This window comes from Ipomoea nil, unplaced genomic scaffold (genome assembly GCF_001879475.1).
Source record: "Ipomoea nil cultivar Tokyo-kokei standard unplaced genomic scaffold, Asagao_1.1 scaffold1576, whole genome shotgun sequence".
Classification (NCBI taxonomy): domain Eukaryota; kingdom Viridiplantae; phylum Streptophyta; class Magnoliopsida; order Solanales; family Convolvulaceae; genus Ipomoea; species Ipomoea nil.
Genome location: NW_017618004.1, coordinates 3,004,525 through 3,076,613, shown reverse-complemented (window position 1 = coordinate 3,076,613; position 72,089 = coordinate 3,004,525). Strand labels below are relative to the sequence as shown.

Genomic DNA, 72,089 nt, shown 5'->3' with positions numbered 1-72,089 from the left:
GAGAGCGACTTCACCATCCTTAGAAGTCCGTCTCGAGGATTGCTCACGTCAACGCTCTCGTCCGGGGTGTGGTGGAGCTGTAACGGGAAGTTCACCGCCAGCGCCTCGCCGGGCCTTATATCGAGCATTTCCCGGGTGACTTGTGGGGCAAAAACCGGCACCGGGTTGAACTCAACGGGAATATTGAATTTCTCGGATATAGCTGCAAGGCGTTTCCCCACCGCAACCAAACCGTCGCCCCGAGCATGTCTAGAAAGCGGGTCGTCAATCCCGGTGATGCGCACGTAGGGGGCCCCGCCAGGTCTTGCGGCGAGCGCTTGTAGAAGCGTCATCCATTGAGTCCCCTGGCAAATTTGGAAGTCTATAATGTGAATGCGATCTTCGTTTCTGCACGATTCTGCTATGGCGCCATTAGCAGCCATGTAACCGAACTTAAGATACGGACATATCTCATACAAGATGTGCATGTAGGAGAGCAAGTCGTTGCCTGCTGGCTCCTTACATTTCAATGTCCGATAAATGTTTGTACCCGATGCTTCTTTCCTCGCAACTAGGCCTTCAATCATGTACGCTCCAAGGCGCTGAATAGGATCCCCTGAAATAGACACAGCACACCGTGCTTGCTCGATCAGTCTCTCAAACTCGAGCATTTTGTTTTCATCAAGAGCCCTCGCACATTCGATAAGCAGCTGTTTGATATTAACAGGAGGAACGCCCTGAGATGGAAAATCCAGCATTATTTTGTGGCGTTTCTCGCTATGAATCCCTTCACCCGATTTCCCAAACGAAGACTGATGGAATTGCTGAGATTCATATCGGCCAGAACCCTGGGCTTCCTGGCTCCAAGACCTAATAGACCCCTGACTCGACGTTTGTTTTTGTGTATTTTCCCCCTCTGAATTTGTGGCTCCTACCCCATCCGGCCCCATCAAAGCGCTCTCCAACTGCCACAAAACATGCTTCATTTTCTGATTGTGATTTGCATTCCGAAGAAAAGTGTATTCACCCGAAGGAAGAACCAAGCTTTCGGGGAGGCAGTCCGAGGCGGGACTGCACCGTTGGGGATAACTGTTATAATCCAGCGAAGAATTACTGGAGGGACTGGCTCCAGAAAGATTATCTGTTGAGCTGTAGAGCTCCTGGCTGTCACTTAACGGGGTCTGGGGATCAAAACAATTACTGAACGGCGAATTAGGAGAGCTTCTCGAGTCAAATTTCAAGGAATCGAATAGCGTTGCAGGTACTGATGATGAAGTTTGGGGGAAAGACGAGAATGATAAATCCGCTCCGTATGCAATAAACTGATGTGAGTCCATGCTATATGGATAACATCAGCTGCTCCAACCACAAACTATTCTCAACATGAGCTTATCAAAACTGTCAAAAGTCTCTGTTGGTTCACCCAACCCTACAAGAACCAATGAATAAAATAAATTCAGTTTTACAGCCTTCATTTGAATAATCATCATGAACAATTTTCAACAACTCCCTAGGCATCAAACAAACCAACAGTCTGACCAGTTTAGCTGAACTTGTAACCTTATGGTTATCAAATCACCAACATAATCAGCTATGAACTTATAACATTATCGTTATCAAGTTAACAGTCTAACTAGCCCACATCCAACTTGGCGGGGTTACCCCTGTTGCATACTATTCTTAACCATATAAAAGACAGAAACCACTCCTCCAATCTAGGCGATTCAATATACTATGTACAGGAAACATGACAGCTCAAGTTGAAAAGAAATATTTTGAGAAATCTCTGGTGTTAAAGTTCAGATTTTGGCACAACCCAGAGGCTTCTTTTGCATATTAGATCAAAGAACAAACCAATATAGGAACTGCTATGTGCTAGTCTTTTTCATATCAACAAACCCAATTCAGAAATAAATGAAGTAAAATCCTACAAATGAAAAAGCTATTAAATTTATTATTAAAAAATTCCTAAAATGCTTATTTAACTAAGGAGAATGCCAAATTCAAACTCCTAGACCAATCCCCACAAACTCTAACCAATTTGAAACAGGAAAAAACAACAACCCCTTTACCCTTCAAGGTTTCTTTTCCGAAATAGGACAAATAATCAGGAAATAAAAATCTTAAAGACAGTAAAAAGTGAAGAAGTGCTTACCTGGTACTATTTGCAGAAGAAAATAGAATGAAATTCAAGTCTGGGATTCCAAGATTTTCTTGTACGTATATAATTATATGGGTATGGTTTGTATAGGAAGGAGATTTAACGTTGTTGAAGAACGAAAGTGAGCGGAATTTCTGGATAACAAATGACAGGGATGAAGAGTTTCGTTTGAGTATATATAGGGGTTTTTGTACGGAAAATCCGCGGCGTTAAATATAACGACGACACACGCACGGGGTTAAAGAAACTCGAGTCTCCAGGGTTGAATTTGACGGAGGCACTGACGGGTGGATTCTAGTCGCCGACCACAGGTTTCGACTTTCGATCCCCGCAGAACATTCTTGGCTGTTTCAACCCGTCCCTGATATTTTACCCTTTGGGGGTGTAACCACTAAGTCACGCTCTCATGAGGAGAGTGCACGGCACGCCAAGGAGATGATGATGTCAGCAGTGATGATGTCCATTTCTCACCATTCAAAGTCAAAGGCTTCTTCTTATCCCAAAATGATGAATCTCCAACTCTAAGGGCTCCCCACACTCCGACCCGACAGAGCATATGGGAGGATATAAATTACGGTGACTCAATGGGTTAGTAGACAGGAGTCAAAGGCTTCTTCGCTTCTTGCTCTCTTGTACTCTTAACTCTTATTTTCGTAAGACTGTTGTTTACAAACTTTATAATAATGTGCTGTTAATACATCCTTAATGTAATTATGGCAAATGGCAAATAAAGAATATGTAACAAAATAAAAAGTAAAAATGTATTTATATAGAAACGTCAAAATTATTTCAATATACAACCTATCAAATCACTTATAATTAGTGCATGAGAGTCACTTGCATATAATATACGGAGTTGTAAGATACGTACTCCAAAATCTTACTCTCTTAAATTTACTTTTTTGATGTGACGAGTCCTGATAGGTCATTTTCTTCACGTGGGTCCTAGTAAAAGTGTCTACATCAATATATTGTAAGGGGGTGTTTGGTTGGATGGAAAACATTTTCCATGGAAAATGTTTTCCTAAAAGTGAAGGAAAATGATGTTTTATGTTGTTTGGTTGGATGGAAAACTTTTTTCATTGGAAAAAGTTTTCCTTAAGAACAAGGAAAACAAATTCCTAGCTTATGCTAGGTATTTTGTTTTCCATGGAAAACCTTTTCCATGGAAAATTAATATGACAATTTTACCCTCATCATTCTTTATTAATTACTCTTATTATTATATTATTATTATTATTATTGTGTAGGGTTATATTTGTCATTATACTCATTATTCCTTACCCTTCCAAACTCAACCAAACAATGGAATTCATATTCCCAGTAATTTCTTTTCCAACAACCAAACAATGGAATCTGTTTTCTTGGAATTTATTTTCCATGGAATTTCAATTCCATTTCCCTTCAAATATTTTCCAGTGAACATACATGTAGTATTTTCCTAATATACAACTCCCATTAGAACATCCTCATCATTTCTTAATCTTTCATGGCTTTTGAAGTGCCATTAGGAAAGAGAGAGGAGGACAAGAAAAAAGAGAAAAAATGAAAAGAGTAAAAAAGAAGATCGACAACAAATTAAAAAGTATATAAAAACGCGCCTACTGAGAGCGCTCCACGCCCGGAAATCCCTCTCTTGTTTTCCATTTTCTCTCACATGACGGGCCCACATAAAACATAATTTGCAAGGAGTATTACATTTGTAATTTAAATACTATCTTCTTTTTTTTTTTTTTTTTTTTTTTTGTATTCTTGAAATTTCAACTTGTCTTCAAAATATAATCTAATACGGAGTAATAATATTTAAAATAATTATAAAAGTCTAGAAGTCAAACTATTGCCAAAACTATAACATTTTTTTTTAGATTGTAAGCTTTTAATTTATTTGTTAAAATCTTGCAAGTTGCAATCCTACTTGGCAACATTTTATTTAAAAAAAAAAAAAAAAGATGTAAATATAGGATATGCAATGTATTATCATATCATTTCCCTTATGGCCTAATCCCTACCATTTACTGGGATTGAAAAAGTCTTATAGGCAACAAGTTATCGAGTCAAAATGGGCAGACTAAAACATGTTGACTTTCAATTTTTTACATCAATATCTATATTTAGTCATGTTTAAATCCATGAAATTAAATATCAGATTGTGGAAGTTTGACTACAGTTGGTGGCAATAAATGTTGAGGTGTTGACCATGGAGCGTGTCAGTGACGCGCCGCCAGTGTGAATATAGGAGAAGCCTTGTGTTGTGTGGTACAGGTAAAGGCGCGTCTTTGGCAAAGGGGGATTTGCTTTGCTGCTCCACATAATTAAACTGTAGAGTTGTCATTTGCTAGCGTCGACACGTAGGATTCAGGATTTTCATTTCACCTGACGTGGCACGCGGTATTGCTTACTCGCTCTCTCTTACTTTTTGATCGTGACCGGTTTAACATTATTACATGGTTTAACAAAGTTGAATGGCAAAAATTATTAATTTATTCCTCAAATTACAATTGTCCAATCTTTTTTTAATCAACTTCAGTTTATATTTTGAATATTTGCATCCAATTGGATTATTTAATTAAAAATGCTAACAATTAATTGAAATATACCTTTTTATATGGCCGTTTTATGTATCAGCCTACTTTTATTAAAAATAATAATTAAAATTATCTCTTATACTTAACTGCAAGTTTAATTAATTCATTATATATATATATATATATATATATATATATATATATATATATATATATATATATATATATATATATATATATATATATAAGATCGCTCATATGCGGCGGGGTTTTACGGTGCGGCGGTGCGGTCAAATTTCAGAATACACCAACAGTGTTAACAATATGCACCAACAGTATAATAAAAACACACCCCAATGAAATGTAATAAAATATCACAAAATACACCACAGACTCAAAAAAACACACCATATAACTCACCACCCCCAATGGTGTATTTTCGAACAGTGTATGGTGTTTTTACTCACACCTAATGGTGTGTGTTTGGTGATTCAGGGCTCTGTTTACTCTGTTTTGTGTGGTGTATTTCCTAACGTTGATGGTGCATATTTGGTGAACTATTGGTGTTGCCGCACCGTAAGATACTGCCGCACCTGAACCCGCCTATATATATATATATATATATATATATATATATATATATATATATATATATATATATATATATATATAGTTATTATTCCCGTTATTGCATAGAAGTTGGCCCCAATCTTCTACACCAACTTAATAATTTTTGTTGATCGATTGTAATCTCTCAAGATAAATAAATGTCTTGGGGTTGGTTTTGAAAACCAACAAATATCGTATCACAATTATCTTGTCAATAAGTCAAAATTAACAAAATTAATCACGTAATAATAACACAATAACTCAATTATGTTTTAGTCAAAATTGCACCATATGCTTTATTAGTTTTTTTTTTTTTTAAAGGTGTCATATTACTACAACTTTTTTTACGACACTACAAAAATATTTAAACTTCATGCACTACTTTTATGGTACTTACAAAAGTCTCGCTAATTATTAATTTGAAAAAAAAATTATCTTAAAATTTTTTCATATGACATTTTCATTTTCTTAAAATCTCTTTAATATTATCCATCAACATACAAAACAACCCCACCCCTCCCCCCTCACCCCCCCACCCCCCAAAGAAAAAAAAAAAAAAAAAGGAGAATGAGATTGATTATTATCCAAAGTTCAAATCAAGAATCACCTATATGTAGATTCGCTTGTCAAGATCCACAGTACAGTTACCATGCAAGAACCATGATTCCATGACGGCGGCCATGGCCAAAATATCTTCTTTTTTAGTTTTTATTTAATATATAATTTTTTTGTTTTTTTTTTTAAATGTAAAATTTGTAAATAATGTGTTAGGTTAAAGAGTTTTGGATCTAACTTTTTTTAGTAAGAGTTTGAGTATATAGACACACACAACTTAGGGTGTGTTTGGTTGATGGGTTTTGCCCATAGGAATGAGTATGAAAGTGATAATTAATGTTTGGTTGATAGGTTTGTAGAACATTATTATGGGTTTCGAATACCCTATCAATTGAAAAACTCATACCCAAATAAAATTAGGGTTTCATTCCCTTTCTCATTCTCAAGCACTACTATTCATAACCATTCCCATTCCACCCTACTACCAAACATGTTAAATACTTTTATCAAAATCCATTACCATTACTACAGGGGGTGTATTCAATCATGACTTTCATAGAGTTTTAAAAACTTTTATGAACTTTAAAAGTTTGGAGGTATTCAATTCAAACTTTTAGGAAGTTTTTAAAAGTCAGGCGGTATTCAATCAAGATTTTTAAAGAGTCTTTAAAAGTCGTGCGGTATTCGATTAAGACTTTTAAAGAGTCTTTAAAAGTCATGTGGTATTCAAAAAGTTATGAACTTTTGTAGACTTTTTAATTTTAGGACTTTTGTAGATTTTTCCTTCTCAAATATAAATAGTTGAAATCCAACCATCAACCCCAAGATTTCAAAATTTTCTTTCTAACAACTTTGAATGTTTTCTCTCTTTATTTAAACTCTATTTTTTTCTCTCTATTTAAAGTTTATAAACATATCTAAATTGAATAAAATTATTTTTTTTATTCATTATCCTATATTTTCCTCATACCTAAACTCTACTAATTTTTCTTTCTCTCCTAAACTTTACAATCTTCATCTAAAAATTCGAAATAATATTATTTTTACTTCATCATTACTTGTTTATATTGATTTTTAATTTTTTTTATGAATTTTTTATCCCTAACTTTCTCTAATTCTCCCTAAATACATAAACAAAGCAAATTTTTTTTTTTATTTTATGTAACTTGTAATTATATTTTTAAATATTTTATTTGATCAATTCTTTTATTATAAATTTTATTGTTCAATATTGTTATGAATTTCTAATGAAATAGTTTTTTTTGTTGATATTTATTAATAATATATATATAAGTAATTAACATTTTTTTTTGAAGAATAAGTAATTAGCATATAAGTCTCAGCGTACTATGGATAAAAATAATAATATTGAAAATGTTGGTGTGGGTGAAGAACTAAATAATAAGAAGAATTTTATGATATATTATAAATGTTCGGTAAGAAAATTATAAATGATAAGAATCAAACTCATTGAAAGTTTGTAAGGATGTATTCAATTTAGAATTTCAATGACTTTTGTAGACTTTTTAAAATAAAAAGTTGATAAAAGTCTATAAATATTTTTTATATAGAGTCTTATAAAGTTTTAAAAAGTTTTGAACGACTCTATGAAAGTCAATCAAAGTTTATTAAAATCTATAATTTTAAAAGTCTTTAAAACTCTACAAAAGTCATGATTGAATACACCCCCTAAGTATTTGATACCCATTTCCATTCTGATTCCTATGTGCGAACCAAACAGACCCTTAAATTAAATCTGTACTAATCTTTTTTTTTTCCTATGTGCGAACCAAACAGACCCTTAAATTAAATCTGTACTAATCTTTTTTTTTCCTATGTGCGAACCAAACAGACCCTTAAATTAAATCTGTACTAATCTTTTTTTTTTTTAATGCTACTAGCTCTATTACATTGTAGTATTTGTTCATATACTTTCTCAACCTACTGAAACACAAAGAGCTAATAACGCCTCCACTGAGGCTCGAACTTACAACCTTTCAAATGGAAGTTCAACACGGGTACCATTAGACCACATAATCCTGGTCTAATCTTTAAATTTTAAAAATAATAATAAATATTGCATGTAGTGTGATGACATTATGATCATCATTTTAAATGAACGATAGTGAAGATTTAAATTCTTTAGACTGAAAATATAGAACAAATACTACCTTATAAAGAATTATGAGTATTTTTTTTTAAAAAAAAAAATCTTACTTCAAAAATCAACTACTTCAAAAGAAAGTGAATGTATATCTTATCTCCAAAGAAGAATGTAGAATGTAGAGGAAAGAATAAAGTATCTTTCTTTAAAAAAATTAAAAGCTAACCTTTTGACCATTTCGAACTTTAAATGGTTAAGGAAATGGATAATGCATGAATCATCACATCTGATCCCCATCCACTTTATAACTTTTTTTTATATTGTCTGATTCCTTTTTTTGTTTTATTCTTCTTCTTAATTAACTCTCATTTCAAGTAATGACATAATAGCTACTTTAATCCTTAAATTTTTATTTTAAACGTTAAAACCTTATTATTTATAAAAACCCGTATTTATGTGAGACCGTCTTATAAATATTAATCTGCAGGAATGATCGAGTCTAAGATAATTTCTTAATTAGTATTACATTTTTCAGTATAATAAGTATTACATTTTCATATTGACTCGACTCATCTCATGAATCTATTCACACAAGTTTTTGCCTTTTTCAATTAGGACAAGTGTACCAAAACTAAATGATATATTTATCATTTCTTTTTATGTGTTGCTTTTCATAAACTATTTCCTTTTTATTCTTTTGGCTGTATATTTGCATTAATGAATTATTAGAGAATTAATTAGAGTTAATATCATCATAGGTCCCTTGTCTTTTGTGTCAATTCTAAATTTAGTCTCATACTATCGTTTTTGCCATTTAACATCCCAAACTATTAGTTTTTGGACACTTTTAGTCATTCTCAAGACTTTTCCTATTTTTAGTAAGGACATTTTTGTCTATTCATATTTTTCTTTTGTTATTTTTCCTGCTTCAACCGGTTTAATTGATTTAGAACTTTATTAAAATCGGTTGAAAAATATTGTTACTAAAAATCAGAGGTTACCTAAAGTTCTAAACCAATTAAATCGATTGAAACTTAAAAAAATAATTAAAAAAAATATTAAAAGATAAAATTGCCCTTACTAAAAATAAGAAAAATTATGAGAATGACTAAAAGTGTCCAAAAAATAATAGTATGAGACACTAAATGACAAAAACGATAATTCGGGACTGAATTTAAAATTACCACCAAAGACAAGGGACCTTTAATAGAATTAACTCAATTAATTAATAACATAAGACACGAAAGTAGAAAGTTCCTTTAAAGCTTAGGTAACGTGGAGCATGTGTAGTCACAGAAAAATACAATAAATATATACGTAGATTAATAAATAAATGAAAATTTGTCCACGTGATTATGTAAGACGTTATGAAGTTTGGATTTAAAAATAAATGAAATAATTAAAGCACGTTTGTAAAATAAAGAAATTGGATGAGATTCACATTGAAATGGTATTTGGATTGTGTTCTCATTCATTTAATATAGGAAATAGGAATTGAATTGAAGGAGGCAGCAAGTAGGCCACGTTGCAATACAATAAGTAATGAGCCCCAAGGTTTCACACTGGAAGTCGGCCACTGAAGCTTTGGTCCATTTTAACCCCACATTTTTCTTTGCTTCAAATCATATATAATATCGATCACCATCTATCATCTATTTTTTATACTATTAATCAACACTTAATATGGAGTATATAAATTTGCCAACTACATATATAGTAATGTGTAATTAACCAGCCCGAGAAACAGTTATTGCAAAGGGACATCAAAGTTCCAATTTTTATTTTTTTTTGGTGATAGCCACACATTGTGGTCCGGATCTTTCTCTGTCCGTTTAACGGTTCAGGTCCACCCGGTTCGCTTCGGGAGGCACAGAAACTGGCCCAAAGAGAATCATCACTTGTGGAAATCGAACCCAGGTTATCCCAGAATTCCAAATTGTTTTTCCTTCTTTCTTCCCAAAAAATTAAATTAAATCCCTAACTTCAATCATGATAATTCAGTTTAACCACAGAAGCTAGATCTTTGCTTACTGCGTACAAGGAGTCTCCCTCACTTTGAGAGGTATGGAAAAGAAATCATTTTCCAAAAAAAAAAAAAAAAAGAATCTTTTTCTATTTGATTGCAATCCAGAAAATTATTTTAATTGGTGTCTTAAGCTATTTTTTGGAAAATGAACATAATTGTAACCCAAAGTTAAAATTATGTCCAAGTTCCAAACATTCTGCCTATTATTATCACCACTCACCATTAAATACGAACATTTTATTTATTCAAACAATTCAAGGGGCATCTCTTTAAAAAAACAAAATTAGTGTTATTTTTATTTTTAAAAAAATGAAAACTGATTTCTTTTTTTTTTTTTTTTTTTTTTTAAAGACCACTGGTTAGTATCTGTTCAAACATACATACTTTATCAATCTAATGAAGCACAAAGAGTCAACAAGTCCTCCATTAAGGCTCAATCTCATGACCACACACATGAGAGAGATCTCTACATGTCATCTGAGCACAAGGTGCTTGGCCAAACACAAGATACATAAACATGTTATATATTTACTTATTTTCAAATCCTATTTAGGTGGAGAATTTATGTTTTATGGGCACATAATTTCACAACACAATGACAAATTTATAACATAAGACACACAATATGTTGTGTTACACAACTACTAATTTGTTGTAGGTACAGAATTTGATAAAACAATACACAAAAACTAACAACACAGCAAGACACATACACATGCTTTACAATATTATATTAAAAAATAAAATTGTAACATGAATTGAACAACAAACGGTCACGGTCAAAATTAAAATTCAAAACGACATTGTATAGGACCAGGGTCCATAGTACATTGTGAACCCTAATCTACGGTATAATGATTGTCACATTGCAATGTAGATTATTAATAAATGTTTATTTTTAATATACTAAATATTTATTTGTTTATTTATTTTTGAAAACCTAAATATTTATTTTTAATATATTGAAATATTCATTTTTAGATAATATATTTAAAAATAATTTTTTTAAAAATAAACATTTAGTATATATTGAAAATAAACTTTTAATATACTAAAGATGAACATGTAAGTCAGTCGTGTACTGGTGCACTTTGCAATATGAATCATGGTCCACCTATATATAATATAATGATTGCTTTCTTTCTTTATTGTGAGTTATTAATGGCAATACCATCATGCAATAGTTATGATGTGCAACCGAATGCACCATGCGCATGGTGCATACGATGCAAAACGACGTCGTTTTGACTTAAAACGCGTGTCCCATTTATAAAAAAAAAAAAAAAAATTCAGGTTCGATTCTCGGCAATACCATTATTCTGGATATATAGTTATGAATTTATGGATATTTAGTTCATTCATTGTAGATATTTAGTTCATTCATTGTAGATATTTACTTCATTCATTCACTGTGGATATATAGTTATGAATTTCTGGATATATAGTTAAGAATTTATGGATATTTAGTTCATTCATTGTAGATATTTAGTTCAATCATTGTGGATATTTAGTTCATTCATTGTGGATTTTTAGTTCATTCATTCACTGTGGATATATAGTTATGAATATATAAAAATGCTATTGCCGAGAATCGAACCTGATTTATTTTTTAAGTGGGACGCGCGTTTTTTAACCAAAACAACGTCGTTTTGCATCGTATGCACCATGCGCATGGTGCATTCGGTTGCACAGCATAATTTGCGACCATCATGCGATTGGTGAAGCAAATGGAGATGGGCCTAATTCTACCCATTTTGATTGAATTGAAAGAGCTAGCTGGGCATATTATATGAAGTTGCAGAAAGAAACTTGAGTGGACGAGTTTGAAGGGCCCAAGCTTCGTTACTGGGGTGGGGTTTTTGTTGAATTCCTGTTTACAGTCATTGTTATACACCTCCTTTATTAATATTTCCACTAATGTCTTTGGTCATCCTTTCGTACGTTGATCTTTCTATAGTCCCGTTTAGTAAAAATAATTAGTCTACAGTTAGTTTTGGCTTTTTTGACTACTATTAACTATTTAATTTGGTTAAAGAATCAATATGAGTGTTTGATTATTAATAAATTTTTTGTAACAACTTATTACTCCAAAATGCTAAAATTCAAAAAGCTGTTCAAAGTAGCTTTTTGAGCGCATGTAATCAGCTATCAGCTAACAACTAATTTATCAAACACTTTTCTACAATCAGCTAATGCTATCAACTAGTCAAACACACTAACCCAATCAGCTAGAGTAGGTAATCGCGAATCACCCAAGCAGCCGGCTTCCTAGTCAGTCATTGTCGTTAACTCTAAGCACATAGAGATCCATCTTCTTGGGGTTCGGTGATGCTGTGATATGATGTCTTTTGGTCATCCTTACATGCATCACACATCTGGTACGATGATGCCGCAGAAACAGAAAAGAATTGGAGGTGATGCCATGCATGCCATAGCATTTTCCTTTAGTTTCATTGAAACAGAGAGCTAGAAACAGGCCAAATTGAATCTATCTGTTTCTGTTTGCCAATTCGTACTCACAATCTGATCTGAGCTAGCTTGATTGCTGGTAGAAATTAAATACAATGGGGCCTGCATGGAAAACATATAACATGAAATGAACAAACACTGCGTCACATGATGAACAGTAACTATTTTTGTTTTTGTGTTGGAGCCCAGCAGCCCAGGCCCAGACTTAATATTTATATATGCATTGAATTGGATGAATCTCTTTCTATAAATGTACAAAAGTTAAAAAATGGGTGTGTGCTTCTGGATATTTAGGTGTAACTGCATTTCTACATTAATGGATGGAATTTTGTAAGGGAAACAATAAAGTTGATAGAGTGGTCCATTCTGGTGGTTGAAGGCAAATTTTACTGTACACCATGGTTCAAAACGGTGTCCTTTTTTTAAAGAAATGAAATGACACCCGTTTCGTGTAATTAGTTAGCTTAGGTTTGTATAACATATTTAGTTTCATTTTATATACATTGTAGTTTCATTTCAGCACAACTAAAGTTTCATTTTGTTTCAACTACAATTTCATTTGATATTATACATACAATATTATTATTACAGTGAGACATGTTATTGAATTTCATTTTATACACACTGTAGTCTTATTACACCATCACTAAATTATACGGAGTAATTCTAATTCAACTACGGTTTCAGGGGACAATATATATTCAAATATGTGAAACTGTTATTTGGTTTCATTTTATACACATTGTAGTTCCATTACAACATAACTAAAGTATCATTTTGATATATCTACAGTTTCATTTGACAATATATACTTAATATGTGAGACATGTTATTGATCAGTTTCTTTTTATATATACTATAGTTTCATTTAAGCAAATCTAAAGTATCATCTCAATTCAACTTCAATTTTATTTGACAATTTGACAATATATACTCATCAATATGCGAGACATGTTATTCAGTTTTATTTTATACATACTGCAGTTTCATTTCAACACAAATTAAAATATCATTTTAATTCAATTACAGTTTCATTTGATAATATAAACACAATATGCGAGACAAATTATTCAGTTTCATTTTAGCTACATTGTAGTTTCATTTTTTATTTTTATTTTTGAAAATTTGTAGTTTCATTTTGTTACACTACTACAGAAATGATATACTACGTCGCTTAATAGAAGGCGGTTTTTTAAATAACCGCCTTCTATTATATTTTGTTATACTACGACACATAATAGACGTCGGTTTTCTAAATAACCGCCTTCTATTATATACTACGGCACATAATAGACGGCGGTCGCCGTGTAAAAGTGTGATACTCCATATTTTTTTGGGCGTTGTACGAGGACCGTATGTGCATACGACTAATTTTATTAAATTTTCCTAAATCAATATTATTCATTAAAGCTTAATAGTTTCTTAATCCAAGAAAACCTAGTATTTTCTAATTGAGTTAATACCCAAAATCGTCCTAAACGACTTTGGTGACCTAATATCGTCCCAGACTTTTGTGTTTCGCTCAATTTAGTCCTCCATTTGTTATTCCGTCAAATTGGTGTTAAATAAAGGGATAATTCAGTAATGTCAATATTGATCTCTCTTTACTTTCAACTTGTGAAGTGCGAAATTCCTCTTTCTTGTACGAATTACACCCATAATTACTCCCGGACCTGCAAATCAAATTTTATATTCACAGTTTTAGGAGTAATTCTGGGAGTAATTCGTAAAAAAAAAAAAGGATTTCGCAGTTCACATGTCTATGAGTAAAGAGATGCCAATATTAAAATTACTGAATTGTCTATTTATTTAACACCAAATGGACAGAATAACAAATGAAGGACTAAATTGAGCAAAAACACAAAAGTCTGGAACTAAATTGAGCGAAACACAAAAGTCTGGGACGATATTAGGTCACCAAAGTCGTTTAGGACGAAATTGAGAAAAATCACTATAGTCGAGGACAATTTTGGGTATTAACATATACATGTGCACGTATATTATGTTCCTACATAGCATAATTAACCATTTCCCTTGTGGTTTGATGGTATCTAGTATGGACCTTCAAAAAGGCAAGCCTGGGATCAATTCCCATCCCAAGCGTGGGTCAGAATATTGTTGATAAAAATGATCTTGGGCCCTGAGGCGCTGCGAGACGTGCCGGAACCTGAGACAGCGGTTCCTTAAGAAAAGCGTCTTCTATACACATAATTGTTGAGATTAGATGGCGGTTACTAACCGCCGTGTTTTAGAAGTATACACGTCGGTTCAAATAACCGCCGTAGAAAGTTTTTATTTACAAAGGCGGTCAATTACACGGCACTTCAAGAACCGGCGTGGTAAGTATGTTTTGTAGTAGTGTTATGAACACACTAAAAACGCCGTGGCAAGTATGTTTTGTAGTAGTGTTATGAACACACTAAAAATACGAGATTTGTTTAAAATTTAACAGCTGTCATTTCTTACTTTAAAAAACAACGCCATTTTCGAACTATATATGATACACACAGTTGTGTGAACCATGGTCCACACTATAACAACCGGGTGGTTCTAACTTCTCCATCAAAAGATCAAAGTTGAACCTCCATTGATTCCCAGCCAGCCCCCCTGAAGATTATATATGTTTGCTTTATTTTTTTCAACTTTTCAGAAAATGCACATCTTATATATAGCAATGATATATATGACCAAGCCTTATTATCATTGCATGGACTGACCAAATATTTAGATGATTGAGGCCTGACCTGCTCAGATCAGAACTTTTATGCCTGTCTGCCCTGCCTTCAATCTAAAGTGATAATGTAACTTCATCCTCTCAAACTCAAATTTATTGTTCACATTTTTTTTCTAGCTTCTTTTGTAAAGCTTTAGTCCCAATCCAATTAAGATATTTAAAGGATGTGTCCCATACTCCCATTTCATGTGTGATGTGTATAGATCGATTATTTTTTAATATGCTATATATAATATATAAGTGGACACGGGACATATATAGTACCAACTAAAAAGTTAAATTAATAATTGAATTGTATATTTATATATTTTTTATACATCTTATACACTCAGTACTTAACAAATAAATCCAATTAAAATAAAATACATATTATAATAAATTCATTCCTAACTTCAAATCATCAATCAAAAATTCAAAGTCTAAACATCCATAGCCATGCGTGTCATCCATAATCATCTTGAGTGGCTATGAATGTTTAGACTTTGGATTTTTGATTGATGATTTGAAGTTATGAATGAATTTATTATGATATGTATTTTATTTTAATTGGATTTACTATTTTAGGTGATTTTTAAGATTTTAAATTTTAACTTTAAAAAGTTTGATTAATCGGTTAACCGAAAAAGAATTAGGTTTAGTTAATTCGGTAACACAAATTTCGGTTCGGTTAACGGTTAAAGGTTTAAAAAGTTCGGTTAACGGATTGAACACCCCTAAAAAAATAATTTATATTCTTCCTAAAGGTTGAATCCCAACACTAAGGCTCCACACTCCGACCCGACAGAGCATCTCGAAGGATGTAAATCATTTGCTTACTGTGCTTATTGGGTACACGAAACCCCTCTCACTTTGACAAGTTGCTCCCACATTGTCACTGCCCGCTGGTGAAACTCGATCCCTGATCTTTCTTTCTAAATTTCACCTCTATGACCAACGCAGCTGACCATGCGGGCAAAAAAATAATTTATATGTGACTATAGTTCGATGTCATAAAGACCTTGATTTCCCTCCCAACTCCCAACTTCCCAAGTCGTCTGAATTGGCACAGAGCTTTGAGGCTTTGACTTTAACAAGCAAAGGCTACAAATCAGCAGAAGTAAATGGCAACCTAATTGCTGGGATATATCAATATATCATATATCCACTTTCAGATTGAAGGACAGACTCATAGCTTAGCATTTAAATTTGAAAGCAGAAAAGACATTGTAGTATCATACATTTATGACTAGGTCCCGCCCAAAACCAAGAACAGAACATTAATTAAGAGCCACACAGTACAGATGTTGCAGAAAACAAGCATTAATGAAACCATATAAAAGTTGGTGTAGTTTGTATCTTCTAAAAGATCCAGAAAATATGTATTGCCATTTTCTTAAATGCATCCCATGAAGTGGTTGAGGTAAAGGGCCCCCCCTATGATGCTAAAGAAAATAAACCTTTTAAAGATGGAATAATAGTACAAGACTACAAGTATTTCAAAAATTTTACGGTATAAATTTTGTCTTATGTAATGTGTGATTGCGTCATTAAATGATTGTTCAAAGTAAAGAGTGTTATTATTTGACAATGAAAATGACATACGTCGTGGTTCCTAAATTATATTCTGGATATAAATTTGTTTGAAAAATTAACAAAAATTGATAATTAAGTGATCATTTTGAGGTATTAATAAAAGTGTGGTCCACTTTCAGATTTGGGCAAGTCAAAGTGAATTCGAATTTTAAATTCAATTCTAAAAGTCATGAATTCTAATTAATGGATTCCATTTTGCGATTGATGGCTTTATTGGACCAAACTCTCCATAAACTGCGTTATAATTTTGGGTAACACGCTAAATGAAATGGATTTTTTAAAGATTGAGATACTAAGAAAACCCTTCTTTTAGCATTCAAAAAAAAAAAAAAAAAAAAAAAAAAAAAAAAAAACCCTTCTTTAGCCAAAAGATAAATACAACACCCAATCAAACAATGGCCCAATAGGGGCTATTCTATGGGCATTTGCACTTGTTGCGACTATTGGGCGTTCTTTGGGTTGGCCGAGTTAAGTCCCTACTCTTCTGTTTGTATTGGCATGCGTTCTTTGCGTGCGACTGCTTTCTTCTCTTTGTATTGGCTTCATTTCCTTCGTTTCCTTCTTCTCTAGGTTGGAAACCTTTCCCCAAATCTGAAATTAGGTTTGTTCTTCGTGTTCTTCGCATATCACCGGGTAGTAAATATAATTTGCAGTTATTTTTTAATAATTAAAAAGACCGAATTACCCAACCAATATTTGATTTAAAAAGTCGAACGTCTTTCCGGCCAAATTTCATCGGCAATTTGGCCGGGAGGACCAAATCTGCTAAAAAATGATAGTTAAATGACTAAATTGTTAGTTTTAAAAGTCACGTACCTAAATTAACATACCCCTATAGTCACAGGACCAAAAGTGTAATTTGCTCAAAAGATAAATACAACACCCAATCAAACAATGGCCCAATAGGGGCTATTCTATGGGCATTTGCACTTGTTGCGACTGTGGGCGTTCTTTGGGTTGGCCGAGTTAAGTCCCTACTCGATTCGAGACATAGTGATGTGACTTACCATGCATGGATGTGATTAAATGGTTAATGTCTACATACTTATCACCAATTGGTTTTAAGTAGAATATGACAAACAGATAACAAAGAATTTTGTGGTTAAGCATGATTGACTTATGGTAGTCACATGATGAGTGACCCACTGAGAAGTGCCAAGAGGTATGCTAGGGGGTGCAACCATGCTTGAGACCCATGGTCGTAGTTGGTGTAGCCTAACACCTAGCCCATAGTCACGTAAGATGTGGCCACTTGGTTAGCCCTACTATTGCACCACGTGCACGGCACTGAGGGTCAGGGCTACAAGATTGTGCAAGGTGCAGCTTTCATGCTTGAGCCCCATGGTCGTCGTAAGTGTAGCCTCGTACCTAACCCACATGGTCACTAAGGTGTAACCTAGAGCCTGAGTCGCACGGGGCTACCGCGTGGCAGCTCAGGCCTTAGCCCCATGTCCGCTTTCACATCATGCCTCCCCATATTTCAACATTGTCTCACTTTAGCCCAAAATAATTGCACCATAACCCTTGTACTTCAACCCATGTCTCGCTTTGACCCCATCTCCCCCTTTTTTTTTGCATTCTAACCCCTAAACTTTCTCCCTTGTCTCACTTCGAACCCATCCCTCCAACTTTTGCACTCCACCCCTTGATCTTCACTCAACCTATTTTTGCACTTGTAACTTTTTTTCCCTTTTGGTCTAGGCCCCTAAACCTCACATATCGTTCCAATTACTATCTGGATCAAATTAACTCCTAGACCTTCACTTCTCGGGCCCGATCGACTTTGGACCTAGGTCAATTCCTCCATCACCTATAAATACCTTGTGTTAGATATAATATTTTGCACACTAGAAAACTCTATTTTTCTCGTCTACATACTCTCTCAACTCTCTCTAAATTTTGAAGTATTCACCTTCTATTAAAGTTCGTTGAAACTGATATATATGAGTGCTCAAATATATTCATTAGTAATATGTTGTATCATAGGAAATTGACGCTTTAACGCTCCTAGCACCTCAAGATGAAGCAAATTAATTTTAAGAAAATTGTACGTGCTACAAGCTTTGAATTTTTTTGTGATTACGGTGACTGGAATATTATATTTAGGAATATATTTTAAATTAAATTTCCATATGACCTCACAAGATTCACTCCCTCAATTACTTTTGTGTCTTCTTTATTTTATTTTATTTTATTTATTTTATTTGTCCCTCAACTATTTTTAGAGTGGCCTTTGTTAGATTCAAAAGAAAAAACAATAAAAGAAAACTTAAATAATAGGGGTATTGTGATTTTTTTTTTTCTTATTCTCTTTATATGAACAAAAATGCTTTGATAAACTTTGTACGAGCTCCTATATAAAACTCTAACATTTGTTTACTATTAGGTCGGAATTCAAAATTTGTTAAATAAACTTATTAGAATTCTGAAGACATTTGTCTTATGTAATGAGAACAAGTACGTAGATGAAATCAACATTTTATATTTACCCCTATAAGTTATGTTTTTTAAATTGATATTTCGTCCAAATTAATAGAATATTAACCCAAAAAAAAAATAATCAAAATCACTACTTTAAAATAACTAGGGACAAAAAATAAATGCGACAATAACTGGAAGATTAAGTCTATACTCGAGATATAATTAATTAACTCATGATCAAATATGTCATATTCCTTTTAACAATTAACTAATTATAACAATTCCATTAATTTCCTTCAAATATATATAGTATTGAATATTTGATGATGTACGTCTTAATCAATCATGAATTGTATATAATATATGAATTGAAGAATATATAGTGTTAGGAGCTAAAAGAATATGTAGCATTAAAAGTATGGATAGGATACTCACGTACACCTAGAAACCTATGTAGTATTTAGGAAACAAATTGAAAAAGACATAGGAAATATGGACATATTGTACATGACAATTGACTTATTAAGTTGTTGATTCCTGTCCTTTAGTTTTAGATTAAAGATTATGGGGAAACAGTTGTAGCAGGCAGGACCACTTGTTGTGTATCATGAATGAAGCTAAATGCCTTAAACACTCACTGTTTAATCTGTGCAATACACATATCCTCGTACTATACCAACCATATATGATATCATATTATTGTGTCTATCTAGGTTTGATTGGTACCAAAGTCATGAAAAGGAATAATTTTGTTTTTTCAATTCCTTCATCACATGATTTTGAATGGTACTTGATGACAAACCTGCTCAAAACTCTTTGAGAGAAAGCTCATTGTGAGATTTTTATTGATCGAGTTTTGCCTGATTTGGAAGAGAGAAAGGAGGAGAGGAAGTGTTGCGGATTGTTTGGTATACCTTAGGTTTTTGTATTGAAAAAAAAAAAAAAAAAACACACACACACACACACGTTAAAGAACTTGCACGCCCAGCAGAAACGTTAGAGTGGTTGTCAACTGGTGACCACTCTGACTTTTTATCATAAAATAAAAATAAGTGATAAACTTGAACCAAAGAGCATCTGGTAGTCCACCGGGTTCTTTTCACCCAATCATTTGATCTCATTGGATGGAGACAACGACCCCTATTAGTGTTTTTTTTTTTTTAAATCTTTTAAATTTTTTTGTTTAAAATTATTCAATTCATTTTATTTGTCAAGACAAATCATCATTATCTTTAAATAAAGCAAGTATACCTGTATGGAAACTAATCAATCAAATCTATAGTAATTCGCTAAATTGGTACGATTTGTAATTTTATTTGGTTTATTAACACTTTTGTCATGAGGATAATGATGGCTCATTTTGTGATAGCATTTTTGCACAAATAATCATGTTTACCATAACTACAATAGTAGCATCCAAATAGACTTCATATATTAAAGAAAGACATCCAAGTTTAGGGACAATTTTCACCTCCAACATTGCAACTATTTTAAAGTGATATTACATCACACTCAAAATCCCTACAAATTTATGTTAAAGGAAAAAGATTCATACCCTCACCCCACCCCCCACCCCCACCCCCCACACCAAAAAAAAAAAAAAAAAAAAAAAATCACAAAATATCCCATTTTTAGATTTGTCACTGTCATGTACAAAAATCCCAACTAATTCTGCTACATCTACATGCTATATGGACCCAAGATGCCTAACAAGCAGATTCATAGCAGAAGGAAAATTGCCCCAAAACCAATAGAATTTGGTTACCTATCTTGCCAAATATGGAAATATCAGACACAGAAATTGAATTTTAACCCAAGAAAACTGAAATGATTCATATTCAAATGCTCCTCTAGGATTTGCAGATCACCACAAAACATGGAAGTAGAGCTCTAGGATTGAGCAGATAAAGCTCCTCTATATTGGAATACAGACCTACTTTCCCAGCCAAGGAATCAAACCCAATCTGCCCAGCCATTTCTTGTATGTTCTCCAGAGGCCTATGCACCCGACCGGCTATTACTCTGCACACTATCAATGCCTTTCTTGGGGGCGGATCGCCCTCAGAGGCTTCTATGGACTCGAACGCTCTCCCACTTGTGGAAGTCGTGAAAACGCCTATTCCATCTTTGAGTTCGTTTTCGGTGGAAAACCCGTTCCTGATAATCTGGCAAACGTAGCATTTATCCGATGTGCAGAGGCTGCAGCCCCCACCTGTGCCAAGAGAGCACCCCACAGTTGTGCCATAGAATCTTAGAAGCTCATTGCCATCTGCAAGGCACCTCGGGTGTTTCTTGGGAAGTTTACTGGCCTTCATCTTTACCGCCTCCCTGTATTCTTCAAATCTTGCAAGAGTTTTCTGTGTATTGTGAACTTTCAACACCTTCTCGATCCGCCCCCCCTGGCTTTCCGATTTTAGCCAGCTTGACCGGCATATTATCTCAACGATTTTCCTTGACGAATCGCCCTCCAAAAGCTCAGTCACTGTGAAAATGTGAATAAACTCACAAATTGAGCAGTTGAGAAGTAATCAAATGGCAACCAAATAACCACAATCACTTGACTGAGTAATCTGAGAAATACTGTTTGTTTAACTATTTGTTCTAGGCGCCAACTACTATGTAGTGTGATGACACCTCTGTTACCATTCTAAATGGGTGGTCACAGTATCGAACCCCGTTTGTGGGGTATAGAGCAGATACTACCTTGTAAAGAATCATAAGTGTTTAAAAAGTTTTACATTTAATGATAACTTTATTGTTGATTCAATCAAGTAATGATAAAAGGAAATAAAAAGAAAAAAGGTCAAAGAAAGCTATGGCTTTTGAGCATGAAAGTTAGAAAGTGTGTTGAATAATGGAGTTGAGAAAGAGATGTTGATGCAGAAGATTACTGGAAAAAATATTAGGAAATGGGATTCAAAACTTTGGAATACAGACTAAAAAGCATTATTTTATTTAAAGAAAGGGAAAATGAAGAGCACTATCTAGGAGTGTTACCAGCATGCTTGGAAAGATGATGGGCTTCAAGAGCTTCCCATTTCCCAAATTGTTCTCCACATTTGTGACATGAAACTGATGAACATCCATTGCTATCTGTCTGAAGGGAAGTTCTGGGTTTTGAGGCAAAACCAATGCCTTCTTTTTCTCCAAAAGAAGCAGAATTAGTCCTCCTTGGAGGAGTGGCTGCTGGGTTCCTTTGAGAAGAGCTGAAATAGTGCATTGTATGGTGCCCTCCAGGGCCGGGTGTGCCCGGCATTAGAGTACCCACAAAAGAGCCACCGCCACCACCACCACCACCGCCACCAAGACCATCTGGGAAGCCACCAAAGCTTGTGATTCTGAGCTCACACCTGGAATTGTTACGAAGAACGACTTCATGGGTAATCGGGTTTAGGAACTCACTGCTCCCTATGGACCTTGGGCTACAACTTGGAGGCTTTTCCAGGTGTCTCTTGCTGCCATGGATGACATCTTTGAGGTTTGCTATAGACCTTGAACAACCAGACCTCCCTGGTTTCCTAGTAAGGATTGTGTTCAGCTCTTTCCTGGTTTTTGGATTATGAACTTCTGATGGCTCTGACTTACAATGCATAGATCTCTTCAAAGAAAACCAAACTGTTGGCATGTTCTTCTTCTCCCCCATCCACCCTTAATCACTTGTGGCATCAAAAGGCAATGATACCCTAACTTCTCTCACACAATTCCTCAAACAACTTTCAGGCAAAAGCTTATCCCTTTCCAAACCCATTATCTCTCTTTTCCTCCATGAAGCTCAGAAAAAGGTAAATAAAAGCATCAAAACAAAGTAAGATTTGGTTTCTTGCACTTGGCTGCCATTATTTCTTAAAAAGACCACCCTTTTTTTGTCACCAAAGAAAAAATGCATCCAAGAACTGCAGCAAAAACCATAAAACCAAAAACACTTTCTACCCACCTACTAGCACATTTTCAACACAACCATGACTTGGAGTAATGCTAGAGGCTGAAACCCCCCAAAATGTTAAAAAGGCAACAGAATGATGGAGGTTGAAATTCATGTTGGCCTAGGAATGCGTCCCTTAAAAGGACACCCAACATGATTATTATAGTTTTTGTTCCACAAACCTTAATTACATTTTCACAATTGAGAGATTTGAACTCATGACCTTTAACATGACTTTAATACCAAATTAAAGCATGTGCTACATCTCAACTAAAAGCCTAAGTTGATAGTTAAATTGCACATTAATGGTTATAGGTTCAACAGCTATAACTTTTGACCTAATGGTAAGCGTTTCCGGGTACCAGAGCAAATTGATCCTAACAATAAGAGTAAAGAATTAATTGGTTTTAGAAGTTTAGAAGGAAGGGGAAGCATGACAGGTAAGTGGATAGTGAGGGTCGAGACAGTTTTGGATGATAGTAATAAATGAGACTAACGGAGGAAGGAGCGCCATAGTTAAAGAATTCAGAAGCAGACACTGTGAATTAAAATCTGGATTCTGACATACATCACCTGCCTGTGGTCATTGGAATTCAATCAACTTTGCAATTTTGAATTTCTTTAATCAAATCTCAGATTGTTTATTCATACTTTGATTTCTTTAATGGAACTTCTTTTGTCTTCACAGCTGTATTGTATTACTGCTGCTTCAATTCTACCGTATGGCTAGACACAATTGAGAACAATCTCAACTCCGGGAAGAAATACAAAAAAGATATAAAAAAAAAAAAATTCAAAATATGCATGCACTCGAACAAATAAAAAAATTTATTAGCTTAATTTAAAATTAATAAATATTTAGTTGAATTTTTTTGGTGAAAAATTAAATAGTTGCATAAGTGTTAGAATTATATTATACACTCCCCATTTTATTTTGGGTGGGTTTCTTCTCTCCAATGAGATCATCACATGAATTCTTATTCATTAGACAGACCGGGTCAATACTAGAAAATGTAACATTAATTAAGAAAAAGAGTTAATTCCACCAGATGTCCTTTGTCTTTGGTGGCAATTCCAAATTTTGATTTCAGACTATTGTTTTTGTCATTTAACATTTCAGATTATTATTTTTGGACACTTTTAGTTTTTATCATGACTTTTCCTATTTTTAGTAACGACATTTTTGTTTCTTTATATTTTTCTTTTGTTATTTTTACGGTTTCAACTGGTTTAGTTGGTTTAGAACTTTACTAAAACGCGATTGAAAAATATGGTTACTAAAAATCATAAGTTACCTAAAGTTTTAAACCAGATCTGGGACGAGAAGGCGACCACTGTGGTGGCCTTCTCGCTAGAGAAGGCAACCCAAATCTGGGTTGCCTTCTCAAGTTGAGAAGGCGACCATTGTGGTGGCCTTCTCAACTGGAGAAGGAGGTCGCCGGAGAAGGCAAACGTTTTTGCCTGGAAATACGTCGAATCTTCAATGACCTATGATAACAGGTCATTTACCTGTATTTGGGCTTCATTGTATCAAAATGCATTGTTCATGGGTGTAATTGCACATTTAAAAAGTTGGAGGGGCTAATTAACTCTTTAGCAAAAGTTTGAGGGTCTATTTGACCATTTTCCTTTTATTTTATATGTTTGGATTAGTTTAATATTTGTGCATTACATTTATATATTTAGAAATTATATTTTAAATAGTCTAAAAACATAATAAGTCTTAATCAATGTTATATCATTGATTTATGTCCCTCTCTTTTCTATGCTAATAAATGTATACATTTTACTTTAAATGTTGTACAGTTCAATGTTATTAGACAAAATTGTCCCTACTACATTTTTGTTAGATAACACTACACTTACACTGTTATAACACCGTTACTTTTTTTAATTCTAACATTGAAAACTCCATCATTATTATCATGCACATATATCTATCATATCTTTTTCTTATTCTTTAGTTATCATTTTATTAAAATCATTATATAATCAATTTAATGGTTGATTGTATTTTAATTAAATTTCTATGAATGGTAAATCATATATGTGTGGGTATGCCAAGCACCTTGTGCTTAGATGATATCTTGATGGCTCCCCTTGAGAGAAGGTCACAGGATCAAACCCCGGTGGTGCAAAATTGACTCTTTGGGTTGCAGTAGTTAGAGAAAGTTATATATAATACCTTGTAATAGAATCAATAATAACGTAATAGGGTAGCTCAAGTGGTAAATGAGCTCTCTTTGTGGGGGAGAATTCCTAGATAACTTGGGTTTAATTCCTACAAGTGATGATCTCTTTTGGGCCAATTTTTGTGCCTCTCGAAGTGAACCGGGTGGACCGTGGACTTGGACCTTAATGTGTGGTTGATACAAAAAAAATATTGAATCAATAGTACTACAAAAAAATGTGTGTATATGATACATATATTATTTATATTTTAATATTAGACATGAATTTTCCCGCATCGCACATACAAAATGCTACTATTGAACATAAAAGTCAAACTACAAATTATAACAAATGGTAAGCATTTCTCAAAAAAAAAAAAAAAAATGGTAAACAGAAGCAAGACATAAAGAATAATTACTTTTTATATTTTATATATAACTCATAAAAACTTGTGTGATACTCCGTACAAATTTTAAAATTTGTAATGCTTGTTAGCGGAAAAAGGAAAAAAAAAAAAGAGTAGGTTATTACATTTTCACTAAAAAGTATTATTATTCATTCTCTATAAGACGGTCTTACACATGACCACAGTTTGAAGTAGCAATTTTTTTTTTTTTTTTTTGGTGAAAAAGTCCCTGCCCAAGGCGGGCTGACTCTTCTAGACCTAGCTCTATTGGTATCGGCAGAAAGGAGCCTCAAGATATCTTCAAGAAGAGCCTCTAAGACAGTCGTACTCATATCTTTAGTCTGACCAAGATTTGTCTAGAAATCAGCACATTTATTACCTTCTTTTATCACATAAGCGAACATCACTTCCTCAAAATTATAAGCAAGTAACCTGTAAATGGGCGTAATAAAAAAGTCATTTGAAGTAGTATTAATATAATTGAAACCATTAAATTTGATGTGGGATCATTAGAATATTAGGCTTGGACAATTGAGTTGATAGTTGAAGGGCTTGGAGTAGTTCATTGGGCCTGACAAAGCTCCTTAATTACATCTAGGGGAAGAGAGTCATGGAGCGTTATGCCATAGAATCGTGTTCACTATTCATAGTGAACACGATTTCAACGGTGTTAGTACACCGTTATTTTTTTTTTCTTAATTAATTGTGTGACTTTTTTTCTTCATTTTTACATTTTGCGGTTTCACTTTAATTTGAGGTGAACGATGATTTCGGACATTTATAAATTATGAATTCATGCTTGCACATTCACTTTGGAACCATGCCTACACATTCCCGTCCGAAATCACGGACATTCATAAATTATGAATCCATGCCTGCACATTCACTTTGGAACCATGAGATTATGAATTTTCAGTTATGAGCTTATGAATTTTCAGTTATGAGATTATGAATTTTCTGTTATGAGATTATGAACTTTCTGTTATGCGATTATGAATTTTCTGTTATGCGATTATGAATTTTTTGCCGTTTCACTTTAATTTGAGGTGAACAATGATTTCGGACATTCATAAATTATGAATTCATGCCTGCATATTCACTTTGGAACCATGCCTACACATTGCCGTCCGAAATCACGGACATTCATAAATTATGAAAATCCATGCATGCACATTCACTTTGGAACCATGCCTACACATTCACTTTGGAACCATGAGATTATGAATTTTCTGTTATAAGATTATGAATTTTCTGTTATGAGATTATGAATTTTCTGTTATGAGATTATGAATTTTCTGTTATGAGATTATGAATTTTATGAAAATTCATAATCTCATAAAAGAAAATTCATAATTTGATCAACGCGCGCCATTAACTCCACATCCGCGAATTTTTTTTTTTTTTTTTTGCCTAAAAACGACGTCGTTTGGCCTTGTGTTCACCATTCACGGTGAACACGTTTCCAGGGCATAATTTGCCGAGAGTCATATGTTATACGGCAAAATTATATCGTGCACCAGGGCGCATAATGTATTGTGCGCTCTAGTTAAAATGACGTCGTTTTGTATCTGATTTTTTTTTTTTGAAATTTTGTTTTCTATTTCTGTCGTTAACTTCTAAAATAAATCCCCTGTTTCGAATGTATAGAAGTGTATAGTAGAATACACATAAACTCATCATAACATAATACACATAATCTAACATCTAACATAATAAATAATACACATAAACTCTTAACATAAAAAACGACGTCATTTTGGGCATTGTGCGCCCTGGTGCACGATATAACGATTGTTGTTATACCATGGACCATTATTCACCTTGCAAGCTGGACCCTGGTCCTAAATTGTGTATTTTTAGTATTAGAATTGTGAACATTTAATATAAGGCTCCGTTTGGAAAACAGTAAAATGACTTGTGGAAAATGAGTCATTTTCCAAAAAACATTGTCCTTCCCGGTGTTTGGCTTCACAACGGAAAACTGTTTGTGTGTGTGTGTGTGTGTGTTTTGTTCATTTTCCAGAAAATGAGCAGGAAAATGAATAGAATTGTATACTTCAACGTTTTAATTCAATGATATTGCAAAAAAAGTTGTAGAAACCAGTTGCCCAGATTGGTTTTCCAGAAATTTCTGGCCCGGAAACCATTTTAGATGTCATATCTGGAAAAAATAGCCATCAAAAAAATATATTTTACTATCAGAGAAAATTATGGCTGGCGCAGTCGAAAAAATAAATTTGAAAAAAATACTTTCTGGACTCCTTTTTGTTTGATTTTTTTTTTTTTTAGAACCTATACTTATATAACTTGATATCTCCCCCCCCCCCCCCCCCCCCCCCCCCCAAAAAAAAAAAGTTTGGGTTGAAAACATGTTCCAGTAAATCAGTAATCACATAAAATTTCGTTAATTTCTTGTCAGTGTGTTGTTTATAAAATTTCTGTCTGACGCAGTTTAAGGTACAAATTTGAGAAAATTACTTCTAGGCCTTGGATTGTTATGAAAATTTTTGTGTATGTTCTAGACTTGCTGAACTTCATACTTGGAAAAATTTGTATCAAAATTCGTAATCAAATATTCCCAGAAAATTTCACAATCTATGTCAAAAAATTCTGAATTTTCTGTCAGTTACAGTTTCTTTTATATATATATATATATATATATATATATATATATATATATATATATATATATATATATATATATATTATTTTGTAAAATCCAACTATAACCTAATAAGTAATAACCATAACCCTTCCAAGTACCTTGCGCTCATATGGCATATAGTGACTTCTTACATGTGGGGGTTATGAGATTGAGCCTCAGTAGAGGCGTTGTTGACTCTTTGTGTTTTATTAGGTTGAGAAAGTATGTTTAAACAGATACTACAATGTAATAGAGTCAGTAGCATTCAAAAAAATAAAAATCATAACCCTAGTTTAATGTTTTAAAATTTTAGACTATGAAATACAAATATTTGTCCATAAAAAGTGAAATTTTCTCACTCTATAACCCCACATCCTAGTTGACATTTCACAAAATAGTAAAGGGGTAAATTTTGTTGGAATACTTGAGCGTATAATTGCTCAAAATAGTAAAGGGGTAAATTTTGTTGGAATATTTGAGCGTATAATTGCTCACGAGTCGCAACTAACTAGAAGAATATACGTATAGTTGTAGGCTTTCAAGCATACCCCACGATTGGGTCGAAACTTACATCCTTTTGAAGTATAGTAAAACGTGCAGTGGTGAATAATGTAAGTATAGAATGCGTTATGCATATGGGGAGTTATTATGTGTGGCATTCGTCTCTTGACTGGCTACCATTCTCCATTACAAACTTTCAACGTCACATGTTTTGTCTCACTTATACAAACACCCTCATACATTGGAGCTTTAATTTGCTTAATTACCCTTCTCCAAGATTATTCTAACTTTCAAATAAATTTTAAGGATATTTTTATACAAAAAAACGAAATTTCTTGTCTAAAATACTCTCATATCTCAACTCAATAGAATTATAGAGAGATTTTAAGAAAATTTAAACTCTAGAGTATGAGTGACTTATTTCTTATGTGACTTGTAGACAATATTATACATATTTGTACGTAGACTAAGCAACTTTACTAGTTCAGTAATTTTGTATAGTTAGTTGATAACCAAATTACTAATACAACAACAGACAGTAAAGATATCTATGCCTATATAAAAAGGACCATTAAAAAATAAATAAAATAAATAAAAAATAAAAATTTTCCACTTTAGACCTAAGAATGTTGCATACAAGAGATCTTAATTTTGAAGTTTTTTGAGGAAGGGCGTTTGTATTTACATTGTAAATTAATTACGGAGACACAGGTCAAATGGACCATATGGTCCAATAGGCCCATGGTTATCGGTTTAAGTTTTGGACCAAAGAAGTCGGCCCACATGACAGGTGCGTTATGTTGTGAGTGTGCACCATGCAAGGTGTACACAGAATTGGGTTCATAATTTCTATACTATAGATTCATAATTTCTATACTATAAATTTATAATTTTTATACTATAGATTCATAATTTTTATACTATAGATTCATAATTTCTATACTGTAGATTCATAATTTCTAAACTGTAAATTCATAATTTCTATACTGTAGATTCATAATATCTGTACTGTAGATTCATAATATCTGTACTGTAGATTCATAATTTCCAAACTGTATAGTTATCAAATTATGAACATATAGTTCTGTGATTTGTGAATACAGAGTTCAACAATTGAGAATATGAACATTGAAAATTATGAACATAAAGTTTTGTAATTGTGAATATAGAGTTCAATAATTATGAATCTATAGTATAGAAATTATGGATCTATAGTATAGAAATTATGAATCCAATTGCATGTGCACCAAGCATGATGCACACGGTTGCACAACATAATTTGCCTGTCATTTATAAGAAAATGACGCTGATAGGAAAGTTTAGGAGAATTTTGATTAAATTTAGGGTGTGTTTGGAAATTCAAACAATTATTTTTGAAAAATTTTTTATTCTTATTTTTAATGTTTGGTAAAGAGTGAAAAATGAGTATTTATTCAAAGGAAAATGACCTTTTTTTTTTTTTTTTTTTTTTTTTTAGAAGTCGTTTTTCAATTTTTACACCAACAACTCACCCACCACCATTGTCACCACAATCGTAACTACCCCCACTACATCACCTGAAATATTCATAAAAAATCATCGTATGAGAGCTAAATAATTACATAATTAATATAAAGAAAATTTTCATGATTTCATGAAGCTTTTACTGCATAAACCTGGCTTTAATTCACATACATATTGATACAGAGCAACATAGTCAGTATTATGTAGAACATGAATACTTACTCGACTGAAATCGCCGCCACTGTCAAATTCATTCAAGCTTGAAATTGATTGTTTGATGCAGAAGTTGTTGGAGATAATGAACCACAATCGATTTAATATCCGTAAAATAATATTTATATATATACACACGAAATATATATAAAATATTATTGGATATATATATCCGAAATATATATATACACACAAATATATATAAGACGGACCCAACGGTTATATATAAATGTATATCTACGAAAAAGATATACCAATATATATCAACCAAAAGAAAATATAATCCTTAGATTATAATTCCAATTTAACAAGAAGGAACGGATTTTTGCTTAAAAGCATAATCCAAAACAAGAAAGAAGGAGAAGAAAGAAAGAAATGTACGAGTTAGGCAAAGTGTCTGTCTTTCCTTAAAACCTTATTTGCCACCTCCCAAAAGTGCTAGGAGCGTTGTGGCCTAGGTTTCCCAGGATAAAACGTACAACGGTTCGACGTTTGAGCACCCAAACGAACGAACCCGGCAAACTAGAGCACGGGCAAAACACAGTAGCAAGAAAGGTGTAGGAGCAGAGTTTTGGAGCTGGGAAAAACAGAATTTTCTGTGTTGTGTGTGTTGTTCTCCCGTGTAGAAACACTGCTGCTACCCTCCTTCTTATATAGGGACGTAGGACATCAAATAGCATTTAACTAGCAGCTGGTCTTTAGTGCAGATTTAATTCTGTAACGGATGAATTAAATTTCCAACTGTCCAGAGACGTTCGACCAGGTGGGCACGAATGCAGGTGCCGGCGCACATGATCTCGTTTCTAGTTGGAATTTGATTTGCACCCCCCCCCCCCCCCCCCGCGCGAGAGAGCCTCTATGCTATACAATTCTACAAGCTTTAAAAAAGCTCTTGTATAAAAGGGGGGTGAAATCCTCTTTCCAAATCAATGTGGGACAAAGCTCACTTTTCCCTTTATTTTTCCAACTCAATGGGTCTACTTTGAGAATCAATATCTCATTCACCCATTATCCGTTTTGAGCGTACAATATATCAATCTCTTCGTCTCACTACGAAGAACCCGAATCCACTTTGACCCGATCCAAATCGGAAGTGGACCCCACTGATAATTGTATCACAAAATAGCCACTTAACATGTCATTTTATGCCATTTTAATGCTATTTTTTCAACAGAAGTCACCAATTGCATTTAATTGGCCAACATCTGCTGTGACTTCATCAACTTTGCGGAGTATTGAAGCAAACATATGATTCGAAGGAGTGACAACGATTGGTTGAGTCTCACAAACAAAAATCTTTAATTCCTAAGACATTTAATTAATATGTACTGCTTGCCTTTTCAATTGATTTCATCACTATTAGTGGTGGCTCCTGCTTAATAAGAATAATGTTTCTAGTTCAATCTTCTTTATTTTGTCAAATGCAAAAAATTTAGTAAAATTGCAGCTTCATACAAACCAGATTTCAGGATTAATTCCTCTAGAGTTGGAGAATTATTCAAGCTTCAAGTGTTTTTTTTTTCTTTGGTTGGGCGAATCATATTGAAGGTAGTGTGTATCATTGTTTGCTCCCTTTAGCTTAACCCTCTCCCAGATAAAAGTAAAAGTGATAGCCGATTATACGATTATGACCCTTATGGTGTGTTGTGAAAATTTATATGGCCATGTTTGGTAAATGACGGTTAACTGATAGCCGTTAGCTGTTAGCTGATTGAGTTAATTATATGGTATAACTAATTGATAACATTAGCTGATTGTATAAAGGTGTTTAGTAAATTAGCTGTTAGTTGATAGCTATTTGATATAATTTATTTTCTCAAAAAGTTTATTGAAAAAGTTACTTTGAGCAACTTTTTGAATTTTAGCATTTTGAAGTTGCAAAAAACTAATTAATCAAACACTTATATTGATTTTTTTTAATCAAATCCTATAATTAATAGTGATTAAATAAACTAAAATTAGTTGATAAACTAACTATTTTAAATAAATAGGCTATATCTTTTTAGTTTATAATATAATAGCGAGCTATAATGAGTCGTTATATCATAGACCGCGGTAAAAAACGGCGCCGTTTCTTTAAGTAAAGAAACGGCCCGCCGTTATAGTTAACGGAGTCCGCTTGTTTGGTGTATTAAACACCAACTGACACTATAGTATATCTAAACCGACACTGCAGTTATATCAAAATGATACTGTAGTTATAGTGAAATGGTACTGCAGTGTATATAAAATGAAACTGAATAACATTTCACATATTTGAGTGTATATTGTACAATGAAGTTGTAATTATATCAAAATGATCATGTAGTTGTGTTTTAATGAAACTATAGTGTATATAAAATAAAATTCAATAACATTTTCACATATTTGAGTCTATAAATATCGAATGAAACTATAGTTATATCGAAATGAAACTGTAGTTGTGTTGAACTAAAACTGCAGTGTATACAAAATGACACTGAATAACAGGGTTACTTTTTGCAAAAGGGTGCGAAACGACGGAAAACAAACACCGTTTCTTTTCATTTAAAAAAAGGACGCGCGGTGCATGATATAATTTGCCAGTTATAATTGTTCTCCTATGGCTAGTTTGATGTCGTGTTTTGGGTCATTATTTTCGTTGGGCTGACTAGACCTATTGAACCTTTGAGCCTATACCATCACAATTTGACAAATTATACAATTAAGTATGGTCTACATTGCAATATAAACTATAAATAAATGTTTGTTTTTAATATATATATATATATATATATATATTATAAATTTATTATTAATGTACTAAATGTTCATTTTTATTATAACATACTAAATAATGGACATTCAGTATACTAAAAATGAACCTTCAAAAATCAACATTCAATATACTAAAAATGAATATTATGTTAGCGGTGCGCGTACAAAATCTACCATGGTTATATTTCACAAATCTTTAAAGTGATAAGTTTTAGTTATAATATTTGATTAGTATAGAAAAAGAATTTATAATTTTTGTTTAATAATAACGTAGTCAGTTTAATAACAATATGGATCTGTTTGGCAGAGCTTATTTAGGAGCTTATAACTTATTTTAAGATACTAATAAGCTATAAGCCCTGTTTGGTAATGTTCCTAAAATAAGCTTCGAGCTTATAACTTTTCAGCTTTCAGCTCCTAGCTTATAGCTTTTCAGCTAGGTTTGCCAAACAGAACCTATATATTTGTATATATACACAATTAATATATGTATTATATATACACATATGATTTAACATTCATATTTATATTCCTTTAGTCTCATTTTATCTGTCATACTTATTATTTACTAATCAAATTAATTATTTTTTATTTACTTATTTCTATTAGCATTTTCTTATAATTTTAAAATTTAATTTTTTATGTTTAATGATACTTTGAATGTAGTTTTTAAATATATAAATTTTACATACTAATTCTAAACTTTTTTTTTTGGATGCTACTGGCTCTATTACAATGTAGTATCTGTTCATATACTTTCTCAACCTACTGAAACACAAAGAACCAATAACGCGTCTAACCCGGATACTATTAGACCATATAGTCTTGGTTACTAATTATAAACTTAATATTATAAAAAATTAAATTGTAAATAATTTTAATGTAAGTCTTATTAACTGAACTCGACATATAAAATGTGATGGGGTATTTAATTAAAATATAATCTATAATTAAATTAATTGTTATATGATGCATATAATTTAATAAAATAACAATTAAAGAATAGAAAAATGATATATTATAGATGCATGTGAATGGTAATAGTGATGAATTTATACAATATCTATACTATATATAAAAACAAAATCTTGGAATTTTAACTTCCCAACCAATTCCTAAAAAATCTCTCTTCCTAATAAAATATATTGATTTCTACTTTCCCATTCGTACAATAATTCTGCGTTAAAATTCTATTCTAATTTTATAAAATAGTGTAATACAATCTATACTTCTATACTATATATAAAAACAAAATCCTGGAATTTTAACTTCCCGCCCAATTCCTAAAAAATCTCCGTTCCTAATAAAATATATTGATTTCTACTTTCTCATTCGTACAATAATTCTGCGTTAAAATTCTATTCTAATATTATAAAATAAAATAGTGTAATACAATCTATACTATATATAAAAACAAAATCCTGGAATTTTAACTTCCCACCCAATTCCTAAAAAATCTCCCTTCCTAATAAAATATATTGATTTCTACTTTCCCATTCGTCAATAATTCTGCGTTAAAATTCTATTCTAATATTATAAAATAGTGTAATACAATCTATACTATATATAAAACAAAATCCTGGAATTTTAACTTCCCGCCCAATTCCTAAAAAATCTCTCTTCCTAATAAAATATATTGATTTTTACAATAATTCTGGGTTAAAATTTTATTGTAATATTATAAAATTGTGTAATACTATTTCTATTTTAATCTATATCTATTTTATATATCAGTGTTGCAAAAATCCTGTCGCTGGCCGCGGCGAGGAAGGCCGGAATCGGCCTCCTCAGCGGCCGCCTCGCCGGCTGAACCAGCCTTTAATTTTTATTTTTTGTTTTTTAAGTTGCAAAGTGTCAAAAGTTCGACAAGACATAACTTTTGATTCCGTTGTCCGTTTTGGACAAATGTTTTTTTGAAATTGCGTATTTTTTCTAGATCTATCCACCGCAAACTGCCTTAGGCGGTTTGACCCACCAATTTCTAAAAAAAATACTTTATTAAAGAGTTTCTAAGAAAAAACTATGAGAACCTTATGTTTCATTAATGAATTTTTAAAATTTTTAATTAAATAATTGTCCCGTGCATTATTTAATAATCTTTCTTTATAATTGGTCAAATTATTTAATTATGGTAAATTTGGGAATAATTAATGATGGTAATAGAAATCCTAGAAGAATATAGAATTGAACAATATTTAATTATTGTTATATTATTATTGTGACTCACGGAATACAAGAGTTAATGTCATTTTGGTTCTAGACTTATTGGGGCATTGACACTTTTCATCGTCCATAATAAAAATTGCCACTTAGTAACCACTGTTATTGATCGTTGGACAGTTTTGATCCTCCGTCAATGACGCCGTTTGTTGACCGTGAATTAGCAGGGTTTTTCTGTCTTTTTATGTTCTAATTCTTGTATTTCTCCATTCATTGGTCACTGCTACATCCATTTCTTCAAACTGAGGTTATCCGCTTCAGTCCTTTCTAACATTAAGAAACCATCTTCACCCAACTAACAATCACGAATTTTACATTTGACATCAATCTCAAGATAATGGAAACAAGTGCAGTTAGAATAGAAAGGGCGTTAGTCCATGCTTGTGGAAATTTTGTCGAGCATACAACATAACTAGCAAAGTCAGGAATATCACCCAACCCCTCCCCTAACCTTTCTGCATCAACTATAATAGGTATGCCCCTACTCTTTGCCTCCTGCACTACAATCAAAGCAGTCTCATGCAGCCTTCCATCTAAGTAGACAATATTTACTCCAAGCGCTGAAGACAATTTTGATTTGGGTATGTAGACCCTCAGATATTATGGGTGGATATCTTGGAGCGAAAATGCATGTGCGAGTTTTTTTTTTTTTTGTTTGTCAACAATGACATATGTGAATGGTGAGTTTCCTCCTTTGGACACCACCATAAAAGATGTATCAACACCATCCCTTTCAAGCTCATCAAGTATTCTTTCGCCATGCGAGTCATCAGCAACCTTAGATATGATCCTTGGATTAAGACCAAGACAAATTTTATCATCCGGGTTTTATCAAAGCATTGCCAGCGTTACCACCTCCTTGAACCTCAAAGCTGGTGCTCCGAATTTTATCATCCGGGTTGGGGAATGAAGCTACAGCAACCATGAAGTCAACACCGGCCATTCCAACACCTCAGACAATGCGATTTTTGGGGAGCGGCGGATTCCACATTTTCAGCTTGAAACTTCAATGAATTTCAGGTAGAATAACAGAGTAGAGTTTTAGAGGTTGTGCACCAAGTAGTTGTGGTCAGAGAGAGAGAGAGAGAGAGATGGGAAGGATAGTTGTGGTCAATATGGAAGGGAGGACTTACAGGTGCAAATTCTACATCACACCATCTACAACTACAACTGCTATTTACCATAGGAGGGTTCGCCGACCTGCTGCCCTCTCTGCTTCGCCGGAACCAAAAATCACTGGTGAAGGCCCCAACCTCGCCGGATCTGGTGCTGCACTGCCAGATCTGCCTTACTGGTCCGTCGCCGGAAGGAGTTACTGCCTCGTATGCTCGCCGCCGTACCCACAACTCGCCGGAGAAGAACCTCGCTGCTACTCACTACCGTCAGTTACAACAATTCCATTCCGTGCATCGCACGGGTGAAAATACTAGTCTAAAGTAAAAAATATATTTTAACCAGTCGGTTATGAAAAAAACAACCCTATTTTAATATAATAAATTTTCTATGTAGTAACAAATACGGAGTAATGGAGTATTCGAATTTTAGATTAAATAACAATAAATTAGCATAAACCCGAGTTTTTCTCTAGAAACCTTGATCCATATCTCTGCCGTTAATGTCAATCTTATCCAACGGTAGGAAAGATCGATCCGCGTACTTCACCCTTATTGGTCCAATTTGAAATACGCGAGTCTTATTTAAAGACTACTTTCCTCTCATCCCTCTCGTAAACCCTGCAATTTATTCTCTGCGTTTTCTCTCTCTAGACTAGAAATAGCTCACCGATTAAAGCTTCTCTTTCTCGATCTTTGCCGCCTGAATATCTAAAGAGATGGCCGGCCGTGGAAAGACTCTTGGTTCCGGAGCTGCGAAGAAGGCTCAGTCACGTAGCAGCAAAGCCGGGCTCCAGTTCCCCGTCGGTCGTATTGCCCGTTTTCTCAAGGCCGGCAAGTACGCCGAGCGTGTTGGAGCCGGTGCTCCCGTCTATCTCGCCGCCGTGCTCGAATATCTTGCCGCCGAGGTAAATTCCGGATCCCTAAAACCTTTCCCCTCTCTTTTCCCCAATTTCTGCTTCTAGGGTTTATTTACTCCAGTTTTCGATTTTGGTTCGGATTTTGGTTCTGACGAATGAGTTGACCGTTTTAGGTCCTGGAATTGGCCGGAAACGCAGCTCGGGACAACAAGAAGACGAGGATTGTGCCGAGGCATATCCAATTGGCAGTGAGGAACGACGAGGAGCTGAGCAAACTGCTGGGGGATGTGACGATAGCCAATGGCGGCGTGATGCCCAACATCCACAACCTTCTGCTCCCAAAGAAGGCCGGCGGGTCATCAAAGCCCGGCGCCGATGAGGATTAGACGGAGAGAGGAGGGGATTTGGTTGTTGTTTTGTGTTAGGTTAGAATCTGATTACGTAGATCCTTTGTTGTTGCTATAATTTTTAGCAGGTTTTTTGTTTTGTTTTTGTTTATACAAGTGAATGAATGGAAGAATGAAAAATGGAAACTATTTTCTTTTTAAACCTCTTCTTATACATAGCATAGTTTCAATGAAGCTTTCGAAGTTCCTATTATCATTCATTCTATTTATCAAAGTACACCTTCAGGTTATTATTATTATTGAAAACATCAGTATTATTATTTTTAATATAAGGTAAAAATATTGAATAATGAGAATCTTTATAAAGGAACAAAGGTCAAATAGATTGGGGCATGTCTCCTGGAATAAAAATAGAGTGGCAAGTATGTTAGTTAAGAAAACAATTATTGGGAACAACTAGTTCTTGACTTGTTGAGGAAAGACTTCTTGTGGATTCCTTTCTCATGTTGTGCTGACTACTGGGGTTTTCTTTCCTATTAGAAAAGAAAAGAAAAGGTCAAATAGATTAGAAATTATACATGAAATTGTAATTGCGCTATCAATTTTTTTAAAAAATGGAACTATAATTGGGTTAGAGCGTTCACAATTGTTGTAATTTTTTGAAGAGTTTTCTTTGTCTAGGAAGTTTGTGGTTGATTATCTCACATTTTGATTGTAGATTTAAGAAGATAAAAATTTAATTTAAAAGAAATCACAAATTGCTTTAAATGAGAGTGTAAATTTTAAATTTTCAATTTTACCCTTCATTTTAATACTAGCTTAACGACAAAGCTAACAAATAATCATTTTGACTTAAAATTTAAAAATTGAAAGACTATTTTGAATAAATTAAAAATTTAAGGGATCAATTTGAAAAAATGTCATAATTGGTAGACCATTTTGAGAATTAACTCTTTTGAATTATTACTAAGGTTGAAATTGTAATTTCTCAAGCTTCACCCAATCACCCCTAGTTTACTCTTCTTTCTATCTAAATTTAGATCACAGGATTGAACCCGATAAGAGGGCATTGACTCCTTAGATAGTAATAATTAGAGAAAATATAAAATTGATACTACATTATAATAAAATTAATAGTATTTAAAAGAAAAATTAGTTACATGCAAGAAAATTTACTCAAAACAAGTGAAATCCTCTCACGCTCTATTTCCCTTTCATTTAAAATATTGACAGCACGGTTCACGGAATGAATTTTGAGGTAATAGGAATGCTATTCCATAAGGAATGGAATAGGCAAGGAATAGAATAGGAATTGTATTCTATTGTTTGGTTCGCGGAAGGAATAGACTTTATGACTTATATTACAGTGTTTGGTTGATTTAAGGAATAGAACTAAAATATGTTTTAAAAGACATAAATACCCTTATAAAAATATGTGATGGTGGCGGTGGCGATGGTGGCGGGGGTGGCGGCGGCGGTGGTGGCGGCGGCGGTGGTGGTGACGGTGGTGGTGATGGTGGTGGTGGCGGTGGTGCTGGGGTGGTAGTGGTGGGGGCGACGGTAGCAGTGGTGGGGGCGACGGTGGTGGTGGTGACGGTGACGGTTGTGGCAGTGGTGGTGGGGGCGGCGACGGTTGTGGCGGTGGTGGTGATGGTGGTGGCGGTGGTGCTGCTGGGTGGTGGTTCTGGTGGCGGTGGCGACGGTGGTGGTGGCGGTGGTGGTAGTGGTGGTGCTGGGGTGGTAGTGGTGGTGATGGTGACAGTTGACGATGACGGTTGTGGTAGTGGTGGTGGGGGTGGCGACGGATGTGGCGGTGGTGGTGGTGGCGGCAGCGGCGGTGGCGGTGGCGATGGTGGTGGTGGCGGTGGTAGTGGTGGTGGTGGCGGTGGCAGTGGTGGTGGCAGCAGCGGCGGTGGCGGTGGTAATGGTGGTGGTGGCGGTGGTAGTGGTGGTGGTGGCGGTGGCAGTGGTGGGGGCGGCGATGGTGGTGTTGGTGGTGGCGTCGACGACGACGGTGGTGAAATATGAAAAATTTATATATAGGATAATAAAATTAGGTTAAAGAAAGGGGTAAAAAAGGAAATAGATTCTAAAATCTATTCCTGAGCGTTCAGTAATAGGCTAATACCAGGGGGGCCCTAGTAATAGCTATTACCTTATTTGAGGTAATAGGCTATTACCAGGAATATTATTCCTGGTAATAGAAATGGTTACCAAACAACGGAATAGGCCTATTACTGGGAATGCTATGCCATTCCCGGCCTATTCCGTGAACCAAACGGGCCATGAATGATACAAAAGATTCATGGAATAACATCTTAGTTCAAAACAAAGAGAATTTTGAATAAATTTTCTCGTATTTGACAGAGAAATGAGAGTATATTAGTGGTAAATTTTGAAAAATTACCATATTGTCTTCAGCAATATTAAAGAATTGGACAAAAGATCAAAAGTGATACAAACACACTAATCAAGATTCATAATGGTCAATGTTAAAGTTGGTAAACAAAAAAATAAAATCACTATACTCCAGAATTAAACGAGAAAATTGTTATACAAATTATTTCGGAACATAAATGATACCCTTCTGTAAAAAATTTCAGATAGGTATATTAATTATATTTTGCAGCAGGCAGCAGGGAATGCCAAGTTATATACCTGAGCTCATGAAAGGCATGTTCCATTTCTGGTAAGAAAACATTGTTACCAAAAAGTTAAATCCCCAACGAGGTTCCTCACGCCTCGGTCCGACAAAGCATTTGGGAGGATGTAAATTATAGTAATTCAGACTTCTAAGGTTTATTGCACACAAGGAGTCCCCCTCACTTTGAGAGGTTGCTCCTGTATTGCCGCTGGTGAGAGATTCGATCCCGAGTTATTGAGCTGTCCATGCGGGCTGCTGATAAGAAAACATATTTTCACAGAACATTGCCAAGAAAGAATGGTGCTAAAACGATGCACACCCTAATAACTCATACTGTTACACTTTTAACACAACTAAAAACAAAATTGAATAAGAATTACAAGAGTGGTTGGATCCAATGTACAAAGTTACTGCAATCTACAACCAGGATTGCAACACATGAGATGAGCACCCGGCTGGCTGCTAAACCCACGCTGACAAAAGTGAGTGTAATTTCGGGAAGGCAGGCCTGCAAAGATCAGAGCGCAAGACTTGTATCAAGGCGGGATTGGGATTGCAGGCAGGAGTAAGTAAGATGTGTATATATGGCTGGCAATAGTTCTTGAAGTGGTTGGTTTCTACAGCTGCAACAAGCCCGGCCTTCAAGCTACACACTTGAGATGTTGTAACTAAGAAGCCTCATTCATCCTCATCAGAACTTGAACTACTATCTACTCGCCTTCCAATGATTGCTGGGTGAAGCCTTTGATGAGGAATGGGAATGGGAATGCGATTGGGATTAGGGGGCTGGAGAGGTTTTGAAGGTGTACTAACAGGTTGAGTGGACTGGACGGGTTCTTCTGAAGGTGTACTAACGGGTTGAGTGGACTGGGAGGGTTCTTCTGAAGAAGGTGTACTACCAGGTTGAGTGGACTTGGCGGGTTCTTCTGAGGAAGGTGTACTATCAGGTTGAGTGGACTGGGTGGGTTCTTCTGAAGAAGGTGTACTACCAGGTTGAGAGGACTTGGCGGGTTCTTCTGAAGAAGGTGTACTACCAAGTTGAGTGGACTTGGCGGGTTCTTCTGAAGAAGGTGTACTACCAGGTTGAGTGGACTGGACGGGTTCTTCTGAAGAAGGTGTACTACCAGGTTGAGTGGACTTGGCGGGTTCTTCTGAAGAAGGTGTACTACCAGGTTGAGTGGACTTGGCGGGTTCTTCTGAAGAAGGTGTACTACTAGGTTGAGTGGACTTGGCGGGTTCTTCTGAAGAAGGTGTACTACCAGGTTGAGTGGACTTGGCGGGTTCTTCTGAAGAAGGTGTACTACCAAATTGAGTGGACTTGGCGGGTTCTTCTGAAAGTGTATTACCAGGTTGAGTGGACTTGGCGGGTTCTTCTGAAGAAGGTGTACTACCAGGTTGAGTGGACTGGGCGAGTTCTTCTGAAGAAGGTGTACTAACAAGTTGAGTGGACTGGATAGGTTCTAAAGGTTTACTAACAGGTTGAGTGGATTGGGCGGGTTCAAAAGGTTTACTAACAGGTTGAGTGGATTGGGCGGGTTCTGAAAGTTTACTAACAGGTTGAGTGGGCTTGGGGGGTTCTGAAGGTTTACTAACAGGTTGAGTGGGCTTGGGGGGTTCTGAAGGTGCACCACTGGGATTCTCTTTCTTTGCTTCTTTCTTTTTCTTAAGGTGTTGAGCTCTTATCTCTGTGCACACCTTATCTAGCATTAACATAAAATCACGGACTATAACAAATAAGCGCAAACCTTCATCCTTCCCTGAATTTCCATGGAAGTAATCGCCTGTGCTCTTCACTAGAGCCATGATTTGCTTCTCTTGTTCAAGCAACCCCATGACTTGACCCTCAGCACTCTGCAAAAAACTCTCTAGTGTCTCGCGAAACCCAGTCTCTTCATCTACACTCTTCATTTCTGAGGTGAGAAAATTCTTGGCATTTAGTAATCCATGACCAAGCCTAGCAACTGTTCCAGTTAAGTTATCCGAATCTATAAGTGCAGCTCTCTTGACATGTTCAAGCTCAGTCCCCAAATCTGACACAACCTCCAGACCAAGACTTAGAATATAATCTTCTGATTCCGGGGGAGATTCCAGTGACAGATCATCAGACTTGATGCTTGATATGCTCCTCAGTTCCTTTGCTGCTCGGGTAGCTCGTAAACCTTCCAAGCGGATTATCTCTGAAACAACAAAGTGCAAAAGGGTAGTTTTCCCATCTTTTCCTTTCACATCAGATAGTTTTAGAAGCGTATCCAGTTTGAAAGCTTGTGCACCACCACGGTACGTTCCAGAGTTCATGCGATTGCCAGTTTTTAGAACGGCCTCTAGGAGTTTGAGAAATAGCCTGCTTTTCCGGAGTTTGCCGCAGGCAGCCTGGATAAAAGGACAAGCAAGAGTCAAACCTGAAATATTTCCAAGAAACAAGTACAAAATGAATTGAACTACTTTTGAGTTCAAAATCGATGCTACCAATATCAGATGCTATGTGAGCTAGACATGTATGAATCTTTCTGAGAAACTCTTCATTTGCACTAGCAAGGCAATGATTCTTTACTAACAAGAAAATGAATGGTTTCAAACATTTGAGAATGGTGATAGCTGTCAAGTGAATTGACAAGCATGGCACAGCTGGACAAGAAGATGATGAGTATTTATCGGGTTTTGGTCTTTAATATATTTGACAAAAAGATAAGGCAAGGCAGATTTCTGACAGAAGATGTTTGCAACATGACGACAAGATGGTGATATACAGATACAAAAACGGCGCTCCAGCCTCCAGGACTAGGAAAATCAGATAAATATGAGAGTTAGCACTGGGTCATCACACTAGTATTTCAGTTAAGTTGCCATGGCTATCTCTACAAAGTCAAAATTCCTAAAAAGAAAACAAGTCTGATTAGAGAGATTTTTCCGGAAAATAGGAACATCAATTTTACACGTCCACAAGAAAGAAAACAGTAAATGAATGAAGTCACAAAACTATACAGGATTGAGAACCCATTTCTTGCCTAAGACTTTCAAAAACCCATTCTTTAATTTTAAGTTTCTAGTTAGATGTAGTTTAAATAACACATTTCAAATTGCAGAGATTTTTTAGTGGAAGGCATTTGGGGAAGTAGGGGATATGATTAGGACTATTTTTTATTTTCTGATTTATTTCTACCTATAAGATTATAACATGATTAGGATACTTGAATGTTACCAAAAAAAATGGAGTGGAAATTCTAGCTGTCCAACAACCAAGTCCAAAGAGGAATTATGAAGGGGCATAAAGGAGTGGAGGAGAGCCCCAAGTGCTTGATGTATAACAATGTCCAATCAATCACTAAATCATTTCAGGTTAGAATGGTTTTTGTAAAAGAAGAAATCTTTAGAATGCATTTGGTTAGTTTTCCTATGACCATGGACCAAATTACATAGTTTCAAATTAGTTCACCCTATATGTGGTTAACTGTGCTAAAGGTCTCCAGTTATCAAAGCAATCACGAAAAATTAATACCTACCTCTAAGGTTAAAAATGACTCTTTAACCATTGCTGCTTCCTCCTGAAGCGTGCACATAAAAAGCAATGTTTCTAGCCTCTTATAGGCAAATGGAATTTCCACTAAGACTTTCAAAAATCGGTCTGCAACTCCAAGTTGTGAAAGTTCACCAGTAAAGAGCCTCAGTTTCAACTCCTCGTCAGATGTTGGTGCCATCCTCAGCAAAGTGTGAATTAGTTCTGCTGGAAGCTCATTTCCTGATTCACTATAAAAGGTTAGCAACAGCTTTAATACTGTGAAGTCAGCAACAAAGAAGAGCAGGAATATCCACTTTCAAGAAACATAACTATTTGACAATCTCACAAATGATCATTCTTGATGCCAGACTGTCACAATTAATAATATAGTAGTTGTAGTAGTTGGCCCTGGGAGCCTTCATAGGTCAAAGAAGCAATGCTTCTGTATTGTCACAACAAATGGAACTGTGGGGGAAAAAGCACGTGTGAACAAAAAAAAAAAAAAAAACTTCAACAAGCATCGCATAAATCTTGATTATTGAAAATTAATGTGTTTGAATTCCAAGTATAAATAAAGTTAACATAATGCAGTCTCGAATTTTTTTGCTAAATATACAGACTTAATACTAAACCTTTGAGAACCAAACACACATTTATTTCATTTTTATTTAAGGGATAGGAAACTATGACCTCAAAAACTTTCCAACGCTATCTCAATAAGAATTACCCCACCTTCAATCCCTCACTGCACAACTGTGCAGGTAATCTCCTGATTTTCTGACTAAACACATATTACCATTCCGGGAAAAAATTTCTCTTGCAGCACCTAAAAGATTAATTATTTGATATTCTATGGGAGTTTATCTTAACATCTAAAGGAAAAAATAATCACCTTCTTTCAGAGCATCACAAACTTCTGGGGTTGTCACATTTAAAGCTTTTAAGAGAATTGATAAGTTCTGTGCCTTCTTTTGATCAATAATTTGAACATACTGAGGTTTTTCTTCTACTTTCTCTTTCTTTGCTCCAGCCTTGTTTTTATCTGGAGCAGCACCAAATAAAGTCTCGATCATCTCTTCATTAAACCTATGACAAAAGGGATATTGTTCATTGAGTGCATTACTGTATAAAAGACTTAAGCAACTTCAAAAATAAAAAGTTGAAACTATAAAGAGACTCACTGGAATGACCCTCCTCTTATCTGATTCCAAACCATTGTACTATCAGGGTTGGCTAGAACCTTATCCCAGAAGAAAGGCTTCAGTTTAGCTTTATTACTGTCGTCTTCATAACCCCCTGGTCCAAAAGGTGCCTGAGGTGGCCTAAATCCTACGAGGCGGCCGCCACCAGGGCCAGGGGGACGTGGTGGAGGCACTCCGCGACCTGCTCCACCTGGAGGTGGTGGGGGAAGAGGACCAGCCTTGGCACCAGGTGGAGGAGGTGGTCCAGGTGCAGCGGGTCCACCAGAGGATGGTATTAGAGGAGGAGGTGCGGGAGGTGCAGAAGATGATGCATTAGGAGGAGGGGGTGGTGGTGTTGATGTTGTTGTTGGTGTTGGTGTTGGTGTTGGTGTTGGTGTTGGTGCTGGTGCTGGTGCTGGTTCTGGTTCTGGTTCTGGTTCTGGTTTTGGTTCTGGTGCTTGTGCTGGTGCTGGAGGAGCTGTCTTTCCAGGAGGGGGTGGCAGAACTGTCCTACCAGGGGGAGGCTTCAGGGGAGGCAGTCCAGCTCTGCCTGGGGGAGGCTTCAGGGGAGCAGAATCTTCTATCGGGGTGACAGGAATGGAGTCATTTCCCACTGGGATCTCCATTCTAGAGCTGCCGAGTGTCTGTGGCTCCACAAACAAATTACAATCCATTTTATCATTGGAGTTGTGAAATGAAATATTACCACTCTTGCTATTACTTAATGAAGTGCCCAAAGAAAATGACTTCTGTGAAGAGGCTGAAACATTGAAGGCAGAGAAAGATGAGTAAATTAGAAAGCAAGTCAGTTACAAAGCATGAAGTCAGGAAGTGACAAATGAAAAAATGAATTTACCAGCAGAACTTAAGCTCAGGAGAGGCTTCTCATCATTCTGTCCAATTCCAGATCCGCCCCCACAAATCATATAACAGCATACGGCCAGCAAGGCAACTGCAACCAATACCACTGCAGCAGCTGCAGCAACTGGAGCAGAACTTTCGCCAGATGATTCTGCTTTTAAACTAAAGGATAAATTTGTTTTAGAACTTTTAACAGTGGCAGTATCACTGAGTTTTCGTGGATTGAATGGCTGCACTGGAGGATCAGCATCCGGTGAAGATTTAGCAACTTTAGGCCTTGATGGTTTTGGACTATGTGATGCAACTATGGGGGATGGAGCAGGTATTTCTCCAAAGCTCTGAAATAATTCACGTTGTTTAGGAGCACAAGGCCTCACAAATAAGAAGTCCAAGCACTTGCTATACAAAGTTTTTGAAACACTTTCCTCTCCAGAGACAAGAAACATGAGATTTTTCTCCCTTGAACAATCCAGAAGGGTTTGTTTTACAAATGGGTGCAAGATATTTACGCTTTTTTGCGTTTCTTCTTTTGTTGATGGTCTACCATTAGAAATTATTTCCCTGTTCCCTTTATACTTATCCACTTGGACAGAAAATTCAAGATCTTCAACTGCTTCCTTAGCATGGATCAACTCTATCCTACAGTTTAACCATATTAACTCAGCCTGCAGCAAGAAACATTCATCAAATATGGATACATTCCATCAGTTCTTCATTACTTAATATTCACTTCAAAATGCATTTTAAGTTTAACCAAAAATCTAACCCTTAAGGCCTTAACTATCAAATTCTATTTGTTCTTAGTTGAATTGTCATAAAATCCTGAAATCCTTTTCTAATAATATGCTTGTCTAGTTCACAGAATTCAGCTATGTTATAAACAAGAAGAAAATTCCACTTTTAGTCATCGACTATTGTGGCACTACCACATTTAGTCCTATTCTTTTAATTTTGCCACATTACATTCCTGACTTTCATTTGCTTGCCACATTTAGTCCACCTTTTATTTTTTATTTTTGCTTGCCAGTCCACCTTTTTTAATTTTGTCATTTCATCTTTTAATAAAGAGGGTTAACATGTAATTTTATCATTCAAGCCTATAGCCCTAACATGTAATTTCTCTCATTCTCTTGTAAACTTCTTTACTTGAATGATGAAATTTCATGTTAGCCATATTTATTAAATGGTGTAATAACAAAATGTTAAAAGGACTAAATGTGGCAAGGAAATGAAAGTCAATGATGTAATGTGGCAAAATTAAAAGAGTAGGACTATATGTGTCAATGCCACAATAGTCGATGACTAAAAGTGAAATATTCTCTTATAAGCAATTAAGAAACAGTGCAATAAGTCAATAGGCATTATAATGGATAATATTGCTGAGTTTTAGATCTAGCAACATTTGCTACTTGGATTATGGATTATGACACACTAACACAGCTACGTTAAAAACATCACATTGACCTCTTTAAGTGGTTATTCAGTGTTCAGACTTGGTCAGCATTTGGCTTGGACAAGTTAAGAAACACCATGTTCCAAGGAACTACAACCAAATACCTCTTCCTAGCTCACTTTATCAAAACTTTTGAAAATCAGCTTTTCTCTGTCAGTTTAAAAATATACCAGTCATCGCATAGCATCCTGTACTGCATCATTGAGCAACTAGTCCTTTCAATAATATCACCCCTCCCCCCACCCAAAACCATTTTTTTTTAAAAAAAAAAAACATAAATAAACAAGCCATTAAATAAAATAGTTACGTTCTGCAGATATCAAATCAATGTTAGCAGAGCAGAGCATATAATGAATGTTCACATCCTATGCCACTAGTATGTTCCCATAGTATGTAATTGAATGTTCACAAAGTATGAAGTCACATTGTCTGCACAAGAATGTTCACACTATTACAAATTGTTACAAAAGTTAATGACAATGTTCTTGTCAAGTAACTAAGATGTTTGCACTTCACATCACTCTGCCCCCTTAAAATAATAACAACAACAACAGCAGTAATAATAATAATAACAATAATATGACAGAGAAATTAATATTTTATACAAGTTCACCAAGAAAAGGGTATGCACAATTTATCCAGCCAAAAAGAAATAAATAAACCAAGATATTCTCAGAGAATCAATTAAGTTGCATGAAGAGAGTGTTGGAAAAGAAACAGACAAATGGGAAGATACACTTGATCCCCATGATTAGCTTAAGATACTAACTGAAGGAACTCTACTGGGCCTTTATATCACAGAAAGCACATTCTTTTGATTCACAAAGAAAACAGGAAAACAAAAAAGCTGCTTGATTTGATCCCCAAGCAATCAAGCATTACATTCAGATACCTACTAAATGGAGAAAAAAAAACACATTTTGCTTTTGATATTTCTACAGGACCTTCTTAGTTAATCAGGACAGCAAATACTTGAAAAATTATTGTTATTTTTTAAAATGAAACAGCAAAGGAAAGCATTTGATATTCCCATAGGATACTTGTCATTGATCAGCACATCACATACTTGGGAAATTAATAGATAGCATCTCCCATCCAACTAATGGAGGCCTATTTTGAAACTTGGAAGTTGGCTTGTAGCACAAGAAACTCTCCCTTACACATATAAGTGCACTAGCAATTCTTTTGTAATATCTTGGTACTCTAGGATATCCTTCAAGTTTCAACATTAAAATGATGGTAATCCCTTCAATTATCTAAACTGTGCCATTTCAAATGGTTTTCTACCGCCATTCAGGTACCCACTTAAATCATTGTGTGTTCATGTGGCTTAATCTCCTTCCTAACCCTGGAGAACCCTAAATATGGCAAATTATGGTATTCCAATAGCCATATTATCAGCAGCAAACAAAAATTTAAGTAAAAAAGTGCAAGAAGCTCTATCAGCACTGAGATGTCAACAACATAGGCAACAAGAAAATAATGTGTCACTTAGTTGAGTAGTTGATGACACCCTCACTTATGGCTGGTATATTGCAGGTACATGGGGGGCCACAATTGATCCCCTAGTAATCAGAACTCAAGAAAATAGAGGCAACCACAATGTATGGTATGTTGCAAATACAAATCAAAATGGAGGTTCTGTGGGGGACCAAGGTTGATCCTCATTTATTTGGTAGCGAAAAGAAAATAGAGGCCATACAAATGTAGCAGGGACCATATCATCATGAAGTCTTGGGTTTGAATCCCATCAATCCCACCCCCTAATAGAAGTACCAAAAAAACAAACTGTCCTGTTTCAACAAGATAAATTGCTAGAACATGGTAATGCAGCTACCTAGGATTGATAATTTGATTATAAATGCAACTTAATGAGAGCAAGCAGTAATAGCAGAACCACTAATCATTCCCATCAACATCAAAATGCGGATCCGTGATAAACTGAACAAGCCAAAAATAGGCATAACTAGAACATGCATGCCCAACTACTACCTGGTCATGATTTATCCCTCCATATTTGATTAGACTGGCCAGTAAATCCTCTTCTGGGCTATTCCTGTTCTCTAAACTTGTTGCCCCAGTACTGACATGCAGAAACACGGAAACAATTAACAGAAGTACTCTTTTGATATGCATTTGGTCTTGAATCAGCAGACCGAAATCCACTCAACACTTGTTGTATCATCCGAAAATCAACTCCAAAACCTCCAATTTGCACGAGCTGACTATGAAGCATCCCCCTTGCTTGACAGAGCCCAAAACTCAAGTCTTTGCAGCAATAATCACCAAACCGAATTTTATATCTGATGCACACCACTTACAAATGGCCAAATTATATACTTCTGCAATTCTTAGTAATCGATACCTAGAATTCATTAAAAAACAAATAAAATCAAATTTTGGAGTATAACCCCACTCCAAATATCACCCTAAAATTTTAAATGAAACGCCCTTTTCACAGGAGGGGCCACATTAGGTGATCAAATTCATAAATGCAGCGCCCAACTTGAAATATGGCATGCGAGAACGAGATTATCTCCAATAAATTGGATCGTTCATAGCCTGTCGAACCACAAACCGATAATAATAATAATGTTTTCTAATCCAAATCCCTTCAAATAGGGTTTTTGTGAATGGCCAGATCGAGCAAGCGAACCCTCCACATGCATGAAATATGCAATCATACGGAACAGGGGAGGGGTTTGGCTGGGCGCCTGAGCTGACCAATTCTATGAAGGTGGAAGTGCGTTTTCTCTTCAGGTGAGGTCCCATATGAAATTTCTGTTCATAATTTGCAGATTTTTGTGCCGCAAATTTATAGGTTTTGGAATTTTGATGAATCGATGAGTGGATAAATTTGAAATTAGGGAATGTTTGTTCATTTCATATTTTCCCCCCTTCTTTCAGAATATTTCCGCTCAGTTTTCCACGGTTACATATCTTTGGGGTTTCAGGCTTACACTTCGATCCAATACATTAATTACTACGAGTATTACTTATACGAAATATAGACAACTTTTTCTTTGACAGTTATACTATAGATGGACTTTCTAAATTTTATTTTATAATGTAACGGATACTGATAAATTATTTAACTTTATGTGTTAAGTAAAACTGAAAAGTAAAAAATTGGAGTGAACATAGTATTTTTCTTTCTTGATCCACCATATCAAATGTTGTATTCATGTTTGTCACATCAAGAAATATAATTTATAGAATAGTAGAAGTCCTCGTAATAGAACTCATTATATACTTAGGGCATCCTCAATAGTGGTAGGATTTTATAGGTGTGATTAGAAAAGAGAAATGAGTGAGACTTTCCAACTTACTTCATCAGAACACTAAAGGCTCGTTTGATTCGTGGAAAATATTTTAAGGGAAGTGGAATTGAAATTCCATGGAAAAATAATTATTAAGAAGATTAATTTCATTGTTTGGTTGGTGTAAAAAGAATTACTGGGAATACTAATTTCTATTGTTTGGTTAAATTTGAAATTTTAAGGAATAATGAGTATAAAAATATATATGTCCCTACAAATTAACAAGAGTACCAAAACCAACTTCAGATCACTGAGAAATGGAGCACGTTATTTGATGTTACATCTTCATATGCCTAAAGTATTAATTATTCAAACATAAAAAATTAAACCCTATTAAATACATATAAAAACCCTATTACATCTAAAAGAATTGGGCACAAACAGAGATTTGCACTAAACTTCATAATCAGTAGAAATTACAAAGAAATTTCAGAAAAATGTAAAAGAAAAGTTGACATTTATATTTCAAGATTACAAAGGTAAGCACAGATCAATAACTTACAAAAACTAAAAAAAATTAACATAAAGTTTGTTTTGAAATGTCCTTTTCTTTTCTAAAATCTTATTCCTTTCCTATGCCCTGCCTATTAGTTTTATGACTTTATCCCTTGACTGCAACCGCAAGTGCATGGCGAAATCGGAGTGGAAAATAAGTCAATACTAGAGGTCCCAAAAGGCCTATTGCCCAAGGCTTGATGATCCTCCCATCTTTGGCATAGCAGCAGATTATGGGTATTGGCAACAAATGAATGATTGAGTAGCTTATCAGCAGTCCATCTAACGTTTGGGTTTCTTTCGAAACACTTCATCAAAAAATCCTTGGCATGATCAGATATGCCGGTTGGGATTTGGGGTTGCTTGAAGGCCATGTCTTGAACTAACTTATCGTTGTTGTTACCGTTACAAAACCTCCAAGGTGATTCCCCGGCCATCATCTCCGCCACCATGCACCCTATGGCCCATATATCCTTAGGCGCCTCATGCATGCCGCAAAACAGAGATTCCGGGGAGGTGTAGAGTAAAGTTCCCTGGTGACCTCCCTCTCCGGCGGCCTTAGATAGCCGAAAATCGCCTATCTTGAGCTGATTGAAGCCGCAGCCGCACCTGCATGGGAAGATAAGAATGTTGTTGGGCTTCAAATCGCAATGGACAAACCCGAGACGATGCACCTCTAAGATTCCCTTCAAAAGTTGATAAGCATATAGTGAAGCCTCGTCCTCTGGGATGAATCCTTCCCTGGAATTCATCAATCTCTTGAGTGTTCCACCGGGAGCATACTCCAGCAGAAGATTGTACATAGTGTTTCCATGCTCTATGCTCGTATCCTCTCCTAAACACTGAATTATATAGGGACATCTTTGCAACTTTCTCAAGATTTGTGCTTCTCCCAAAAGTAAACATGAAGACTCGACCTTCGAAGACTTTATGGCTAACTTCATTAGAACACTGAAAGTAGGTGGATTATAATATTGAGAGAGAAACACAATACCATGGGCTCCCCCACCTAGGAGTTCCAACTTTTCGCAAGGCATATTATGAGTACTAAGGTTCCTATATAGTAAGGTTGATGATGATGAATTGGAATTGATGATCCACCAAGTGTTGGGTACCAAAGTATTATATAGACTTGGGATAATCTCAATCCAACTAAGTTTAGTATTGAGATAATCTTTCAATCCAATTATGTATAGTATTAGGAAATTTTTTTAATAGAAAATTATATAATAATCCCAGTTCGATCCAGAATATAATTAAGAAATCAATTGGGACTCAAGTAATTGGGAAAGTTAAGAACATTCTAGACTAGAAAATTAAAAAATAATTTAATTATATAATAGAATGTACATAATTGTATAACAGAATATACATAAACTCCGTCGCATTAATTCCTCACACAACTTAACAAACGATGTCATTTTAGGCCGGACGAAGCACACAATGCATTGTGTGCCCTGATGCACGATATAACTACGACACCCGCAAGCGCAACTTAAATTCACATCCCAAAACTGCTTACGATACACTACGAAAATTCATTAATAAATAATGCTATGTACAAGGTTAGCCGCAGATAATCCAGAGATACAGAAACAGATCATGCCTAGCCAAAGAATCACACAAACACAACGACCTAGAACCTGTTTACTAACTGAAGAATTTCTCAAGTTTTCTGAAAAACTGAAAGACTGAAGAACAGAAAACATGTTTACTAGCACAGTTTTTGATCAACTCAAGGGGAATTCTGCCATTTGACTGCAAGCTATAAAATTAATACTGATCATCTCGAGCAGGAGACGTGAATAGGTAACTAGTGTTTGAAGCTATTGGAATCTTTCAAGTATAAATCACTTGGGCTTCAATCTCATTCACTACTTGTAATTCGCTTCCAGTTTGCTCAATATGTTCATTGTTTCCGGCCTCAAATCCGCTTTTGCATTTTTCTTCCCTCCAACTGGAGCACCATTTCTGTATGCTGCTCGGCTTGCATAAATGACAGCACGAACATGTGGATCTTCTTTTGAGATTTTACTCAACATATTTTTAGCGGATTTTTGTGACCCCAATGCCAAAAGAGCTTGGTACATCCTGCATGGACATTGAGTTGTAAATAACACTTTGAATTGTATCTGCAAATCCATTGTGTCTGTATGAAAGTTCGTATTATTATTATAACTATATAACATAATGCATGCATGTGGGATAGTTTCTCGAGTAATAATAAAATAGAGCAATTCATGATTTCATGTTCCATGAGAATATGCAGACAAATTATGAGCAAACCTTGTCATTTCTTCCCAGAAAATGAATTAATTTCCACCTTTTCAGATAAACTAATTATAGATTATGATTTATGATGATGTAGGGTTAATGACATTCATTAATTTGATCTTTAGCAAATTTGAATCCACCAAAGGATTATTAACCAAGAAAATGAAAATAAAGATGACATAACTGGGCAAATTACCTCAAATAACTTAGAGAGTTGTGAGGAAGACCGGCTTCTATATACTCCTCCCAGATTTTGAAACAAGTCGGTAAATCTTTGGCACTTATGCAAGCGCTTAGGAGGAAATCCAGACATTTTCGAGATGGGCGAAGACCAATATCTTTCTTAATAGATTGAAGCAGATTCCAGCCAAAATGCATGGTTCTTGGTTCTTTCTCTGCAATGCGGTAGAAAACCTAATTCATGATGACCAGGATATATATATATATATATTAGCACTTTGTATGCCATCAATCCATTGAAAACATATATTGACAATCAATTTATGTTTCTCAGAAATAAAGAGCAGAACCTCATCAAAGAGAACCTCCCTAGCCACCTCATCATCGTTGTACATATCCTTAAGTTTCTTGAGCAATTCTATGACAGATCTGGGAACATCAAAGACACATATATAAGCATGCTCACTCCCATATATAACTTCTTAAAGAGCTGAGATGTTTTACACTTGATGGATCAAAATAAATAGTTTTTAGAAAGAGTAAAAAATGGAACCTTAAGTCTTCATGTCGAACACAATATGATATAACTTTAAAACAGGCTCCAATCCAGTGATTCCGCTCATCTAATTCATCAAGTAGTTGAAGTAGTCTATTAAATTCCCCTTCAGACTGTAGATGATCCTGGAGAGTTGCTAAGAGTGGTTAGTCTTAAAGGCCCAAAGACATAAGAAATTAAGAACGACCTTTAGAATAAAAAAATGATGCAACATAACAGACTTACAATAAGACGAGAAACTGATCTGGGATCCAGATTGCATTTAGCTTGTTTAATTTCTTCGTACACTTCAAGGGCATCTGATACTTGACCGTGTGCCGCAAGAGCTGAAACAAGCATACTTTTGACTTCATTTAAGTTCTTTACTGGTATCCCTTTGCCCAAGATTACCTGCACTCAATAGATTAGTGTTATTGATTAGTTTATATCTGAGAAAAGATGCTGAAAGAGTGATACTGAGAAAATTCTTGTACTTTAGAAATACAAAATTGAAGCGTCATAAATACATGTTGATTACCTGCTTAGCCTTTTCAAACTGTCCACAGGATGCATATGCATTTATAAGGGCCATATAAACATGCTTTGTGACTTGAACCCCAGAAAGTGTCAACTCATCATAAAACTACAAAAAAGATCACCAAACTGAAAACTGTTACACGGCTTTCCACATCATGTTTTAACATAGTCACAAGAAGCAGTTACATGCACAGAAGTAGAAATTAAAAGAAAAAACTTACTACTACACTCAAACAGGTCCCTATAAAAAGTAATTGAAAGTTAGAAACAGATAATTTTGAGAAAATCAATTAATCAATGGGAAAAATCATAATAGACACTCTCAATGGCAGATAAATCTATTGACTTAGCAAATTCTTTAACAATTGGTTAAAGTAATTCAAAGAGGCTTGCATTACAAGAGTACAAGGCTTTAGTAGAAAACTCTAACTTCATTTGCAGAGTTGTTATGTCCTATCTTGTATTAAATGGCAATAATCAAACTTCCATGTCTGACTTTCATTCTACAGCAAAATATACTCACTCAAATCTCAATGCAAGGAAATAATAAACTACATATGAAATACTCCCGCACCAAGTGAGCACATACAGCTTACGATCAATGTCTTTTAAAATATAAAATATAAAAAATAAAAGTAAATAATTCCCTCAATATGGAAAAGGTGCATCAACAAGTAACAATGTAACATATCACTAAACCAAGTCTAAATTCAGGGATCAGAGAGATCATTTCTTGAATTGAGATGTTTTAAAAAATTATTTCAAGATCAAGTAATACATGAACTGTATGAGATGTAGTTGGCATCTCCCAATATTTAGAAGATACGGATACCAAATGTGCAAAATCTTTAAACCCAATTTGATTTAACCCCACCACTCCACCAGTAACTAACCCGAGATTTTTAACAGAGAATGGAACTTTGAGACCTTAATGATATCATCTTCACAATTGCAGTTTCTTAAAAGATAGCTAAAAGTTTGTGAGTCAGGTTTCACTTTTGCATCTTCCATTTGTTTGAGAACCATCAATCCACCGTGTATGTTTTTCTGCAGATAATTGAGAAGTTTTAGTCAAGCACTAATGCATAATAGCATAAATGATCAAAACTCAGCCATGATATAGCATTAGCTTATCTATATCTACTGGCATACTCGTATAGTTTCACTGAACTCAAAACTTTCGGTGAGCTAAAATAAAATACATCACACTAAGCAACCATATGGATATAGAACCACATGTGTATATATTTACACTAAATTGCATCTTTTCCTTTTGAGGGTTTTGGTCTATGTCCCCCCTCTTGTCTATCTTTGTGTTTCTTTAAAAAAAGAGTGCATTCTCTTCTTATAGCATATGAGTCAATACATTCATTTTAATTAATGCAGTGACACCCCAAGCCACCTTGTCTAGAATGGCAAATTTATTGGGTCTAGACATAACACCCAATACTATGTGCCCTTCCTAGCTAGTGATCGTTCACCATCTCACCCACTTATGATGTCACATATGATGCTATCAAAGAATTTCTATTTCAAAAATCAGAAGAATTCAATTTATATAAAGATGAAGGAATGAAGCCAACAAAGCCACCTCACGGAAATAGCCACCCATTATGGCATTGTACATGCTTGCCGTAGGCATCAAATTGAATTTCTGCAAATCACTGGTTAAGTTATATGCACCCGCAAACTGCATAGAAGAAACATGAAACATACTTGTTAATGCTTCCAAGTTAGGACTCAGAATAAAGCAACCACGAGCTATTGAAGTGTCAAGTCGAGACTCACGTCTTTCATTTTTACACTCAAGTTTATCATCATTCTGAAGCTCTCGCTGTTTGGCTTCAGATTATAGCAACTTATTATTGAATGCATCCGACGAACCTTTTGATACACAGAAAAATAGAAAGTTATCTAATGCAAAATTTAACGCATAAACAAATCTTACAAAGTATAAATAGCATATTATCATTTTGGTCCACTACATACAGTAATTAATGACACAAACTATAGATGAATTACAAACACAATGACATTTTATAGTCAAAGAAAATAAAAGTACAAGAAGACTGGTAAACATTTTCCTCTAGAAAGTATATTATCGATGAAAGTTAGTCATAGTAAAGAAATACAAATAAAATTTGAATAGACTGTTTAAGAAAGAAGAGAATAATAGCAGTTAGAGCTTCAAGTAACTTTAAAAGTCCACACTTCAAGGAGACTCAGTAGAAACTCCCTCACATTAGCAATCATCTGGTAGTTGATTTAATGATTTAGCAAATAATATGACAAGGAAAACGCGCTCCTGGTGAAAAAGACCGAAGGCATTACTATTCAATTTTTTTCTCACGGATAAATGCTTCTCAATATTTTCATATTCTGCCCTTATTGTCTTAATGAATATCACTGTGGTGTATGAATGCATCCACATGTACCTACATGGAAAATTGGGGAGCATGTTCCCATGACAGCACACCATTCATTTGGTGATCCACATAACACATCCCTATCAGAAGCACATACAAGAACACTTTGCAGTTTGCACAACAAAATCAATTGCAGTCATCTACCGAACTCTTCCAACAAAATTTGCTGTTCAAGATTATTAAGGATCATAATTAGAACATAATAATAGAAAAATGCAGCGTACCAAATTGTACTCGTAGCTTTCTTCACATGCACCTAATATCAAATTAAATGCCTCTATTGATAAAGCCAAACCCTGTTCATACATCTGGTCTACAATGTCAAGCGCAATGTGTACCTAAATTGCAAAACATAAAGAAACCTAATGTCAGAGTAGCTTGCAAATCCACCACTTAAGAGAACTGCAGGTATTTTGCATCAAGAAGTTATCCAGTTACTAACATCACCATGAAACTTCTAAAGAAGTATGAGATATTACCTTAAGCAATTCACAGGAGAACTTAATGAGTTTCTCCCATTGTGCAGATGAGGGTGTCACATCCATCTCAGCATGCAAATTTTTGAATTTAAGAACAATGTCTTCAACCTTTCAAATCCACAACAGAGTCAATCAGAGGACACAATCAGGAGTGAAGCATAAAGTCCTCCACTTGGAAACCTAAAACCTTGAACGAAAATATGTATCAAATAAACTAGAGAAAATATGATTAGATGCAAAGTTAAGGGCCTTAACATTCTAAAGTCCAACAGATAGTTATAAAATATGAAGAAAAGGAACAATACAAGTTTTTGAAACTTATGATTAGGGAAAGAATCCATATAGTCAACCCCAATTAGTTTGGATTAAGGTTCAGGCAGTTAAAGTTGAGTTGTGATAGTGAAAACCGCTATTCTAGAGAAAAGATTTGACACGATGGAGGGGGTGGGTAATAATCAACAAACACAATTTTTTAATCTACATTTATGTAATCAGATTAAATTTCTCATGGAGGCATAATCTCATGAAGCAGAAGGCTTTTCTAAGATATTACAAGAACCACTCATGAGAAGGTTCATCAGAGATAGATTTGGCATGCTCAGACACTTCAAGTTAATTGACTTAATTCTTTACATATATACAGATGTATTTGCAAAGTATAAGGGTCACAAAAATTGTAGGATCCAAGAAGTTAAGTTTAGTATTCAAGATAAGTTCCTCACTGCTAAATTTGGCACACTTGTGGTGTATTCAAAGATGAAACTCGAGATTTTTTCTGCTTCAACATCTGCATCAGGGAGATGTGTCAATGTGTCATAGATTTGAGATTCACAATATACAAAGTAAAACAACTATCTGTTCATTCTAAGACGTATACCAATTTAACCATAAACTGACACAAGTAATGCCCAGTAAGCTGTTTTCACCAGATACATAAACTGTTATGTCAATTCATATATGAGAAGCCTAACAAGAAATCTTTGCCTTAAGAAAAACCATGATCTAAGTCATCTAACAATAGCAAGAATAGGTAATATCCCCAAATAATAATAATGTTGATTTTTATCTTACCACTGGTTTTCAAATCCAGAAAGCACTTCTCTGCAATGTTCTCCAACATTAACTTCCCCAAGGATTTGAAGATGCATGTTAAACTTTTCATGGAAGTAACTTTTGTTATGTCAAGAGTATTCAAAAGCTGCAAAAACTGCTCTTTACAGTCACCACTGGACATTGCTAACAGATATTTTTCTGCAACAGTTATGATAAGTATTAGGTCTGATATGGCCTTAAATTTACATTTAAAAAAAATTAATGGGGCAATTTGCAGATAATCTGAGGGATGATTTAGATCGATTAATTAATAATGAGAAATCTTTAACAATGTCTTTTGTAAATTGTAAAAATAAAAATCAAGACTAGCCCACATGCAAAGCCCAATGAAAAAGAGAGAACCCACAAACCACTGACCACTGAGCCAGGTAACTATAAAATGGCATGTTTACAATTCACAGGAACCATAAAATACTTTTATGCATAACACATAAAAGATCAAAAAAGCATTAGAACCTTTAGAGTTACAAACCTAGAAAGGTGTCTTTGTCTTTGCCATCATAGAGTGCAAGATTATAACAGAGTTCTTCTACTTTATCAATATTTTTGGTCTTTATAAACAGCAACATCTCATAGTAAGCTAAATTTGGAAGCGAATCAGCATTTCCATCTCTTATGAGTTCACAGTAAAAGTGAAACTCTGGAACCATGCCACAATCAATTAAATACATAAGAACTTGACCATAAAAGTCTTCCTGTAATTGGAAACCTTGCTCCCTCATTGATTTCAGAAATTTATATGCAACAGAAAGTTGCTTTAATGACTCTTCTTCATTGTCCATCATCCTTGCCTTTTCTATACAACTCCTTATCAATGCATTATATTCTACCAGGCCAGTTTCCCGTCGAAGTTTACCGAATACCTGAACTGTAGCATCTATTCCCAGTTGGTTAAAGCATAATTCAACTAAGCGGTCTAGACGAGTCTTTTGGCAGATCTTTAAAACCCACTTTTGTTTCCTTTCTCGCGAAACTTCCTTCCGGCGCAAAGATACATCACTACTTGGAATGTTTGAGATACATGGTACACCCAAAACATTTTCTAAAGTCTTATCTCTGCTAATCACTTGTGATTTTGGTGGATTGACCACTTTTGAATCTACATCACCTGCAGTCAACAGAAATGCATATGCAAGACATCATGTAAATAGAAAGAATGATGCGCAACACCCGAAATGAAATTCCTAGAAAAAGAAAAGGGTGGGTGAAGCATCTCTCCAATAAGGTACATCAAATAGATTTATAATCGATATAATGCAATTTATAATTGATGTATAGGCACACAAAGACAAGCCATTGCAACAACACATTCCAGACAACTATCTGAATAAAATGCATCAATGTAATTTATCCAAAAAACAAAAACAAAAAAAATCTTTAAAAACTGCATCTATGAAGGCATCCCAATTTTGCATTTCTAGAAGGGAAGAATTTGTAGTAAGGCTAGTCAAGTATGCACATACAAACAGGAACAGAAGAACCAAATATGGTGGATTTGCACTCTCCAATGGCCACCAGACCCACCAAGACAGAATGCTCAAAGGAAAAATCTGTGCCTCAGCTACTATGGAGTTTTGCTTAGACTATAGAGTAACCAGTAAGCATGTGTTGTATTACCCTCTCCCACTGCATTCATTTCTCTTCCTATTATGGGGTTGCTTACCATTTTGTTACTCACTAATGATTGTTATAATGGAGTTCTGAAGCAATAAAGAGTAGTCCGCATGCTATCCTTCTGCCTACTTTGAGGACACTCCATCATATCTCTTCATTCGAGTTTGCTTATCTATTTCTGTTTCTGTGATGTTTTAATATTCTTATCATAAGACTACACCTATGCAAAACTTGGATACCACATTCATTGTAAAAAACAGCACCTAAAACCTCCCCTCATCATAAGTTTTTAACATTCACAGCATACAGAGCCAAAAATAAGGTAGAGTCAGGTTCTTGAACAACTAGGTACAGTAAATATTTCTCTAGATTGTAAAATAGGACCAGAATTTGTTTAATTTACTTTTATTTCAATTAAAAATATTTATATTTATTTCCTAGCAGAATGCATTAATAGGTATGGGCTTTATATACAAATTTAAATTTCCATCAAATTGTTGTTATGCCTCCTTTAGCCCTTAAAGGACTCCACTTAAATTCCTCTATAGCTTTATAAATAAATTCTTTCCCTTTGAGTAGGTGGTTTTAGGTTAGGGCACTCACCATTAGTTTTCATTGGTTTGTGAATGTTGTGTTTCACAAACTTCAAAATTTTCAGGTTGAAGAATAGCCAACCCCAATTGATGGGAAGAACCTCCAGGTTTTTCTCGTTTGGTTCGCTGGAAAATATTTGAAGGGAAATGGAATTGAAATTCCATGGAAAATAGATTCCAAGAAAATAGATTCCATTGTTTGGTTGGTGGAAAAGAAATTACTGGGAATATGAATTCCATTGTTTGGTTGAGTTTGGAATGGTAAGGAATAATGTGTATAATGACAAATATAACCCTACACAACAATAATATAATAATAATAAGAGTAATTAATAAAGAATGGTAAGGGTAAAATTGTCATATTAGTTTTCCATGGAAAACCTTCTCCATGGAAAACAAAATACCTAACAAGAGCTAGGAATTTGTTTTCCTCACTCTCAAGGAAAACTTTTTTCAATGGAAAATGTTTTTCATCCAACCAAACAACATAAAACATCATTTTCCTTCACTTTTAGGAAAACATTTTCCATGGAAAATGTTTTCCATCCAACCAAACACCCCCTTAAACTCAGAAATTTAACATCAACTGACAGTTAGAACTCACAAACAAACTTTGATCATCACATTGGGGACCTCAGTCAATCAACAATGGAGAATTGTATGAATGCATCTCATAAACAAAAATCACAGAATACATACCACACAATATGGAAGATATTTCCTGCGACAGCAGCCCTTCCTGATCTTCTGTTATGAACAAAGGGAACAAATAAGCTATCTCAGAACATTGTACTTCCACTCTCCTTACATTAAAAACTAGCCAAACGAAAGACTGAAACCAAAAAAAAAAAAACATATATACAACTATATCCATACATCTGCCAAAAACAAAAAATCACGCCATACATCAACTTCGTTATCATTTCCAGTAACCATAACGAACTGAAACAGGTGTGTACCGTTATAGTGGTCATCCGAGCAGCCATCGAATGCGCCAATCAGTGGCTTGGACGGGGAGTTGAAGGAGGGAGACTGAGTGTTTGAAGAGTGAACGAAGCGGTTCTGAGTGGATTCTGAAGCGGTGGAGGCAGAAGACCTGACGGATGAGACGTATCTTTTTGCGGCGATATCTCCGGAAGCGGTAGGGGCGGTGGTTTTGGCGAGTGCGGCGCCGGAGCGGAGCAGTGAGGCGAGGTTTTTTGCCTTGGAGACGGGCATGAGCAAGAGCGAGATGAATAGTACGAGCTGAGATTGATTCCAAGCAGATTGTGATTTGGAAGAGAATTGCGGCGAGAGAGATCGGAACAAGCGGCCAAGGCGATGCTCTCTTCTTCACATTTTGCCACTACTTTGAGTACTATTACAAATGCAAAACAATAACAGTCAGGTAGCTGGAATAGCTCAGTTGGTTAGAGCGTGTGGCTGTTAACCACAAGGTCGGAGGTTCAAGCCCTCCTTCTAGCGAATTTATTTTGGCAAAAACTGTACAGAATACGAATATAATTATTTCTGGTTTTTTTATTAAAGGTATTTATTGTTCATCTTTCTAATTGTAGTCTTTAATTTTATTAAAGGTATTTATTGTTCATCTTGTCTTTAATTTTATTATTAAAGGTACTAGTATTTGCGTCCGTGCGATGCACGGAATAAATTTGTTGTAATATATTAAGAATATTTCGATCGATATATAATTATTTAAATTAGAACATCAAATATTATATAGTTCAATTGAATATACGGGTTGGATCATTTATGTGTTTTTATATTATCATTGTATGAATTTAAGCAAATAATTGCTCAAATTAATAGCTAATGTGTAGATGTATGCATGTAGTGTTATAACTTTGGAGATTTTTTTTTTTATCATTGTTTAGTATTTTTTTATAAATTATACAAATGTGTTCGTTCTCTAGCAACTCAGTTATATGAATGAATTGTTATCTTAAATCATTTGTATGGAGGATATTTTTTTTTGTCTATACATATAACAATTTTGTCATTTAAAAAATATAATATCAACGATTTTATTTACACATTGTTGAAACCTCTTTGTAGACGACATTGGTAGTAGCAACACAATGTTGTCCATCATCGTCTAGAGCTAGCACCTTCAATTGATCAGGATGGGTGACTCGGTGAAAATATATAATGGTATAATATTAGTCAATTAGCGATCCTTTTATATTTTAAATAAATTAGTAATATCATATTCATTTCCAGTCAATTATTCTTTTGTATTTTTAGTCAATTAGAATATTACATGGAGTGATATTTTTACCTAATTTGTGTTCCATTTTTAATTGAGGATGTATAATATTATTATTGAAATATTTTTGTTCCATTTGTAATTTACCTTTACTATTGTTAAAAATATGCACTTACTATTTATGATGTAGAATATTATTATTGAAATATTGGCGTTCAATTTTAGTTTTCCTTCCATTTTAATTAAAATGCAATGATCTAACCATTTATTTTTTTCATATTAGTCAATTATGAATAATTTTTTATTTGCAGTCAATTATTAATATTCATTTCCTTTTAAATTTTCAATCCATTAGTAATATAATATTTATTTTCATCCAATTACTTCTCTTTTATTTTTAGTCAATTAATCAATTAGCGAACTAAAATATCAAATGCAATGATATTTTTACCAAATTTTCGTTTCATTTTTAATTGATGATTTAGAATATTATTATTGAAATATTTCCATTTCATTTTTAATTTTCGCTACATTTTTAATTTACCTTTAAAATATGTCTTTAGTATTGATGATGTAGAATATTATTATTGAAGTATTTCCTTTTCATTTTTAATTTACCTTTACTTGATAGTGTAGAATATTATTATTGAAATATTTCCATTCTATTGTTTAAAATTGTGTAAAATTTATGACATACTTGTGATTTGATGTATTATACTGTGTAATATTATTGTGAAAAATTAAAATGCAATGATCTGACCATTTTTTTTTTTCTGTTTTAGTCAATTATGAATATTTTCTTATTTTCAAACAATTGTTAATATTTATTTCATTTTTCAATTAACCTAATGTTTGTTGCCAAGCACCTTCTGCTCAGATGGCATGTAGTGACCTCTTTTATGTGGGAAGTCATGAGATCGAGCCTTAGTGAAGGTGTTGGTTGAGAAAATATGTTTGAATAGATACTTATTTATTTACCTAATTTCCATTCCATTTTTAATTGATAATATAGAATATTATTGTGAAATATTTTTGTTCTTTTTTTTTCATCCTTTTTTTTTAATTTACCTTTACTATTTACTATTGTTTGGGCGATAAATCAAGTAAATAGAATTTTGTTTTTAATTATATTATAGATTTTTTTTACTTTTTCTATTGTTTGGGTGTGAAAGTAAGGAAGAAGGATTTTCTTTTTAATAATGGTATAGATTGAGAATTTTTTTATATTTTCCTATTTAACTGAGTATTATTAGTATTAATTAGTGACTTTCGTTTCTTTTTCTATTTTTAGTGAATTAAGGATCCTTTTATATTTTTCTATTTTAATGCTAACTTTTAATTTTACTGATTATTATTAGTATTAATTATTCAGTGAATTCCATTTCATTTTCTATTTTTCGTAAATTATGAATCTTTTTTTTTTCAATTTTTTTGTAGGATTGTTTTTACTGTTATTTTTATTATGACCCCTTTTTAAAAAAAAAAATCTTTCATTTTCATTGAATTAAGAATCTTTTTTTATTTTTAATTTTACTGATTATTATTAGTATTAATCAGTAAATTTCGTTTATTTTTCCATTTTTAGTGAAGTAATGATTTTTTTTTCTTCATATTTTACTGCTAATTTTTTGACTGATTATTATTACTATTAATTAATCAGTGAATTCCATTTCCTTTTCTATTTTTCGTGAATTAAGAAACTTTTTTAATTATTCTAATTTTTGGTAGAATTTTTTTTTTTATACTGTTATCCTTATTATGACCTTTTTTTTTCACACCCTTACGTTTCTTTTTTCATTTTTATTGAATTAAGACTCATTTTTTATTTTCCTATTTTACCAATTATTATTAGTCATAATCAGTAAATTCCGTTTATATTTTCATTTTTAGTGAAATAAGGATCTTTTTTACTGATTATTGTTAGTTTTAATTAATTAGTGAATCCCGTTTTCTTTTCTATTTTTTGTGAATTAAGGATCTTTTTTTCTATTTTACTACTAACTTTTTTACTAATTATTATTAGTATTATTAATTGGTAATTTTTTTTTTATTGTTTGGGCGGGTAAGTAAGAAATGGGGGTTTTGTTTTTAAGAATAATATAGAATTTTAGTGAGTTAAGGATCCTTTTTATAGAATTCTCTTTCAATATTTAAATACATTAGCATAGTAATTACACGAAAGAAGGAAAGAAAAATTATTAGAATAATAGTATTTTCACCCGTTCGATGCACAGAATGGATTTGTTGTAATATATTAAGAATATTTGGATCAATATATAATTATTTAAATTATAACATCAAATATTATATAGTGCAATTGAACATATGGTTTAGATTATTTATGTGTTTTGATGTTATCATTGCTTAAATTTGAGCAAATGATTGCTCAAATTAATAGCTAATGTGTAGATGTACGCATGCGATGCTGTAATTTTGGAGATTTTATTTATCATTGTTTAGTATTTTTTTTTTTTATAAATTAGTCAAATGTGCTCATTCTCAAGCAACTCAGTTATAGGAATGAATTACTATCTTAATTCATTTGTATGGAAGATATATATTTTTTTTTTGTCTAGATATATAGCAAATTTGTCATTTAAAAAAAAATGTCAACGATTGTATGTACACATTATTGAAACATCTTTCGACATTGGTAGTAGCAACACAATCTTGTCCATCATCGTCTATAGCTAACACCTTCAGTCCATCATGATGGGTGACTCGAGTGAAAATATATAATGGTAGAATATTAGTCAATTAGGGATTTTTTATATTTTAAGTCAGTTTGTAATATCATATTCATTTTCAGCCAATTATTCTTTTTTATTTTTAATCAATTAGTCAATTAGAATATCATATGCAATGATATTTTTACCTAATTTTCGTTCGAGTTTTAATTGATTATGTATAATATTATTATTGAAATATTTCCGTTGCATTTTTAATTTTTTATTATTGTTTAAAATATGCCTTTATTATCTATGATGTAGAATATTATTGTTGAAATATTTCCGTCAAATTTTAGTTTCCATCAATTTTTAAGTAAAATGCAATGACCTAACCATTTATTTTTTTCATATTAGTTAATTATAGATCATTTTTTATTTGCAGTCAACTATTAATATTTCATTTCATTTTATATTTTCAGTTAATTAGTAATATCATATTCATTTTCAGCAAGTTATTCTTTTTTATTTTCAGTCAATTGGTCAATTAGCCAATTAGAATATCAGATGTAGTGATATTTTACCCAATTTTCATTCCATTTTTAATTGATGATGTAGAATATTATTATTAAAATATTTTCGTTTCATTTTTAATTTTCATTGCATTTTTAATTTAACTTTATTATTGATTAGAATATGCCTTTATTATTGATGATGTAGAATATTGTTATTTAAATATTTCCTTTTCATTTTTAATTTACGTTTACTTGATGATGTAAAATATTATTATTGAAATATTTCTGTTCCATTTTTAAAATTGTGAAAAATTTATGACATAATTATGATTTGATGTACTATATTGTGTAATATTATTGTAAAAAATTAAAATGTAATAATTTGACCATTTTCCTTTTCCATTTTAGTCAATTATAAATATTTATTTCCTTTTTTTTTTTGAATGCTACTAGCTCTATTACATTGTAGTATCTGTTCATATACTTTCTCAACTTACTGAAACACAAAGAGCCAATAACGCCTCCACTGAGGCTCGAAATCACAACCTTCCACTTGGAAGTCCACCCCGGATACCATTAGACCACATAGTCCTGGTATTTATTTCCTTTTTCAATTAACCTAATTTATGTTTCTTTTTTCATTTTTAATTTTCAGTCAATTATTAATATTCAGTTATTTTTTCAGTTTACCTAATTTCCATTCCATTTTTAACAGATGATGTAGAATATTATTGTGAAATATTTATGTTCTTTTTTTCCATTCTTTTTTTTTTTCTTAATTTACCTTTACTATTTACTATTGTTTGGGTGGGAAATCAAGTAAATAGGATTTTGTTTTTAATTATAGTATAGATTGACTCATTTACGAATTGGTTCAATAAATCATAAATATTATCAATTGTTTGGTCACAAAATAAGCTTTATCTAATTATATTTATATTAAATTTATATATATATATATATATATATATATATATATATATATTATTTAATAAATTAGAAATTATAAAAATAAAAAATGATTAAATTGTGTAAAGTATATCAGGGAATATTACGGATTATTTGCTTAGAGGAATTACTTACTGAAAAAAAATGTAGTGAATTATTTTATTAAAAGCAGCAAAAAATTGTGTATATAAATTAATAAATTAGTTGTATAAATTAAAAATGAAAAAACAGGATATACATACTTAAAATTAGATTTCTAACTTATTTAATTTTCAGAATTTCGGAATAAATTTGTAATTGTATATAGTAAGGTAAGAATAATTCTTATGCAATATACGATTTGACAACTGAATTAATATTAAGATTCCGTGCAATGAACATGTATATTATCTTGTGTACTCATTTGAACGGTAATTTATTTTTATACAATAATTATGCATAATAAATTAATATTATGCTAATTAATAACTAATAAAATTTATTATTAATTTGACCATTAAAATTAGTCTGGATGGAAAAAACATATATGAATTGGTTCAATAAATCGTAAATATTACCAATTGTTTGGTTAGAAAATAATCATTATCAAATTAAAATTGATTAATTTGACAAATTATACTTAAGATAAATATTACAGATTATTTACTTATATAAAACTTTTATTGAATTATTATTTTATAATAAGGAGTGAAAAATTATATATATATATATATACCATATTATGGATTTACGTCTATATGAGAATATAAAAAGAATAAATGTACAACCTAATTAATACTACGCATTACATAATAAATATCATACCTAATATTACTATACATAATACCATACATAATTATTATTTTTAATACCATGCATACAATTACCATACATACTTCAACTGGTTATCAATATAGATTTCTTAAATTGGTTATAAATCATATTATGATATTACGTCCATATGAAATAATATTAACATACATAAAATTACCATACATACTTGTTAATATTTAGATTTATTAAATTGGTTACAATTCATATTATGGTAAAATAATTCTTATGCAATATACGATTTGGAAACTCAATGAATATTAAGATTTCGTGCAATGAACATATATTCCATCATGTGTACTCATTTGACCAAAAATATGAAGGTTGGTTCAATAAATCGTAAATATTACTAATTGTTTGGTTAGAGAATAATCTTTATCAAATAAAAATTAAAATAATTAAATCTCTATCATATTCATATGCTGTTGCTTTAGGCTTTTGTCAAGGAGCACTACTCATGATCCTCAACACATTGCCATGGCTCCAAATCCTTGTGTTACTCCTATTGGTGCGGGAAGGACCGTCACATCAGGAAAAAAAATATTAATAGTCCAAACTCATTCAATGATGTCTCCTCTCATGCAAATGACCTGCAGATCTAGTTGCTCAGAGTCCACTAATAATTGGTCAGTTTTTTTTCTATCACTATGAATAGTGCATTATTTAATCCTGCCCAGAGTCCAATAATAAACAACTTTTAATGGATTGAGATAAGGTATTAGAGAAATACCTTTAAATGGGTTGAGCAAACTCGTCCAGATTGATGATGAAGAAGATGATATATATGATCAATATAATCATAGTTTATATAATATATGTAGATAGATTTTAAATTTCACCAATGGTATATATAATTTTCTATTCTTTATTAAAAAAAAAAAAAGAGTTGAAAAAGGATACAGAGATTTACCAAAATGTGTAGGTGTAGTGCAACAGCTCTTCTGGATACGCAGAGAATATGGGTCTTGTTCCTCCTCTTCTTGAAGGTCCCTGTTAACTTGGTACTGTTTGTATTGAAGAGAATGTGATGTATATATAGGTGTTTAGATATAATTAAGGGTAACATTTATGGTTTTTATTATATTACCAACTAGTATTTGCACCCGTGCGATGCACGGAATGGATTTGTTGTAATATATTAAGAATATATGAATCGATATATAATTATTTAAATTAGAACATCAAATATTATATAGTACAATTAAAGATATAGTTTGGATCGTTTATATATTTTGATGTTATCATTGCTTGAATTTGTGCAAATAATTGCTCAAATTAATAGCTAATATCTAGATGTACGCATGCGGTGCTATAACTTTGAAGATTTTATTTATCATTGTTTAGTATTTTCATAAATTAGGCAAATGTGTTCGTTCTCTAACAACTCAGTTATAGAAATGAATTGTCATCCTTCTTCATTTGTATGGAAGATATATATATATATATATATATATATATATATATATATATATATTTGTCTAGATATATAGCAATTTTTTCATTTAAAAAAAAAACTTAATATCACCAATTATATTTACACATTATTGAAACCTCTTTGTAGACGACATTGGTAGTGGCAACACAATCTTGTTTATCTTCGTCTAGAGCTAACACCTTCAATCCATCAAGACGGGTTACTTGGGTGAAAATATATAATGGTAGAATATCATATCACTTAATTAGTTATCCTTTTATATTTTCAGTCAATTAGTAATATTAGATTCATTTTCAGCCATTTTTTTTATTATTTTCAGTCAATTAGTCAATTAGAATATCAAAATACAGGCATTCAAAAAAAGAATATCAAAATACAGTGATATTTTTACCTAATTTTCGTTCCATTTTTATTGATGATGTAGATATTATTATTGAAATATTTCCGTTCCATTTTTAAATTACATTTACTATTGTTTAAACTATGTATTTACTAACCAAGACTATGTGGTCTAATGGTACTTGGGTTGGACTTCCATTTGGAAGGTTGTGAGTTTGAGCCTCAGTGGAGGTGTTATTGGTTCTTTGTATTTCAGTATATGAACAAATATTACATTCTAATAAAAGCGAATACCAATTATTCATTTCCTTTTATATTTTCAGTCAATTAGTCATTTTATATTTTCAATCAATTATTCATTTTTATTTTTAGTCAATTAGTCACTTTTGGATCATTTTTTATTTGCAATCAATTATTAATATTCATTTCCTTTTATATTTTCAGTCAATTATTCGAGCCTTAGTGGAGGCGTTATTGGTTCTTTGTGTTTCAGTAGGTTGAGAAAGTATATGAACAAATATTACATTCTAATAAAAGCGAATACCAATTATTAATATTCATTTCCTTTTATATTTTCAGTCAATTATTCATTTTTATTTTCAGTCAATTAGTCATTTTATATTTTCAGTCAATTATTCATTTTTATTTTCAGTCAATTAGTCACTTTTGGATCATTTTTTATTTGCAATCAATTATTAATATTCATTTCCTTTTATATTTTCAGTCAATTATTCATTTTTATTTTCAGTCAATTAGTCAATTGGAAAATAGATGCAGTGATATTTTTACCTAATTTCCGTTCCATTTTAATTTGATGATGTATAATATTATTAATGAAATATTTTCGTTCCATTTTTAATTTACCTTTACTATATTTTAAAATATGCCTTTACTATTTGATGATGTAATATATTATTATTGAAATATTTCCTTTCCATTTTTAATTTTCCTTTACTTCTCAACAAAAACAAAAACAAAAAAAAACAAAAAAACAAAAAAACAAAAAAAAAACAAAAACAAAAAAAAAAAAAAAAAAAAGAGAGATTTCTCAATACTTGTCCACATTGATGGGCAAGCAATTATGTTTGTAAGAGGAGCATTGCTCATCTTATATAGAGTTTGAGCTCCTATTTCCAAATATTTTCAATCCCACATCATTTACAAAGGGAGCCGGTGCGCCGTTGCTCCCTTTTGTCTTTTTTTTTTTTTTTTTTTTAATTTTAATTGGGAAAATGACACTTTTTCTCCCTAAATTATATAGTTATAGCACATTTCCCCCCTGAGTTGTTCATGTAAGCACATTAGCCCCCTCAATTATTTTAAAAGTGGCAGTTTCTCCCCCCTGATATATAAAATTGACATTTCTACCCTTAAAGAAAACATTTTATTTATTTTTCTTCTCCAACAAATTATTGCTTATACGTTGGGATGATCACAGTTCGATTTGAACTGAACCGGACACTATAGAAATCGAATTGAAAATTTCCGGTTATGACTCAGATCCAGAACCCAATATTTGGATTTCAATTTATTAAAATTATGAATCGAAAAAATTGGATCCTGAACCGTGAACCGACAGTTTCAGGTCCGGTTCGCGATTTTGAACCGTCTTTATTTTAAAATTTTTATTTATTTTTTATTTTTTAAATAGTCTAAAATCAACAATAAATCTATTTTTTTTAGTTCGGAACATGAACCGGCCGTTCCGGTTCGCGATTTTAATAAACTCTAAATATCAGGTTTCGATTCTAAATTGTAATTGGAATATTTCAATTTAGTTGCTATAGTGTCTGTTCGGTTTGAACCGAATCGTGGTCATAATTTGTTGGAGAAGAAAAATAAATAAAATATTTTAAGGGGTCGTTTGGTTCACGGAATGTCAGATTACCTAGGGAATGTTAGATTGCTGGGAATGTTAGATTACTGGGAATGTTAGATTCCTGTGTTTGGTTAAAATTGGGGTATGTAATATAATCATGTTTGGTTTAGGGTTATCTTTATTCACACACTATAATATCCTTAACATATTTTCATATATTTTAATAAATTTAAAAATTAAAATAAATAAATAAGATAACGGTATCATATATAATTACATGATTTTAAAATATTAACTAAAATATTGAACTTGAGAAACAAAATTATTTTATATGCTAACCTAACATAATAAAAATAAAA

At 33.5% G+C, this 72,089-nt stretch overlaps 6 protein-coding genes and 1 non-coding gene across 8 annotated transcripts in view; 2 read left to right on the top strand and 5 right to left on the bottom strand.

The window, feature by feature from the left end:
• The window catches only part of LOC109190667 (scarecrow-like protein 21), a 3,128-nt gene extending 627 nt beyond the window's left edge, over nt 1-2,501 (bottom strand). The window contains exons 1-2 of the mRNA XM_019341215.1: nt 2,135-2,501; nt 1-1,408 (exon numbers count right to left, since the gene is read on the bottom strand). The exon at nt 1-1,408 is cut by the window's left edge and continues 627 nt beyond it. Of these exons, the coding sequence (XP_019196760.1) occupies nt 1-1,316 (1,316 nt within the window). The 5' untranslated portion in view covers nt 1,317-1,408; nt 2,135-2,501. The remainder of the gene's footprint in view (nt 1,409-2,134) is intronic.
• An 18,397-nt stretch (nt 2,502-20,898) lies between these two features.
• LOC109190250 lies at nt 20,899-23,248 on the bottom strand. The gene is made up of 2 exons (XM_019340718.1): nt 22,153-23,248; nt 20,899-21,637 (listed from the first exon to the last, which is right to left on the bottom strand). Exons 1-2 carry the CDS (start codon nt 22,796-22,798, stop codon nt 21,006-21,008), a joined length of 1,278 nt encoding a protein of 425 aa, XP_019196263.1. The 5' UTR covers nt 22,799-23,248; the 3' UTR covers nt 20,899-21,005.
• A 13,931-nt stretch (nt 23,249-37,179) lies between these two features.
• On the top strand, nt 37,180-37,977 carry LOC109190234 (histone H2A.6-like). Its single transcript, XM_019340694.1, has 2 exons — nt 37,180-37,492; nt 37,618-37,977. Exons 1-2 carry the CDS (start codon nt 37,304-37,306, stop codon nt 37,828-37,830), a joined length of 402 nt encoding a protein of 133 aa, XP_019196239.1. The 5' UTR covers nt 37,180-37,303; the 3' UTR covers nt 37,831-37,977.
• A 2,714-nt stretch (nt 37,978-40,691) lies between these two features.
• LOC109190247 (formin-like protein 5) lies at nt 40,692-50,303 on the bottom strand. Its single transcript, XM_019340713.1, has 6 exons — nt 49,419-50,303; nt 45,969-46,638; nt 45,113-45,872; nt 44,824-45,017; nt 43,936-44,171; nt 40,692-42,805 (listed from the first exon to the last, which is right to left on the bottom strand). The coding sequence occupies exons 1-6, from the start codon at nt 49,560-49,562 to the stop codon at nt 41,114-41,116; spliced, it is 3,696 nt and encodes a 1,231-aa protein (XP_019196258.1). The 5' UTR covers nt 49,563-50,303; the 3' UTR covers nt 40,692-41,113.
• A 1,036-nt stretch (nt 50,304-51,339) lies between these two features.
• LOC109190330 (mitogen-activated protein kinase kinase kinase ANP1-like) lies at nt 51,340-52,185 on the bottom strand. The gene has a single exon (XM_019340798.1). It carries the CDS (start codon nt 52,183-52,185, stop codon nt 51,340-51,342), a length of 846 nt encoding a protein of 281 aa, XP_019196343.1.
• A 573-nt stretch (nt 52,186-52,758) lies between these two features.
• On the bottom strand, nt 52,759-62,354 carry LOC109190785 (pentatricopeptide repeat-containing protein At4g04790, mitochondrial-like). Of its 2 annotated transcripts, XM_019341383.1 has the most exons (17): nt 62,062-62,354; nt 61,952-62,031; nt 61,692-61,739; nt 59,258-59,893; nt 58,744-58,923; nt 58,395-58,459; nt 57,673-57,780; nt 57,418-57,531; nt 56,556-56,651; nt 56,359-56,457; nt 55,695-55,814; nt 54,769-54,873; nt 54,477-54,641; nt 54,249-54,376; nt 54,046-54,124; nt 53,712-53,929; nt 52,759-53,332 (listed from the first exon to the last, which is right to left on the bottom strand). In XM_019341383.1, the coding sequence occupies exons 1-17, from the start codon at nt 62,208-62,210 to the stop codon at nt 53,116-53,118; spliced, it is 2,607 nt and encodes an 868-aa protein (XP_019196928.1). In that variant the 5' UTR covers nt 62,211-62,354; the 3' UTR covers nt 52,759-53,115. The 2 variants fall into 2 exon arrangements, with proteins under 2 accessions (XP_019196928.1, XP_019196927.1); XM_019341382.1 differs by having other exon boundaries at nt 61,952-62,354.
• Nucleotides 62,355-62,382: 28 nt separating this feature from the next.
• Nucleotides 62,383-62,456, top strand: TRNAN-GUU. The gene has a single exon. It is a non-coding gene; the product is annotated as a tRNA-Asn (tRNA).
• Nucleotides 62,457-72,089: the final 9,633 nt, after the last annotated feature.

What these genes read in the sequence shown, in the direction of transcription:
- LOC109190250 (XM_019340718.1), bottom strand. Translation starts at nt 22,798, where the DNA reads ATGGGGGAGAAGAAGAACATGCCAACAGTTTGGTTTTCTTTGAAGAGA. An exon ending in TCATCTTTCCAAGCATGCTG is followed by an intron (nt 21,638 to 22,152) that starts GTAACACTCCTA and finishes ACATTTTCACAG; the next exon opens with TGACTGAGCTTTTGGAGGGC.
- LOC109190234 (XM_019340694.1), top strand. Translation starts at nt 37,304, where the DNA reads ATGGCCGGCCGTGGAAAGACTCTTGGTTCCGGAGCTGCGAAGAAGGCT. An exon ending in TCGAATATCTTGCCGCCGAG is followed by an intron (nt 37,493 to 37,617) that starts GTAAATTCCGGA and finishes TGACCGTTTTAG; the next exon opens with GTCCTGGAATTGGCCGGAAA.
- LOC109190247 (XM_019340713.1), bottom strand. Translation starts at nt 49,562, where the DNA reads ATGCATATCAAAAGAGTACTTCTGTTAATTGTTTCCGTGTTTCTGCAT. An exon ending in ATAAGAGGAGGGTCATTCCA is followed by an intron (nt 45,018 to 45,112) that starts GTGAGTCTCTTT and finishes CTTTTGTCATAG; the next exon opens with GTTTAATGAAGAGATGATCG. An exon ending in TTGTGATGCTCTGAAAGAAG is followed by an intron (nt 44,172 to 44,823) that starts GTGATTATTTTT and finishes ATAGTGAATCAG; the next exon opens with GAAATGAGCTTCCAGCAGAA.
- LOC109190330 (XM_019340798.1), bottom strand. Translation starts at nt 52,185, where the DNA reads ATGAAGTTAGCCATAAAGTCTTCGAAGGTCGAGTCTTCATGTTTACTT.
- LOC109190785 (XM_019341382.1), bottom strand. Translation starts at nt 62,210, where the DNA reads ATGCCCGTCTCCAAGGCAAAAAACCTCGCCTCACTGCTCCGCTCCGGC. An exon ending in TGAGTGTAAAAATGAAAGAC is followed by an intron (nt 56,458 to 56,555) that starts GTGAGTCTCGAC and finishes TCTTCTATGCAG; the next exon opens with TTTGCGGGTGCATATAACTT. An exon ending in GATCAGTTTCTCGTCTTATT is followed by an intron (nt 54,377 to 54,476) that starts GTAAGTCTGTTA and finishes GCAACTCTCCAG; the next exon opens with GATCATCTACAGTCTGAAGG.